The sequence below is a fragment of the Ahaetulla prasina genome, chromosome 7 (genome assembly GCF_028640845.1).
Source record: "Ahaetulla prasina isolate Xishuangbanna chromosome 7, ASM2864084v1, whole genome shotgun sequence".
NCBI classification, from domain to species: domain Eukaryota; kingdom Metazoa; phylum Chordata; class Lepidosauria; order Squamata; family Colubridae; genus Ahaetulla; species Ahaetulla prasina.
This window is the reverse complement of record NC_080545.1, coordinates 46,554,600-46,626,688: the sequence shown is the minus strand read 5'-3', so window position 1 is coordinate 46,626,688 and position 72,089 is coordinate 46,554,600. Positions and strand designations below refer to the sequence as shown.

At 40.4% G+C, this 72,089-nt stretch overlaps 1 protein-coding gene across 1 annotated transcript; it reads left to right on the top strand.

The window, feature by feature from the left end:
• Nucleotides 1-22,729: 22,729 nt before the first annotated feature.
• Nucleotides 22,730-55,849, top strand: AVPR1A (arginine vasopressin receptor 1A). The gene is made up of 2 exons (XM_058191647.1): nt 22,730-23,720; nt 52,516-55,849. The coding sequence occupies exons 1-2, from the start codon at nt 22,730-22,732 to the stop codon at nt 52,770-52,772; spliced, it is 1,248 nt and encodes a 415-aa protein (XP_058047630.1). The 3' UTR covers nt 52,773-55,849.
• The last annotated feature ends 16,240 nt before the right edge of the window (nt 55,850-72,089 follow it).

Genomic DNA, 72,089 nt, shown 5'->3' with positions numbered 1-72,089 from the left:
CCATCCCACCACTAAAAGAATCTAACGGCAAAGAATATAATGATGAAACAGCTAAAGCAAACACCTTTAACACATTCTTTGGCTCAGTCTTCGTTAACAGTAATGGCTCATACCCGACATTCCTCAATCGCACCAACAATGAGTACTACGACCTAACACAAATAGATTTCACAGAAGATAATGTTGAAAAAACTCTTCGCAAACTGAAACCATCCCTATCTATTGGACCTGATGGTCTATGTGCATACTTCTTAAAAAAGCTTTCCACTAATATAGCAGAACCCCTAAGCATAATATTTGAAAAAGCTTTCATGACCAGTTCCCTTCCCAACTTTGGTCACTAGCCATGATCATCCCTGTCTTCAAAAAAGGAGACCCCAGCCTAGTTGAAAATTACAAACCAATCTCTCTATGCTGCGTCACCTGCAAAGTAATGGAATCTATCATCAACCAATCCATTACCCTCCACCTAGAAACAACCAACCTACTCTCTAATAAACAATTTGGTTTCAGAAAAAAATTATCATGTAATTTACAACTTCTTCACTGCAAAAACATATGGACTACAAATCTTGATCAAGGCAAAGCAATAGAAAGGGCCGTGGTAGCTCAGGCTGTAAGAAGCCTGTTATTAAAACACAGCAGCCTGCAATTACTGCAGGTTCAAGCCCGGCCCAAGGCTGAGTCAGCCTTCCATCCTTTATAAGGTAGGTAAAATGAGGACCCAGATTGTTGGGGGGGCAATAAGTTGACTTTGTAAATATACAAATAGAATGAGACTATTGCCTTATACACTGTAAGCTGCCCTGAGTCTTCGGAGAAGGGCGGGATATAAATGTAAATAAATTTTAAAAAAGGATGCAATTTACATAGACTTCTGTAAACTCGGTGGTACATGATAAACTTCTCCTAAAACTAAAATCCTACAGCATCTCAGGACCCTTCCACAATTGGATAACAGCTTTCCTGTCAAACTGACAAGTAGTCAAAATTGGCAGTGCTCTATCAAATCCTGTTCCTGTCAAAAGCAGCGTTTCCCCAAGGCAACGTTCTTGGACCAACACTCTTCATATTATATATTAATGATCTCTGTGACCATATTATAAGTAATTGTGTTCTCTTTGCTGATGATGTCAAACTATTTAACACCACCAACAATACAGCTACCCTTCAAAAAGACCTTGACTTTTTGTCAGAATGGTCTAAAACTTGGCAACTCCAAATCTCAACCAGCAAATGCTCAGTCTTACACATTGGAAAAAAGAATCTAAACACTAAGTACAAGCTCTATGGACATTACCTTACAGATGACCCCCACCCTGTTAAAGACCTTGGCATTTTTATATCAAATGATCTGAATGTCAAAGCCCACTGCAACTACATCTCAAAAAAGACTTTTAAGAGTTGCGTAGCTTCTTCTCCAGAAACACTACATTACTAACCAGAGCATATAAAACATTTGCTAGACCAATTCTTTAATACAGCTCGACTGTCTGGGACCCATACCACATTTCAGACATCAATACAATTGAACGTGTCCAGAAATATTTTAAAAGAGTTCTCCACTCCTCTGAATACAACAAAATACCTTATGCCACCAGATTTGAAATCCTGGGTTTAGAAAATTTAGAACTCCGCCGCCTTCGACATGACCTGAGCTTAACTCATAGAATCTGTTACAACGTCCTTCCTGTTGAAGACTACTTCAGCTTCAATTGCAACAATACACGAGCACACAATAGATTTAAGCTTAATGTTAACTGCTCCAATCTTGACTGCAGAAAATATGACTTCAGTAACGGAGTTGTTAATACTTGGAATACACTACCTGACTCTGTGGTCTCTTCCCAAAATACCCAAAACTTTAACCAAAAACTGTCTACCATTGACCTCACCCCATTCCTAAGAGGTCTGTAAGGGGCGTGCATAAGAGCACAAGCATGCCTACTGTTCCTGTCCTAATGTTCCCTTTCATTATATCCAATTAATATAGTTATTACATACTTATGCTTATATATATGCTTATATATTGTATAGTTATTTCATTCTTATATATACTGTGTGACAAAATAAATAAAAAAATAAAAAAATAAATAAAAAAATAAATAATAAATAAATAAATAAATAAATAAATGCTGCGCATAGAATAGCTCAAAGGACACATTCTGGTGAGACAGAAGTTCCTAAGAATGGGCTCTAGCGTGAGTCTGCATACAGATTTATTCAATTTGGAAGACTAAATCTCTGGTCCCAATGACTGACCCAAATTGCATCCTGCAACATTATCCTGGGACACATATATTTGCCTCCATTCATAATTTAAAACTTCTTTAATGGAGAATAGGGAACAAATATTACAAAGATGAATCAGACAATATTGCTATATACTATACTACCCTTACCCAAAAATGAATTGGGCCAGAGCACATGATTAACAGATCACATAACCTTGATTTTTTTCCTGGAACTTCAGTTTAGATGAGAAAATCTATAGCAGACAGAACCTATTTATCTATGTTATTTCTCATTTAAATGATGGACCTATAGAATCTTTTATGTTCCTTCCAAGCTCCCAATTCAATAAACACACAATATTCCTCTTTATTTCATTAAATACAAAGATGGAAAATGGAACTAAGAAGAAATACAGCAGAAAACAAATGACACAGTTGGCTTTTTAAGCCACAGTTCTGTTACAGAAAGATACAATCTCTAGGTTGTTTCTTAACAACCTTATCCACATGTCTAATGAAGTATTATTTATATCATATGACACAGTTTTTAAGATACACATCTCTGAATACTAAGCAATCCTAGTTTGATAAATTAAAGCGAAAAATTAAGATGGCCAAAAAACTTGCCTTTTATTTTCAGAACTGTTTATTTAATCTTTAAGGGATGTCTGGAAAATGGAGGCATTTTATAAATGTCTAGTTTGACTTTTATTAAAGAATATGATATTTATTTGAATGCCCTGTTCTTCCTTGACAATCTTACAAAACAGTACCTTCATTGCCTAACATCTGAAGGGTTTCAAAAATTCAACTGGTGCTTAAATGTGATGTTTTTATTAGACTTATGTCAAGCTTCTGAAAAATCAGTGATCGTTTGTCCAAAATACTACATGTATTTGTCTACATGTTTGTCCAAATACTACATGTATTAATGATCCATCTGTGTATTCTCCAATTTGAGCTTTTCATCAGTTTATTTGTCCCACTGAGAATTTCTTGAATAAATCTGTATGCAGTGTCTTGAGTTGACTTTAAACTCTTAAAAACATAACTGGATATTGGGTATATACTTATGATTATACCATATCTGTTCCTGTTTTTGACAGAAAATGGAATCTTGCCAAACTGAATTGTATTCCGTTACAGTTAGAAATAAATATTACTGGGCAGTTAGAAGTTGCTGCCAGAATCCAAATTATTGTCTGAATTTGTAGCCTGTTAAACTGTTGTGGAGAAATACTAATCAGTTTCTTTATTATTTACATATTCACTTTTTATATATTGCTTTCCTCTGCCTACTGTGACTCTCAGTGGAATACAATCTCCTTGGTTTCTTCCAGGTGTTTTTAGATTTGCACTGAAAACCAATGATGTCACATTCCTTGCATTATATTAAGTGTAAAATATTTTTGTATAACAGTGAAGGAATTTATAGTACTCCTGCCATTTCTCCATTTCTCCCTGAGTTGATAAGGATAGTAATTTATCTTAGCTTATGAAAATCATAAGCCATGAGCCATTTGCGAGTATGTGCCATTGAATAAAATGGAACTGATTTCTGACTAAGAATGCATATGGAAGGTGTTATGTTCGGGCAATGAAGAGGCAGGAGACGGTACAAGTGACAACAGCTCTTTAGTTTATTGTGATCCCAGCAGCAAACAACAGGCAAAACCCCTCTTTAAATACTGTTTTAGCTGGAGCTACAACCAATCAGCAACGTGCTTGTTCCCGCCCAAACTTCCCTCCTAAAGTTTAAATACATTACACTCCTTCCCTCCCAGAACGCATTGTACCAATATTTACATAGAATTTGCATGTTATTTTTCCACGTAGTCACGCAGGTAGACAGGGCATCTCCTAACTCTTTCTGACCTGCACAATTCATTCCCTGGGAGTGAGTCGAGCTGGTCGGAGGGACTGTTTGTTCCTCCCAGCTCCTCCTCTGGGCCGTCCGGCCCTGGATTAATTGCAGAGTCGTCCCTGCTGTCTTCAGGAGCCGGTTGGTGTCGCTGGACTTCTTCGGACTCAGATAAGTCCTCCGCTCGCTTCGTGTTTGAGTTAGCTGTTGGTTCAAATATTGGGTAGTCAGGGTCTGGCTGTTTGGTTTCTGGATTGTCTGGTGCTCTTTTTCTTAATTGATCTATGTGGCGTCTCCACACTCGGCCATCCCCCATGTCTACTACATATGATTTCGGCCCGGTTATCCCTATAATTGTTCCTTTTAACCACGCTGGGCCTTCACTATAGTTATGTGCCCATACGGGGTCACCTGTTGTCATTTCTCTGGTTTTTTCCCTTATACCTTTGAACCCGTCAGGGGTGTATGTTGGGTTTAACCGATCCAAGGGGCACCTGAGCTTCCTACCCATCAATAGTTCTGATGGGCTGCGGCCGGTTGCCACACAGGGGGTTCTATGTTGGACTGCCAGGAAGGTATCAATTTTGGTTTGCCAATCTCCTGGACTTATCCTAGATAGCGCTTCCTTGGTGCTCCGAATGAAACGTTCTGCAAGTCCGTTCGTCGCCGGGTGGAAGGGCGCCGAGAGGACATGTCGGATTCCCTCTTCCGCTAAGTACCCCTCAAACTGGGTTGCCATGAATTGTGGGCCATTGTTGGATACTAGAGTATCGGGCAGCCCGTGTGTTACAAATAGATGCCTCAGGACTGTGCTAACTGCCTCAGCTGTTGTGGTTTTCATAGATATGATTTCTAACCATTTCGAGTAGGCATCTACCACAATTAAAAAGGTCTGCCCATGGAACGGCCCGGCGAAATCTATGTGAATCCTGGACCATGGGCCCTGGGGTTTCTCCCATTCCCTTATGGGAGCTGTAGGGGGTAGTGGCCTTGATTCTTGGCAGGCTTGGCATTTCCCTACCCGGTCGCTAATAGCATTATCCATCAGTGGCCACCATACATAGCTCCTCGCTAAACTCTTCATCCTCATTATCCCCGGGTGGCCCACATGCAACAGTTCCAACACATGCCCTCGTAATTTTTCCGGAATAACCACTCTATCCCCCCATAACAGACACCCCCCTTGTACCGACAATTCCGAACATTTTTTTGCAAAGTCTTTGAAACGCTCTCCCGGCGCAGCGGGCCATCCCCTCTGTACCCAACCGATCACAGTCCTTATGATAATATCCTTGTAAGATGCCCTAGCCACTTCCTTAGATGTGACTGGGCCAGAGTCCAAAGAGTCAGTTAGTAGGACGGGTATTCCAGGGGTTGGTCTTCGATGGTCTCTGGTAAAGGGCATCTAGAGCATCCGCATGCCCTAATTCCTTGCCCGGGCGGTGGAGCAATTTGTGCGAATATGCTGCTAGAAAATGGTCCAACGGGTCAGCCTGGGTGAAAGTGCAACCGGTGTTGGACGGTCGCCCGCTAAAAGTCCCAGTAAGGGTCTATGGTCCGTGACTATTTCGAATTCCTGCCCAAATAGGTACTTGTGGAATTTCTTAACCCCCGAAACTATGGCCAGGGCCTCTCTGTCTAGTTGGCTGTAGTTCCTTTCTGCTGCGGACATTGTGTGGGAGAAATATGCTATGGGGGCCTCCGATCCGTTTGGTAACCTATGGCTGAGGACAGCCCCTACCCCGTAGGGCGATGCATCACAAACTAATACTAGTGGCAATGTCCCATTATACTGGATGAGTAGGCTATCGCTGGACAAGAGATTCTTAACACCCTCGAATGCCCTAGCCTCAGCCTTGCCCCACGTCCAAACAGCTTTTTTCGCTAGCAGTTTATGAAGCGGTTCGGCTACTGTTGCCTTATTTCGCAAGAAAACCGCATAGAAGTTTACAAGCCCTAAAAATGCCTGTAGCTCAGTCTTATTTTTTGGAGCCGGAGCCTTTCTAATGGCTCACACTTTGCTCTCCGTGGGGTGGATGCCTTCTCTGTCTATCCGGTACCCGTTCCATTAGGTTTTGGAATAACCCTGGGGCTACACTGACTCCAAACTGGAGTCGAGTGCACTTAAAGGCGCCTCGATGTGTTACAATCGTCTGCGCCTCGGCTGTACCGTTGTCTACTGGTAATTGTTGGTAGGCTTCAATGCATGTCTTGGTGAATATCTTCTTTTCTAGTCGTGTCGATGCGTGGCCCACTCTTACAGTGGTCTGATTTAACTTCGCGCCCTTTTTGAATGGACCAATCCCTGGCCGCTTCGTTGCTTCGGCGCTCTGATTACTCGGTTTGAATTTCTGGCGGGACAGTTGAGAGGCTCGACAGGCCTGGGCTATATGTCCTTTCTTTTCACACCGCCGACAAATTGCGTCTTTGAACCTGCAATTTTGTCGTTGGTGTTGGCCCCCGCAACTCACACATTCGTCCCGGTCGCCTCTCTCCGACCTCCCGGTGTGGAAAACCTCTTCCTCTTCCTCACCATCTGTTTTGGCCTGGACTTCCTCGCTGTGGACTGGCGTTGTTTTCGCCCCGGCAGTCGGCGTGTTCGGCTTTTGTAAGGTTTCCGCCGCTTTGGTGGACATCTCGTGTGCCATCTTCCCTGGCCTCATCCAAGGCTATCGCCAGGGTTAGGTTGCTTTTGGATAGCAACCGCCTTTGTAGTCGGATGTCCCTGACCCCACAAATGAGTTGTTCGAGTAGGGAGTCCTCCAAATCTCTGTACTCACAGTGGTTTGCGGCTTTCCTTAATTCGGCCATGTACACGCTTATCGATTCGCCCTCTTGCTGCGTCCTTTGCCTCAACTCAAACCGTTGAACAAACTTTGATGGCCCCGGTGCGTAGTGTGCTCGCAGTGTCGTTTGCAGCGTTTGCCATGGTACCAATTGTACCGGCGTCGGTTCCGACAGCGACTCGGCGGTATCGAAGACTTCTGGTCCACAGTGACTCAGGAAGTAAGCGCGTTTCTGATTATCCGAGACTCCTTGCAGTTCATTCGCTTCGAGGAAACACTCGAAACGAGCCATGTACGACCCCCATTTCTCCTTGGCTGGGTCAAATGGCGCTGGCGGTGTATAGCTAGACATCGCTATGTATCCGCTCTCGATACTGGCTGGGTTTGAGAATTCTTTACTCCTTCAGCTCTTTTCCTATCTCACTGCCTCAACATCCCACCTTCGTCGCCAATGCTATGTTCGGGCAATGAAGAGGCAGGAGACGGTACAAGTGACAACGGCTCTTTAGTTTATTGCGATCCCAGCAGCAAACAACAGGCAAAACCCCTCTTTAAATACTGTTTTAGCTGGAGCTACAACCAATCAGCAACATGCTTGTTCCCGCCCAAACTTCCCTCCTAAAGTTTAAATACATTACAGAAGGGGTTGCAGATTATTCACTATTTTACTTCCTGATCTCATGCCTTTTACTGAAATAATTGCTAATACCAAATTAATCTATTGGCTACATCATGGGTGTCAAACTTGCGGCCCACGGGCCAGATATGTCACATGCTGGCCACGCCCATCCCATTTTCGTGAAGGGGAAAAAAGTCATGATACCATAATGATGCGAGTTTGACACTCCTGGTCTACATAATTCAAAGCAAATTAAAATAGTTTCCCTTAATATATGCTTCACAAGCAAAACTGAAAATGATAAAGCAGCATTTAAATTGATGTACTCAAATGTCATATTAAATATGATAGGACACCATTAAGCCTAAAATAAAAATTTAATTTGTATCATTTTGTTCTACAGCAGGAACATTAAAAAAGAAAACATTTCTGAAGAACCTGAAAGAGGTTATATTTAAGGAAATCGCAGGTGTACTAGATTTATTTTTCATTTGTTTGTTTTGTATTTTGGGCTATGAATTCTTTAAGAGTCAAAAGAGTCAAGAGTCAAAACTCTCCAAAAGAAAGAAAAGTCCTTGTCTGAGGGTTGGGCTGTTTCCAGATTTCATCTACTTAAAATATGAGTAAAGGCTTATACTAATAATGATCATTATTAAATCAAAATGTTATAGGAATTGATGGAATATTTAAAGAAATATGGCAAACAGGAGAGTTTAGAAAAGTTAACAATTTATAGAAACTAACACAATATCCTTAATTTTACATATTCGGAAAATAATGCTTAAAATAATCCAATACAAATTATAGTTTATTTTAGATAATACCAAGTGTTATGTATTGTATATAGTGTATAGTTGTCAGTTGACGTTCTCATTCTGGTTCTGTTGGAGTGGGAAAATATTCTCTCCTAATTGGTTGTCTGGCTGATCAGTTTCATATAAAAGGAGCTGTGTCAGCCAGGGAGTGTGGTTGCCTCACAGGCAGTATTGAATAAAGAACTGTTAGAAATCACTCCGGCCTCACTTCCATTCTTCGTCCAGAACTTAACACCAAGGAACAAGAAACACTGTTGGTGCATGCTGGACTGATAAAAGCCGAAGAATATCAGAAGGAAGTCAGTATGTGATTTATAAATTACATACTTTGTCAACCCAGTCAAGATATAAAAATTTCTTGGTAAAACCAAAATTATAGAACATTTCATTTTCTTCATGTGAAATCTATGCACAAATTACAGTCTAGAACAGAGGTGGGGATGAGCAGCCCCTTGATGACTTGTGGACTTCAACTCCCAGAATTCCTGAGCCAGCATCCCAGAATTCTGGGAGTTGAACTCCACAAATCATAAAAGGGCCATAGTTCCCCCCCACGTCTAGAAACTAGAATCTAGGTAGCAAAACAGACTGCCTCCAAATCAGCAATGAAGTGAGCTAATGTGTATAGTCTCCTCTTATTTGTTCATTCTTTATTAATGTATTACTTATTTACTTAATTAATTAATTTGTTTATATTTAAAATGCTTAGTCCTGATAGTTGGCTGTTTAGCATACACTAATAAATACTATCTCAATTAATACTCATAAAATAGTATCAAATAAAGTGCAAAAGGAAAACACCAAATAAACTAAGAGGCATAAGCAGATTATTCAAAATATATGAGGACTATATACTGAGGGAAATTGTATTGTAGAAAGAAATATCCATAATGTTCTCTATGCTGATGCTGCCACTTTGATTGCTAAAAATGAAAATGATCTGTAAGCTGTAAAGGAGCATAGTAGAAAAATGATATCTATAAATATCCATTTATGAATGTTATCGTTTTTTCAATATATCTTTGTTTTAAATTTAAAAAAAATAAAAAGACAGAATACCATGAATAGTGAAGAAAAAAAATGCATTCTTATAATAAATGAATCCAGATTTTCACTCAAGGCACAGGTTCAAATTATCGTGTTATGGAGACATCATACAAACATTCAGCTTGAGAAGTTGCTGGAAAAGATGGAAGGAAAGAGAAGACAAGGATAACTAGCTCAAGGTGAATGGACTTGATTACAGCAGCAATTATTATACCTGTAAGGACCAGGTTGCGACAGATCAGGTCTTTCTATGTGGCTGCTAAGCCTTGATTTGATGGCATGGGATAAAAAATATGTCACAAGGCTGCTGTGACCACATTTGCTAGCCGCTCTTGTAACCTTTCCCAGTATAAGATATCACTAGGCGTTCTGGGAGAGATTGTGATTGAAAAAAATTAAGATTGTTATTTAAACTTCATGAGCCACACAATATTAGTGCTCACAGTGGTAGAAATGTTTACAATTGCTATGCCTTAGTTGCTAGCCTGCCACTTTGCTATTGTTACAACATTTGATCTTGTAAGGTGGAAGTGAATTGTATTGTGATATTTTTGCATTTTTTTATGCAGGGGTTCCCTGAAAATTAAAAATTATTTCAAGAGTTGCTCCAGGATAAAAAGGCTGAGCAAAGCTGATCCAAAGTGATTAGTTGGCCCTAATCTCCACAGTGGATTTCTTCTGGATCCACTGTTCTAGCAGACTTTAGTGGAAGCAAAGAGAGGGGGGGAAAGCATTTTTTCTTTTTTATATGTGGAGGAACAGGGGGAGGAGGAATTTTATGTTTTATTATTATTATTATTTCTTTTATTCATTAAACATGAAACTCAGTCAACTGAACATCATCATCATCATTATTATTATTGTATCATTTAAAATTAGATATACCTGCATGTAACTGATTGGTTGACACTGGATGAGATAGTGATACTTAATTCATGCTGGTATTGTTGAGATATACTTTTAAGTATTGCAAAAAAACAAACAAAAACCTTCCTTCCCTCCTTACCATATAGAACTCATTTTTTGTATTAGTGCCAGGGCTTATGATGCTGACTGGGGCTGACATCATTTCTTTTCAGAGTCCATGAAAACAACTCTAATGAAAAATCTTTTGACAGAGGTCAGGGTCATTCCTCAATTATCTCAATCATTTCTCCTATACCTTAGCATGAGATTTAAAGTGTTGAAAACATAAAATAAAATTTCAAATCTTACTGTAAATAAAAGTCATAGAGAGTCCTTAAGGATATTAAACTCAGGTCAAGTTAATTTCATACCAATATATCACTAAAGTAGAGGTGAAAGTCAAGATGAAACATAACCAATATATGCAGCCATGGTAAAGCCTAATGTTGTATATGCTTTGGGAATTGTTAAGAAGTACTTTGGCCATTGTCTAAGTTCAAGGTCACTTATTTGCTATTTTTAAAAACAGCTTGACTTTTTTCAGTCCGACAAAAAGATGCTGCTACTTTTAATTAATTTTAATTAGTTGATTCCTTAAAAGTCAAGTGAAAATTTTAATTGAAAGCACACTAATGGAGATGCTGGTGAAAGTCTAAACCTTTTTCTGAACCTTTTCTGAAGCATGTATACATGTGTGAATTAATGCTTGAAAAAATACAACCAATATTAATCATCTTAAGATTATTTACAGCTCTGATAATAGATAATGATAAAAGAGAGAAAGTAGAATAGGAAGAATCTACACTTCCATTCAAAATACTCTTCCATCAGTGAAGCTTTCATGTTCCTTGAAAAAATAAAAAACTGCAGCTTTCCAAGAGAAATTACATTACTGTTGTTATTATTATCGGAGGAAAAGAAAAATTTCAAGTAACCCAAGGTTTATGGAAGAACAAAAATAAATTTAAAAAACCAAACAATTTTTAAAATCATATATTTCCGTTTTAAATTTGTCTATGAAAGAGGATTAGTTGCAAAACTTTGTTCAACCTAAGTATAGATGAACTTTTTTTAAAAAATGGGCTATTGATGTCTGAATGAGAGGACTTTGAATTCATATAAGTGGCTATAATGTAACGTACAGGTATACACATACTGTATATTGCTGCATTGTAAATCAAATGGAGAGGGAAACTAGGAATATAGTATGGGATAACAAAATAAAACATCACACAATGCACAAAAAAGCTGTTAAGTGCTGCAAACATGGCAATAGAAAAGATACCTATTCTATTTACTAACTACAGAAAACATGTTAGCTATGTCATTAAACTGTCATTAGTCCTTCACCTAAGTGCAACCATATGATTTACCTGACTGTTTGCTTTTTTCTTCCAGCAAACATTTTTGGCAGTATTGCAAAGATGCATTAGCATAAAGCACCACTGCCATTTTTGGTGATTTTAACAGCCACATTGTTTTCAAAGCTTGACTAAGCAGAAAGTTTTCAAAGAAATAATGGAAAGAGGTATTTAGACCAGCAGTTTATTTTTAAAAAATAAATATGGTTTGGATATAATATTAAAAAAAACATTTGATTCTGTTTCACATAGCTAAACTGAGAAATGTCTTGAAGTTTTTGGAATTTGCAGAAACTTTAAGCAATTTCTGAATACTTCAATGAAAATGGCTAATGAGGAAAAGTTAGAAGTCAAAACCAACATGGAATTTTCTTTTCTTTTTTTTTTTTATATAAAAAGTTTTATTTTTACAATCATATCAAATAATTCATCCAATGTACAGTTATATACAATTAGTCGGGCTTGCCCAGTCACCACCCCCCTTTTTAACACTCTTCCCTCTTCTACCTTCTTCTACTTTCCAGACCTTCCTCTCCTTCTCTTATCTACATCCTCTCCTCCCTCCACCCTACTCCTTCCTTCTCCCTCTTCTACCCCTCTTCCTTCCTCTTCTCCTCTTTCCTACCTCCTACTCTCTCTTTTCTCCCTCCCCACCGTTCTAAAATGGTAACTGGGCAGACCCGACCCTGCACTAATTATATTTATACATCTTCAATAATCCCTGTACATTAACCAACACTCCATCTCTACCAAACCCCCCCCAATTCCCCTCCCCCATACCCCCCACCCTCACCCCGACTTCCCAGAACAAAATGCAGGGTATCAAAACTAACAATCATAATCTAAAATAATTCCTGAATTGTAATCTCTAGTCACACCACACTTAGTCACACTCTCAATTCCCCTCTCCTTCAAAAATATATCTAATACAAAATATTTCCTAAATTTACTCATATGCTATTCGGTATTTTTTTAACTGATACTTATTTTGAATATAATCAATCCACATTTTCCATTCTAAAATATATTTTTCTAGTGTATAGTCTTTCAAGTAAGCGGAGATTTTTGCCATCTCTGCCAGATTTGATACTTTGAGTGTCCATTCTTCAATTGTAGGTAATTCTTCTTTCTTCCAATACTGAGCAATCAAAAGTCTTGCGGCTGTTATTAAGTTGGGCTATTTATCAATAACTGTTCTTTCTTTTTAATTTCCTCTTCCAATTCCTTTTTCTTTTTCTGCAATTTATTTTTGTATTTAATATTCATTTGTATAAGATTTCCTCTCATATAGGCCTTGCTAGCGTCCCAAATCATCTCTATAGATGTTTCTTTTTTCATATTCATAATAAAAAATTCCTTCATTTGCTTTTTACATTCATTTACGTTTTGTTCATATTTAAACAAATTCTCATTCAACCTCCATGATCTCCTAGCCTCCTTTTCCCGATCAATTTCAATCCAAACCGGACTATGATCAGATAGAGTTCTTGAACAAATCTTAGTCTTCTTCACTCTAGAATACAAATCATTAGAAATCAAAATAAAATCAATCCTCGAAAATGATTGATGCCTGTCAGAAAAGAAGGTAAAATCCCTCTCTTCTGTATTATGTTCTCTCCAAATATCTCTTAATTCCAAGTCCTCCATCATTTCAAAAAAAACCTTTGGTAATTTCGCCCTACTTGACATCTTCCTTAAACTTTTTTTATCTTTTTGAGTATCCAACACACCATTCCAATCACCCATTAATATGTATGATTTATAATCCCAAAACACTATTCTTTTATGTAAAAACTTGAAAAAATTTTCTTGTTGTTGATTCGGAGCATAAACTCCTATTAATAATACCTTCTTTCCCTCCAACAAAAGTTCAATAGCAATGTATCTTCCTTGCTTATCCACCTCAATTAATTTTGCTGATATGTCCTTTTTTATGTATATAACTAAACCGTTTTTTTTTTCCAAAGAGGAGGCAACAAAATGTACCCCCAGTTTTGAGTTTATCAAATATTTCTGGTCTAAAGATCTAATATGTGTTTCTTGTAAACAGGTAATGTCATTTTTAAATTGTTTCAAATAATGAAATACTTTCCTTCTCTTCTGCGGTGAATTCAGGCCATTAACATTCCAAGATAATAGTTTAATTGCCATTATCGGCCAAAGGAAACTTTTGGAACACCAGCCGCAGATCACATTTTACTTTAGGCCTTGCTCCTCCCACTGTTTCCGTTGTAGTAGTTGCCAGTTGTTGTTGTGCCTTCATCTCTTGTTCCTTGCGTTTAGCAGCAGCTCTTGTCAGCCTTTGTTCTTTTGAATCTAAACCCGTCGTAGGTATTTCCAACACTTGTAATAAATCTTCTTCCATCACAATCTGTTCTTGTACCTGCTTCACTTCTCTTTCCTTCACTTCAGCCTCCCTTCTTCTAGCTTCCAATGGGGGAAGACTTCCAACTTTTAATACCTCAACATAAAATTCTCTTGCTTTTCCAACTGTATTGAGACGATGTACTTTCCCTACATAATATACTATTATACCAGTTGGAATATCCCATCTATATTCAATCTGACGTTTTTTAAGTTCAGTCACCAGGAAGGCAAATTCCTTCCTAGCCCTTAACATTTTTGGTGGGATTTCCTTTAATATCAAAATATCTTGACCAGCAATCTGAATCTTCTCCCCCTTATATGAAGCTTGCAAAATCTGATTTCTCACTGTTCTGTTTGTAAAATAAATAACAACATCCCTTGGCAACTTTTTTTGCCTTGCTATCCAAGAATTCACACGATATATTTTATCAATTTGATAAGCCACATCTGCTGGACGAGCTGCTAATATCTCAGCAAATACTTCAGAAAAAATTTCCCTTAAATTCTCTTCCTTATTTTCTTTCAAACCTCGGATTCTAAGAGCAAATTCCATATTTCTATATTGTATCAAAACTATTTCATCCTCTGTCTTTTCCATTTTACTTTGAAATTCATCCATTTTATTTTCTAATTTTAAATTATGTTGCTTAATTTCTTCAACCTCCTCTTCTAATAAAATCACATTCGTTGCCAAACTTTGTACTGCCATTACAAATCCTTCTTTAACTTCTTTATTTCCCACTTGAATTTCTGATATCTGCTCTTTCATTTCAGACATCTCATCAGTTATTACTTTAAATTTTTCTTCTATAAAGCCTTTTAAGTTCTCTTGTAACGCCTCTAAATTCAATGTTCTAGTCTCTGCTGTATGAGCTGGAGAGGCACCAGCTGATAAAGTTCCAGAGCTCTTTGTTACAGTAGACTTTAATTGTTTGGCTGCCATCTTCTATAAAATTATTTATTTATTTATTTCCAACTTAATATTCACTTTAAATCTTCTTAACTTCTGAGAAACACAGTCTTTTAAAGCAATATTTAAAAATCTCCCTAGATTCTATCAGCAGGCAGCAAAGAGTTAAAGCAGCAAGTAACATGCAAATTACCAACTGCAGACGGCAAACGCTGAAAGTATCACTTTCGCTTTCCACTCGTTAACTTGTTAACAATTCGCCTCCATTTTCTTGCTGTTTTCAAGCTTGTTACAAAGTAACGGGGAATCGGCTTAGCTACTTGCATAAAGTTCTCCCACTTTCGTTCTGTCCGGTATAATCCTTTATTGTCCAAAATAAATCTCGGCGTTTGGTCGTGGTGATTGGTTCCACCAAAGCAGAAGAATCCTCGGATCTGGAGCACTTCGGGTTACTGGAGGGAACTTAACCCTTCAAACCCCTTTTTTCTCAGGGGCTTTAGGGAAATTCAACCTCTGCCCTCAGCTCACCACCTTCTCCTTCTCCCGAAGAAGGGGTTTTCCGAACCGCTGGACAGCAGATTTAAGCTGTCCTAGCGATTCCACATAATCCAGAGGTTGGTGATCGTAAAGATCACCGCCATCACCTACGGTGCCAAACCGGAAGCCAATCAACATGGAATTTTCCAAGGTGATTCATTACCACTTTTACTCTTTATACAACTAATGGCTCCACTGACAACGATTTTTAACAAGACAAACTGTGAATATGAAATGGCCAAAAAAGAAGTAAAAATTTCACATTTACTTTATATGGTTTACTAGCTGAATATCCATGGTCCACTACAAAACTGTGATTGGGCTTGATAAATCGACACTTACAGCTTGAAAATTAATGAGTAATTATGATTGGCCTCTCCTCTCCCCTTCTCTCCCTCAGCCTTGCCCCACAGAAGCCTCCCCTATCCTATCCCCTGCTTGCTGCTGTGAAAGTAAAACTGAAACTGAAACTCTTCTCTGCTTGTGTTTTGCATTTGGAACAGATTTCTTTTCAGTGGGGAGAAGAAGTAGAACTCCTTAGCATCAGAGCATGTTAATAATAATATAGGAAATACTAATGCTCTGATGGTCATTTCGAAAGTGAGTACCTAGAAGCCAAGAGGAACATATGTGGCAAATTTCAAGTTTGTAGGCTTTACAGTTCTGGAGATTTTGTGATGATACATGACTGGTATTTTGCTTTTATATGTATAGATTTAAAATTATTTGGAAAAACAAAGGCTGAACTAGATTACTTATTAAAAAGCACGAAATAATTCAGTAAAGATATTGGAATGTGATTTGGCATTGACAAATGGGCGACCATAGCCATAAAGGCAGGCAAAATTGTTGAAGATGATTGAATACAGGTTAACAATGAAGATTTGATAAATTGAACTGAACTGAATACTTTATTTGGCCAAGTGTGATTAGACCTACAAGGAATTTGTCACAGAAGCTCTTGGTATACATGCAAAGCAACAGAATAATGATAAGCATAATAATAATACCAATAAAAAGGAGGAGTAAGAAAGATAATACAGGTAGTCCTCGACTTACAAATGTAATGGAGCCTGCCCATTCCATTTATAACCTGAGGATTCGTGGGAGTGAATCTTGTACCTTGAATGGGATCCCTCCCTCCTTTTGCTCACGCATTTGCTAATCGTTAAGGGCACATACAATATTTCAGAGTGGGGAAGGCCATGGGAAGTCTACTGATAAAACAGGCCACCTGCCTAAGACCACCCAAGGCCTCTCCGACTGAAATACCTCATACTCCCCACAATTGCTTCCCCCCCCAACAACCTGCCCCACATGGTCACTTACCTTGTGAAGATCTAGCAAGCAGTCTCCTCGCAAGCCTCTTAGTTGCATGCGCCCCCCTGAAGTTCCATTCAGGCCCCCATAGGCCTTGCCTGGCAGGTTGCCACCCGAAATGGAGCTTCTGAGGGGTGAATCCGGCCCTCCGCAGGCCTCCCCAGGCCTGTTTCAGGCAGAAATGGAACTTCTGAGGGCTGGATCCACCCCTCAGAAGCTCCATTTAGGCAGCAACATGCAGTATGAATGTTGCAGAGCCTCTGCAGTTGTTCGTAAGGGCAAGCAACTGCCATGGTGCTGCAGGATTCATAGTTTTGGGACTTGTTCACAAATGCTAGGGGGCTCTTATCACATAACTTTGAACATCCGCTAACGGAACACTTGTATCCATGGATTACCTGTAAAAAGGATAAATAATTATGCTGCAGCCATATTACTTGGGTAAAAACACATGGACATTAGACAGAACTGTGAGAATTAGGTATTCAGAAGAATGATGGCCTAAGGGGAAAAACTGTCCCTGTGTCCAGTTGTTTTGACCTGTAATGTCCTGGAGCGCCATCCTGATTTATTTATTTATTTATTTATTTATTAGATTTATAAACCGCCCTTCTCCCGAAGGACTCAGGGCGGTGTACAGCCAGAATAAAAAAGCAATATACAGTTAAAAATACAGGTAAAAAACTTATTATACAATGTGGCCGAATTTAAAATAATTAAGAATCTAAAAAACCCCAATTAAAACCAAAGAGAAATTTAGAAGTTAAAACTAAACAATTTAAGAAAGCCCCGCACGAACAAACAGATATGTTTTCAGTTCGCGGCGAAAAGTCCGAAGGTCAGGTATTTGGCGTAAACCAGGGGGGAGTTCGTTCCAAAGAGTGGGGGCCCCCACAGAGAAGGATCTTCCTCTGGGGGCCGCCAGCCGGCATTGTCTGGCGGACGGCACCCTGAGAAGGCCCTCTCTGTGCGAGCGTACGGGTCGGTGGGAGGCATGAGGTAACAGAAGGCGGTCCCGTAAGTACCCAGGTCCCAAGCCATGGAGCGCTTTAAAGGTGGTTACCAAAACCTTGAAATGCACCCGAAAGGCAACAGGAAGCCAGTGCAGTCTGCGCAGGAGAGGTGTCACATGGGAGCTACGTGTGACTCCCTCTATCACCCGCGCAGCTGCATTCTGGACCAACTGAAGCCTCCGAGTGCATCTCAAGGGGAGCCCCATGTAGAGAGCATTGCAATAATCCAGGCGGGAGGTAACAAGAGCGTGAGTGACTGTGCATAGGGCATCCCGATCAAGGAAGGGGCGCAACTGGCGAACCAGGCGAACCTGGTGAAAGGCTCTCCTGGAGACGGCTGCCAAATGATCTTTGAACGACAGCCGTGCATCCAGGAGAACACCCAAGTTGCGCACTCCCTCCTTTGGGGCCAATAACTCGCCCCCAACAGTCAGCTGCGGCTGCAGCTGACTGTATCGGGGTGCCGGCATCCACAGCCACTCTGTCTTGGAGGATTGAGCTTGAGCCTGTTCCTCCCCATCCAGACCCGTCTGACTTCCAAACACGGGACAACACTTGACAGCCGTTGGGGTGGCCGGGGTGAAAAGTACAGCTGAGTATCATCAGCGTACAGTTGATATCTCACCCCAAAGCCACTGATGATCTCACCCAACGGCTTCATATAGATGTTGAACAGGAGGGTGAGAGAATCGACCCCGCGGCACCCCACAAGTGAGGTGTCTCGCGGTCGACCTCTGCCCCTGTCAACACCGTCTGCGACCGGTCGGAGAGATAGGAGGAGAACCACCGATAAACGGTGCCTCCACTCCCAATCCCTCCAACCGGTGCAGCAGGATACCATGGTCGATGGTATCGAAAGCCGCTGAGAGGTCTAATAGGACCAGGGCAGAGGAATAACCCCTGTCTCTGGCCCTCCAGAGATCATCCATCAACGCGACCAAAGCTGTCTCCGTGCTGTATCCGGGTCGGAAACCGGACTGGAACGGGTCTAGATAGACGGCTTCATCCAGGTACTGGGGTAGCTGCCGTGCCACAGCACTCTCTACAACCTTCGCAGTGAAGCGAAGGGTGGGGACCGGACGTAATTACCTAAAATAGCTGGGTCCAGGAGGCTTCTTGAGGAGGGTCTCACCACTGCCTCCTTCAAGGCAGCAGGAAAACTCCTCCAACAAAGAAGCGTTGGTAATCCTGGAGCCAGCCTCGTGTCACTTCCCGGGAGGCCAGCACCAACCAGGAAGGGCACGGGTCCAGTAAACATGTCGTAGTATGCAGCCTCCCCAGCAACCTGTCCACGTCCTCGAGAGTCACAGGATCAAACTCATCCCAGATAACCTCCACAAGACGCGACTCCGCCCTCCCACCTGGATCATCCCAATTTCGGTCCAAGCCGTCCCGGAGCTGAACGATTTTGTCGTATAGATAACCACTAAACTCCTCGGCACGGCCCTGCAACGGGTCATCCCGCACCTCCTGATGCAGGAGGGAGTGGGTCACCCGAAACAGGGCGGCCGGGCGGTTATCTGCCGACGCAATGAGGGTGGAAGCATAGGAGCGCCTCGCCTCCCTCATTGCCACTAGGTAGGTCCTAGAATAGGATCTAACTAGTGTTCGGTCAGCTTCTGAGCGGCTGGACCTCCAGACACTCTCTAGGCGTCTTCTCCGGCGTTTCATCTCCCTCAGCCCCTCGGAGAACCAAGGGGCCGGGCGAGTCCTACGCCGGGTCAGAGGCCGCAAGGGCACGACACGGTCCAAAGCTCCAGCCGCGGCCCGTTCCCAGGCCGCAACTAGCTCTCCAGCCGTGCCGTGGGCCAGGTCCTCAGGAAACGGCCCAAGCTCCATCAGGAACCTCTCCGGGTCCATCAGGCACCTGGGACGGAACCAACGCGTTGGCTCCGTCTCTCCGTCTCCGTCTCCCTGCAGTGGTGGCTAGCGGTCCGAAAATCTAGGCGAAGATGGGAGGAGTTGAAATAGTTTATGTCCAGGATATAAGGGGTCTGCAGATATCTTGTCAGCCCTTGACCCATGCAATATACAGGTCTTCTATGGGAGGCAAGCTGATTGCAATTATTTTTTCTGCAGTCCTAACTATCCGTTGGAGTCTATAACTGCTCTGTTTGGTTGCTACACCAAACCAGACCATTATACAAGTATAATGAATTGAGTCACAGACTCAATAATTCCTCTGTAAAACTGTATCAACAGCTCCTGGAGCAGTCTAAACTTCCTGAGTTGATGCAGGAAGAACATTCACTGTTGTATCTTTTTCATGATAGTTTTTATGTTAAGTGTCTATTTCAAGACTTGGGAGATGAGAGAACCCCAAAATGTGAAACATTTCATAAACTGACTACAAGCCGCATCATGACAGAGTTGCCAGAACTATTCATTGGAAACTTTGTCAGAGGTTTGGATTTGAATTCTGTAAAAACTACTAGGACCATAATGTTAGGGGAGTTGGGAATATGAGTGGGTTAAGATCTTATGGAATGTTAACATCCAAACAGACAGACATTTTGTTCATAATAGGCCTCATGTGACAGTTATTGAAAAGAAGGAAGTCTCTTGTTCACCAATGTTGCTATTCCAGGTGATGCTAGGACTGAGGAAAAACAATTGGAAAAATTACACAATACTTGCAGATTGAAGATGAGCAATTATGGTAAAAGAAATACATTGTTATATCAATTGTGAGTGGAACTGTTGGATCTATACCTCAATATCTAGAAATATTGAATATATCAATCTGAACACCTAATTTTACAAAAAAAAAACACCTTACCATTTGGAATTGCCTATATTCTTTCATGCTACCTTAACAATTCTTAATAATTTATTAAATTACTATGCTATCTGGCTCCCTGCAATTCTCTTTCTTTCATTGTATCAAGTTAATTCATTTTATCCAGTGGACTGGATAAATAGTATATTGCCTTTCTATAGCTGTCTCTTAATTCTGTCTTTATTTTTCCTTCATTATTATTCTTTCTGAAGGTTTTTCTTGTATTACAGTTTACACTGGTTTCATTTTAATGAGTCTGTCAATTTTGTTGGCAGAAGTATGACTTACAAATGTAGAATCAGAATATTTAAGCATTCCACAGCTATATAATCTTGTATCTAACAAACGCTGTCATTTTTAACTGAGCAGGAAATCCCAAAGTAAATGCTTTGATGCAGCTGTGAAATGCACTTACCTGTACCTTTGCTACTGGTTCAGGAATGTGAGTGCACGTGCCTTTTCTGTCCATGCACCGCCGCCGGTGCTACTGGTTCGTGCAAGCTGGATAGATCCAGCCAGATTTCACCGCTGCTTTGAGGGATATGTTGATATATATTTATATTAATTGGCTATGGGCATGAAATGCTTATTATCTTACATTATTTTTATAGGTAAACATGCAAATGTGATTAAGATCTCTTTCTGTCATTGTAGTTTTTAAGGCAATTTTAAGAAATTTCTTTTTAATTAAATATTGTCCCCTAATAAATATTTATTCAAATTGAATAAAAATGTATCGCTCTTAAATTGTGCTCTTTGAACAATTAACGCACACAAGATAAAACACAACAAATTGTTAAAATCCTAGAATCTTCCTTATGCGAAACAGTGGACATTTTCAATGGGAAAATGTGAAGCAGAAATTCAGTAAGATTGCTTTCCACCTTATGAAAGAAGCAGTCAATCTATTTAGTCAAGAAATTAGTATAAGAAGGAGTTACTCAGTGACAGTGATGCTGCTACCAGTAGTTAGTTTGGATTATTGTTCAGCTGAGATTTTAGATTAGCACAACCCTTGATCACATCCGACTCTTCTCCCTTGTTCTTCAGCTTGCTTGCATATTTTGGTATGTCAGAAAGATCCCTCCATCCAACCTGCCTGATTTTAAAAAGATGTAGCTTTGCTTTTAAATGTATTTCAGTCCTAAAAATCATGATTACCGGAGGGCAGACTTTGTTTTTGCTGCCATCCACTTTCTACATTATATGAAAAGATTATACTGCACTCTACATCATTTATAGAAGACAGAATGAAATTAGGATCTCATAAATTGTTTTAGAAGAAAGGACAATGTTGTAAGAAACCCCCACTGTGACCAGCATGATCAGGTGTCACCTCTAGGGATTTTTTAAAATTACTTTTTGGGGTAACCAAGATGCTAAATTTGCTTGCAATGATCCCTAGTTGCAAGTATCTTAAGTGTTGTATTAATTTGGACATTGTTATGAGATAAGCACATTGTCTTTTGTCATCTTTTAGGGAGAAAGTTCCAGGCTCAGGCTGTGGAATCTCTGAATAGAAAGGAAGTGGCACCTCAGGTGTTTTCATGTCGATAGTATTGACCGGGCTGCATCATCAATAGTGAGCTGCACGGATCAAGGAACTATCAGTGGAACAACTCCCGGTGTTCCTCTGTTCACTTTGTATACCAAACCCACGATCAGTGGGTTTAGATGTAGGTGTCCAGGCTAAGCGACCCAGGAAACGCAGATCGCTTTTGGTGAAGACTCCCGACAGCACAGTGGGGAGAGCTTTGTCCGAGAGAACGGGAGAGGTGGAAAGACACGGCCAAGGAGGAAGCCACTAGAGAGAGAAGGAGGAGGGGTTAGATCGCATTCCAAGGGAGCTTGGAGGAAAAACGGAATCAAAGAGGCGATAAGTGGAAGATCAACCAGGGGCAGCTTAGGCGCAGGAGTGAAGCCGGGAGAGAGCGGGGTTCAGGGGACACGAAGGAAGCGAGGTGTGGAGATAATTGAGCGGGTTCATTCCAGGCGCAGAAGACTCAGTCTATTAGTTCCTATTCCTCCGCCTACCTTTTCCTGGTTCAAGAGTAGCACTATAGCCCAGCAAGGAAAAGAGGCGCATCGATTTTCGCCGGGCGCGAAGAGGATCCCGCGCCTGGAAAGTAAAAGCGGGAAAGCGCACCGAGAGAACTGAAAAACAAAGCGGCGCCATGCAGTCCAGCAACCGTCCCGGCGGCTCAGCTTGGACGACTCCTGCGTGGAACTGGAGCCGCGACTCGCTCGGGAAGGTAGACGGCTCCAGGGGTGGCGTGGACGCGGCGTGGTCAGGGAGCAAAGCCAACGGAAGCAGAGACCCCTACGGGCGGGACGAAGACCTGGCCAAGCTGGAGATCGCCGTGCTGGCTCTGACCTTCGCCTTAGCTCTGCTGGGCAACTTTTTCGTGCTGTTAGCGCTGCACCACACGCCGCGCAAAAAGGCATCCCGCATGCATCTTTTCATCCGGCACCTGAGCCTGGCCGACCTGGCCGTAGCTTTCTTCCAGATCTTACCCCAACTGTGCTGGGAAGTGACGCACCGCTTCCACGGGCCCGACGGGCTCTGCCGCGTGGTGAAACACCTGCAGGTGTTCGGCATGTTCGCCTCGGCTTACATGTTGGTGGTGATGACGGCCGACCGGTACATCGCCGTGTGCCACCCGCTCAAGACGCTACAGCAGCCGAGCAAGCGCTCGCGCTGCATGATCGCGGCCGCCTGGGCGCTCAGCTTCTTGCTCAGCGTGCCCCAGTACTTCATCTTCTCCCTCAGCGAGGTGGAGAGCGGCTCGCAGGTCTACGACTGCTGGGCGCACTTCATCAAGCCGTGGGGGGCTCGCGCCTACATCACTTGGATGGCCGGCAGTATCTTCGTGGCGCCCGTCCTCATCCTGGCCACCTGCTACGGCTTCATCTGTTACCACATCTGGAGCAACGTCCGGGACAAGACGCGGCGGCAGAAGCGAGAGAGGGCTCCGCCACACGAGGGCGCCCTGCGCAAGGGGCTGCTCTTCACGCCTCAGGTCAGCAGCGTCAAAAGCATCTCCCGCGCCAAGATCCGCACCGTCAAGATGACCTTCGTGATCGTTTCGGCTTATATTGTGTGTTGGGCCCCTTTCTTCTCGGTACAGATGCGTTCCGTCTGGGACGACCACGCCTCCTGGCAGGGTAGGTACTGCGGTCAGATCAGCTACTGATCCTGCCTAGTATCTGGCTCCCTGGCATATGACTCCAGACAAAAGTCATTCGCTTGGGCCCTTGCAAGGTGCTTAAAACATAGCTGCGCTGCACTTTTAAGCTGTTCTTCACCCGTGTTGATGCCAGCTGGATTTTAATCCAAATTAAGAAACTTCTGCCCAATTTGGGACACTTTGGAAACAGCCAGGTACCATTCTTCCTCTGTCTCTCTCCCCTCCTAAACAATTATCCTGCTCTGCTGCACTTCCAACTTTCACTGCCAGGAAAGCAACTGCAGCTGCTTTCTTTTCTGTGAACATATACAGTTGCATATGTATACCTGTTCATATAAAATCATATGCAAATTAAATCCATATATACAGAATTAAAGCTTGTAAATGTACATAAAAGTAAGCAGAACAAAAAGCTTTAAAATGAAATATTTATTTCTTGCACTTTCCCAGTTTGGTACTATATCTGTTGCAGCTGTACATAACTTCCTCAGCAATATTTGTGTGACATTAAGAATGTCTTGATTAGAAACATAGCAGGAAAATATGTATATATGTTATATAAATTTATATATGTCTCTTACTGTTCAATTGCTTTTTTGAACCAGCTAACCTATGTACTGTTTCATGATTTTTTCCCGTTCCTTGAAGGATTTCATCCCAGTCCTCAGCCCAAAAAGTCACCTTGCGGTATTTATTCAGCTGATTCATTTGGGAGCTGGGTAGAAAAGAAAAGAAAAAATGTTGTAGCATTTCAGTGGTGGGCTCCTCTTTTTTTTTAAAAAAAATCTGCACAACTGAAAAGTGAGCATTTCAGAAAAAAGAGAAACAGTAAATTTTAAAAGCCAGATTTTGAGCCATTAATCTTCAGCACGTCAGGCAAATATAGCCCTGGCATGCTAGTGGAATACCATGCAAAAGCAGCCTGGATCAGAGATCTGCAGGGGAGCAAACATTTATTCAGTTGAGGGGCTGTTACTGTTTCTTTGCTCAACAGTTAATCAAGCTGCCTAGGAAAAGTAAAGTGAATCAGGCAAACCGGACAGCAATGGTTAAGCCAGAAAACAAACAAAATATGTTTGCCAGGGCTCAGGGTGAGTAAAGGATGGCATCATCTGTTGGTTGGTGATCTTTTCTCAACAGGATTCCAAGCCTACATTCCACTTACACCATTTTTTTTTGAAAGCAGAATGCTATTGTCCTGAATCTACAATATTTGGTGCCTCTCATTTATTACTCTCATTTATTTCAGTGATTGGAAACAGCATTCAGTCTTACCATGTTTGCACTTCAAGAGGACTTACTAAGCATATAGCTTTTTACATGATATATTTTGAGACTGTCTTTGAAAAAGTGTTCTGAAAGTCACATAAATCTAAAGAGACTCATTTAATATCTCATCTTAATGGTCATTCAATTGTAATCCTGGCCTGTTGCTGTTGGTCTGCAACACTTATTTGTAGTCCAAGGTTCCCTGTTGATGTTGTCCTGGGTTCCCGCAGGAACGGGTCTCAGCCCTCGCTGAGACAATTTAGTGGGTCCTCGCAAGGACGAAAGAAGCCAAATAAAAGACACCACACCAGGAGTTCTTCCAGATGAGAGAGCACGAAGAAAAGGGTTGTAAAAGGAGTGAATTCCCTTTAGATCGCAACAGTCTCTTTTATTATGCAGTTTTAGCAGGGAGGGGTAACTACAGCAAGGAGGGAATTAGCATATAGAAACTTAACATCACCAATCAGCAAGCGTTTAGAGTATACGTATTAGCAAAATACCACGTGTTTTTCAGGAAATCATGCATTTTACCTGAATAGAAACCCAACTCAGGAATGTAAAACTAACTCAGGGAAAGTTAGGGGCCCAAATCAGGGAGAGCAAAACTATGCATCTAACTCAGGGAAGGTTCAGCGGAATAGAAACCTAATTCAGGGAAATCAGAACTATGGGTACTATTAATCATGTCTGTCATGTAGCACTGAAAAAAGTCAAGTCAAGTTCTCCCGGCTGTGAGGCCTAAGAAAACCTGAACCAATGATATATCCATATGTCCTCTGTTTTATTTTTAAGATGGGTAAATGATATATCCATATGTCCTCTGTTTTATTTTTAAGATGGGTAATATTCTTCTAAAGCTATGACATCCCAGTGGATCCCCTCCGGGAGAGCCATGAGGAGCCAGCCCTTTTCAAAGGAATGGTTCCCGATTCAGAGTCTTCATCAGCCTCAGAGGCTAATTCTAAAAGAGGTTGTTTATATTCATTTTCAACAGTGTGCCTTAGTAAGAGGACATCATCTCCAATACTGTTTAGTCGTTGTTTCAAGAATGCTAGAACTCTCCCCATGACACATGGGCCAATTGTACATGCAAGGAGCAACAAAATCAGAGGACCAACTAGGGCAGAGAGGAGGGTGGTCAACCAGGGAGAGAGATTAAACATTCCCTGATACCACATGTGGGATTGAGAACGCTCTTTTTCTCTATCTTTCAATCGGGTATTTAATTCTGCCATAGAGTCAAGCACAACACCAGAACTTTCAGTGTAAAAACAACATTCTTCTTTCAAAGCTACACACAGACCGCCCTGTTTTAAGAATAGCAAGTCCAAACCCCTTCTATTTTGTAATACAACCTCGGAGAGAGAGGTCAGGGAATTTTGGAGGGCAACCATAGATTGCTCAATGCGTTTGAGATCAGCATCTATTTCAATACTGAGCCTGCGGATGTTTTTGTCAGCCACAACCATTCCTGCGATTCCAGTTGCAGCACCAGTGGCTCCTAGGCCCAGGAGAAGGGCCAAAGTCATAGTAGTAACCACCTCCCGTTTGGTTCGTGGAAGGTATTGGGGTGTTTCTATGCGAGAAAAGAACTCATTATTGGAAAAAACAGACATTTTAGGGAGAAGATAAACCTGAATGCAAAAAGCGTGTTTTGTGTGTAAAATGTCTCCACTGACACACGCAGTAGCACCCGTAGAGCAGGCCCAAATAGAGCCATTGGAAGGAATAAAGTACGGGCTGCTACAAGGGCATCATGCGCAGAGGAGACCAGGGACACCAATGGATTGTTGCTTTTAATCAAGGGCTGTAAAAAGGGCGAATTGACTTGTTTGTTTGGGCCCACAGGTGGGGATGTTTCTAAGGACATGGTAAGACGAATTATGAATATATTTCCTGGATGTCTGTAATCGGAATTATCTCTCGACCTTCCCCCCCATCTTTTCCCTTTAAGCCATTCAGTAATCGGAAGACTCCTTCCATGAGATGTAAAAGTAACAGTCATAGGATTGAGGCGAACGCCGCAGCAGGCCCAATTGGAGCAGGAATTCCAAGGCAAATTGTTATCAGGGCCTAGTACAGCTTTGATATAGTCAGTAGTATAGGGAGCAGTCCACCAAATCTTTCCGGTTGACACACATTGCCAGGACTTACAGTACCAATCAGAGATGGTCCCACATTCATCTAGGTGGGAGAGATCAGTAAGATGTCCTGGGCAGATATACAGGCCTGGACCAATTGCCCAGACGTCCCGAGGGGAAGGATTACATTTTGTTTTATGTTTAAATCCATGGCGCCGACCAGCATTTCAGCAAAGTCAAAGTAGAGTGCAGGAAACCAAGGCCACAGAGTTGGATTAGAGATGGAATGAAGGACGCCTCCTTGGAAGTCCAAAATAGTCCAAGTATAATTTATGGACGATGCAGGTTCTGCTGTGCTCCGGATAAGGAGCGCTGCGAACGGAGAGCTGCAGAGGTAGAAACGTGGGAAGAGGGCATGGAGCGAAGTACGCCAGAGGAGAAATGGGTAGCAGAGAGAAGGGAAATTTTCATGTACATTTAGGAAGAGAGGAAGAGGCATTAGGGACAGAAGAGGCAAGAGAGATCAGGGATAGGATCAGGAGGATCTTCATCTTTCTTTTTTGGTTGATTGAGATGACAGGGGCGAACACAGCGAGCCGGAACCCACAGGACTCGATCAGGCAATTGAACTGCAGCGTAGCCTTTTCCCCAGGTAATCAATTGAGCTGGACCTTTCCAAGCTGGATCCGAAGATGCCTATAATATACCAGAGGACGAGAAGAGGGAGGGAGGAGCGGAAAACTGTCTCGAGGCAGCAGTGGAGGCAGGAGATCCAGTTAGATTAAGAAAATTCAATGAATACAAGCAAACATTTAATACATTTTGCAACGCCGGGAGTGTCGGGGGGCTGATGCCTTTTGACCCCAAGTGTCTGTCCAAGGCCTGTTTAAGAGTCAAATTCGCTCTCTCTATAATGGCCTGGCCCTGGCTATTGAAAGGAATGCCGAATTTATGGATTATTGACCAGCGATGGCAAAATTGTGCAAAGGCAGAGCTCGTATAGGCTGGTCCATTGTCAGTTTTTAGAGTTTTTGGACATCCCAACGTTACGAAAGTCCGAATACAATGATTAATAACTTGTTTTGCGGTTTCACCCCTTTGCAAGGTTGCCATGATGAAACCTGAATATGTATAAAGGATGGATATTGAGTTACATCCATTTGCCATAGTTGACAGGGCACTGTTCCTCTGGGGTTGACCCCCATCGGAAGAGAGTTACCTTGGCGGCTGCAAGTAGGGCATTGATGTATGATCAGATGCCTCAGCAGCCGTGAAGCCAAATTGTTTCATGAGCGCCTTTTTGTTTTGATGAAAATAGGAGTGACTGTCCCAAGGAGAGACAGGAGAAAGTGTCAAAAGAGAGGAGGCAGAGGCCGCAGCGTCTGCTACATAACAAAATAGGGATGTGTACGTTTGTAAATGAGAGACTGTAAAGTTGTGAAAAGAGAAGTGAGATTAGAATCAAGAGAAGGGGACAAGTAAGATTGAAAAATAGTTTTTACTATTTGAGTAGACTGTCTAAGATGAGGTTGAAAGGTACTATGTGGAAGACAGAGAAAAAGACAATCAATCAATAAAAACCCAACTCCCACCCTTTTTATTCATGTGTGGAAGTTGTTCACTAACAAATCCATGCTATCAAAAACTTCCAAAAACAAACCACATTCTTAGCAAAATCACCATCTGTCTTACTTTTCTAACTTACTAAAACCTTCTCAGCACTCCTCTTAATTCTCTCTTCACATTCTGTAACTTTCTAACTTATCACATCCTATAACTTTCTAACTCATCTCTGAAATAGCTCCTAAAACAGGGCACATATTGTGCTGCTAAAAAAGAAAAAGAAACAATACAAACAGCAAATAAGGGGCACATTGAGTCAGATTCAAAAAAGAAAAATATGGCGGAAGCTTTAGGGTGAGTCTGTTTATGTGGAAAACCTGAATGCATTTTCCAAAAAACAGATTTACGCTTAAAAAAAAATGCATCCATACATAAGAAGATAGCCATGTGTCTGAAATGCTGTAGGGTTTCCTGCCTGGGCAGGGGGTTGGACTAGAAGACCTCCAAGGGTCCCTTCCAACTCTTATGATGTATGTGAACAGCTGCAAAAATACAAAGCTAAATGAAACATTTTTAGTCAACTCAGTGCTTTGAAAACATTTATAAAGGTATAGGTTTAATCAGGCAGGTTAAACCTCAAAAAGTTCCAGAAAAGATAAAAAATGAAAATTAAAAGCAAAACCAAAATTGTATGCATGATTAAAAATTAAAATCAAAATTGTTTTCATGGTGGAAAAGAAAATATATCTGCATAGTTTTTACATAGCCTTTTACAAAAGCAATGCTTCCAGAGAGCCTAATTGTCCCTCCCTTCTCAGACAAGAAAGAAGAGAGAGAAGAAAAAAAAATGGAGTGGGGGTGAATGGTTCTCCCCCGTAGCCCGCCCTTTTCCCTGGCACTACAAGGAACAAGGGGGGGGTAGTTAAGATAAGCCAGAGGGCAGAAAAAAAAAGTTAAAAGTAACTCACTGGAAAGACACTCTCATGCATATGAAGAGAAAAAAAAAAAAATCCAAAAGTAACTCACTTGCTTGCAAAAGGAAAAATACATTTTTTTATTTTTCCGAAAGTACCTGGCTGCTTGCATACGGAATTTATGCAGACAGATACACACACACACACACACACACACACACACATGCAGAGACAATTTCTCACACATGCACACATTTCTTGCAAATCCAAAAGACAACACAGAAATTTCACACCTTCTCAATGAGTTTTGCACATACACACATTCCATGCAAATCAAGCATCACAATTATCTCTACAATTCTTATGCAGGTCTGAAAATGATCACATACATACATACACAAGCACACACATCATCAAACAACATTTACAGACCTGGGGAACTTGTCTGAGAAAACTCAGCAGTTTAAATCATGACTGTGATTGTGGATCCTTTTAAGTCATTTTTGATAAGGCAGAGGTCCTGATTCTCTAAGTGACATCTGCAAGTAAAATGAGGCATTCAAAGATCATGTGCCAGATGAACAAAATTTTTGCAGGGGCTCTTGGACTTTCATGGAAAAAAGTTCCCAATGTTTCCCATGTAGTCGCTGTGAGCAAATTCTTTTCCAGATTGTTTCCAGATATAGAGAAGTAATTAAACCAAATCAATTGCTGGTTAATGTGAGTGATTGCACCCATGGGGGAAAGAGAGGGGTGCTCTGGGGGAAGGGAGGCAGGCAGGGGAAAGGAGGCAGTTTTCAAAGCAGGGATGGAAGAAACAGGCATTTGGTACAATACGCTTTCTAGCTCAATATGCTTTGAAGGTTCAGAGTGGGGGAAAGGAGGGTGCTCTGGGGAAGGGAGGCAGGCAGGGAAAGGAGGCTGTTTTCAAAGCAGGGATGGAAGAAACAGGCATTTGGTACAATACGCTTTCTAGCTCAATATGCTTTGAAGGTTCAGAGTGGGGGGAAAGGGAGGAGGAGGGAAAGGAATGAGCAGGCATAGGAACTGAAGGAACGGAGAGTAAATGCCGTAGGAAGTCTTTTAAATTTTTAAGCACCCGTACATTGATGTTCTCATGTATCGGCTGTCCCCCTCCTGCTGGATTGAGGTTTAAAGGGTAAGCCGATATCGGGGGTTCAGTTCTTAGAGAAAGAGAAGAAAGGGCGACCAAGGCAGAAAGAGTGCCTGCAGCTATGTCTGTATCCTCCGGTGGGGGGGGGGAGACGCTGCAGAAGGAGAAAGAGCTGTGTCTGCAGGGGGAGCAGAGGCAGCTACAGAGACAGAAGGAGACTAGAAAAGAGGTAAGAGATTTCTAGGAAAGAGGATAGACAGTGGTGCCATTAACTTTTTGCAAACAATTAGCCTTCTTCACCAGAGAGTAAAGCTCATTCCTATGCAATGATGAGACTTTCGAGTTCGAGGAGCCCATTACTTACGTGTGCACGTGTCGCGTCCCGGACGGGTAAGCAATGAGGGTGAAGGTGACGCACCGCTAGACAACGATCGCGCCTCTGGACAACACAACAGGTCCGGACGAGCCCCCAGATGTTGCTGTTGGTCTGCAACACTTATTTGTAGTCCAAGGTTCCCTGTTGATGTTGTCCTGGGTTCCCGCAGGAACGGGTCTCAGCCCTCGCTGAGACAATTTAGTGGGTCCTCGCAAGGACGAAAGAAGCCAAATAAAAGACACCACACCAGGAGTTCTTCCAGATGAGAGAGCACGAAGAAAAGGGTTGTAAAAGGAGTGAATTCCCTTTAGATCGCAACAGTCTCTTTTATTATGCAGTTTTAGCAGGAGGGTAACTACAGCAAGGAGAGAATTAGCATATAGAAACTTAACATCACCAATCAGCAAGCGTTTAGAGTATACGTATTAGCAAAATACCACGTGTTTTTCAGGAAATCATGCATTTTACCTGAATAGAAACCCAACTCAGGAATGTAAAACTAACTCAGGGAAAGTTAGGGGCCCAAATCAGGGAGAGCAAAACTATGCATCTAACTCAGGGAAGGTTCAGCGGAATAGAAACCTAATTCAGGGAAATCAGAACTATGGGTACTATTAATCATGTCTGTCATGTAGCACTGAAAAAAGTCAAGTCAAGTTCTCCCGGCTGTGAGGCCTAAGAAAACCTGAACCAATGATATATCCATACTGGCCAACATCTTTTTTTTATTATTTTGTCACAACAGTATACACAAACATAATATATAAGCAAAAGTATGCAACAACTATATTAATTTGATATAATGAAAGGGAACAATAGGGCAGGAATGGTAGGCACTTTTGTGCTCTTATGCACGCCCCTTATAGTCCTCTTAGGAATGGGGTGAGGTCAATAGTAGACAGTTTTTGGTTGAAGTTTTTGGGATTTTGAGAAGAGACCACAGAGTCAGGTAGTGTGTTCCAAGCGTTAACAACTCTGTTACAGAAGTCATATTTTCTGCAATCAAGATTGAAGCAGTTAACATTAAGTTTGAATCTATTGTTTGCTCTTGTATTATTGCGATTGAAGCTGAAGTAGTCTTTAACAGGAAGGACATTGCAATAGATGATTCTGTGTGTTAAACACAGGTCTTGTCGGAGTCGGCGGAGTTCTAAGTTTTCTAATCCCAGGATTTCAAGTCTGGTGGTATAAGGTATTTTGTTGTTTTCAGAGGAGTGGAGAACTCTTCTTGTAAAATATTTCTGGATGCGTTCAATTGTATTAATGTCAGAGATATGGTATGGGTTCCAGACAGGTGAGCTGTATTCAAGAATAGGTCTAGCAAATGTTTTGTATGCTCTGGTTAGTAGTGTAGAGTTTTTAGAAAAGAAGCTGCGTAAAATTAGGTTTACAACTCTTAGAGCTTTTTTTGCTATGGGCTTTGGCACTTAGATCATTTGATATGAAAACTCCAAGGTCTTTAACAGGGTGGGGGTCACCTTTAAGGTAATGTCCATCAAGCTTGTACTTAGTGTTAAGGTTCTTTTTCCCCAATATGTAAGACTGAGTATTTGCTGGTAGAGATTTGGAGTTGCCAAGTTTTAGACCAATCGGATACAAAGTCAAGGACTTTTTGAAGGGTAGAAGTATTGTTGTTGGTGTTAAATAGTTTGACATCGTCAGCAAAGAGGACACAATAACTTGAGATAAGGTCACAGAGATCATTTATGTATAGTATGAGGAGCGTTGGTCCAAGAATGCTGCCTTGGGGAACGCCACTTTTGACAGGAACAGGATTTGATAGAGCATTGCCAATTTTGACCACTTTTTGTCTGTTTGACAGGAAAGCAGTTATCCAATTATGAAGAGGTCCTGAAATGCCATAGGATTTTAGTTTTAGGAGAAGTTTATTATGTACTACTGAGTCAAGTACTACATAGATTGCAAACATATGCAAAAAACATATGCAAAAAAGATTGCATACATCGGCAGCAAAGCATGGATTCCGGGGCTCCAGGAGAACGCTGACATCCTAGCTGTTTAGGGGATCCCCAGTGGATCATAGCTCTCCCATAGAGACAGCGAAGAATGGAGGCACAGGCTGGCATGAACAGGGAAGTCACAAATTCCCTGGAGCGCCGGCATCAGCCTCTGACCCAGCAGGGATGGAAGATAGCCATTAGGAGCTGTCAAAACCCGGAGGAAAAAGAAAAAAGTACGAAAGAAAAGGAGAGCAAGGCGATCATCTGGGTGAGAAACTGAAGTCTTGAAACAAGCTTCCTTTTATATTTTCATCTCTCAAAATTTAAAAAGCTTTTTGAAAAGTTATGGCAAGTTAGATTAGAAGAGGAAGAAGTAAAAGAGACAATCATAACTTGGGTGAAAAATTTTGGTTAAGCAATAGAATTAGAGAAATGGCAACAACTATGGGAAAGGAATTATAAATTGACAATGGCAACAGCATATAAAGAAAACTTATATAATATGTTTTACAGATGGCATATTCCACCAGAAAGGCTAGAAAAAATGTTTAAAGATAAATCAGCTTGATGTTGGAAATGCTCGCATTTGCCGGGATCATATTATCATATGTGGTGGACATGTATAGAAGCAAAAAATTATTGGTTTAGAATACAGACATGGTTAAAGGAAATGCTACAAAAATCTATAGAATTAAAGCCAGAGATTTTCTTAGAGCTTTTTTGCTATGGGCTTTGGCACTTAGATCATTTGATATGAAAACTCAAGGTCTTTAACAGGAAGGACATTGCAATAGAGGATTCTGTGTGTTAAACACAGGTCTTGTCGGAGTCGGCGGAGTTCTAAGTTTTCTAATCCCAGGATTTCAAGTCTGGTATTTTGTTGTTTTCAGAGGAGTGGAGAACTCTTCTTGTAAAATATTTCTGGATGCGTTCAATTGTATTAATGTCAGAGATGTGGTATGGGTTCCAGACAGGTGAGCTGTATTCAAGAATAGGTCTAGCAAATGTTTTTTATGCTCTGGTTAGTAGTGTAGAGTTTTTGGAAAAAAAGCTGCATAAAATTAGGTTTACAACTCTTAGAGCCTTTTTGCTATGGGCTTTGGCACTTAGATCATTTGATATGAAAACTCAAGGTCTTTTGAAGGTAGAAGTATTGTTGTTGGTGTTAAATAGTTTGACATCAGCAAAGAGGACACAATAACTTGAGATAAGGTCACAGAGATCATTTATGTATAGTATGAGGAGCGTTGGTCCAAGAATGCTGCCTTGGGGAACGCCACTTTTGACAGGAACAGGATTTGATAGAGCATTGCCAATTTTGACCACTTTTTGTCTGTTTGACAGGAAAGCAGTTATCCAATTATGAAGAGGTCCTGAAATGCCATAGGATTTTAGTTTTAGGAGAAGTTTATTATGTACTACTGAGTCAAGTACTACATAGATTGCAAACATATGCAAAAAACATATGCAAAAAAGATTGCATACATCGGCAGCAAAGCATGGAATCCGGGGCTCCAGGAGAACGCTGACATCCTAGCTGTTTAGGGGATCCCCAGTGGATCATAGCTCTCCCATAGAGACAGCGAAGAATGGAGGCACAGGCTGGCATGAACAGGGAAGTCACAAATTCCCTGGAGCGCCGGCATCAGCCTCTGACCCAGCAGGGATGGAAGATAGCCATTAGGAGCTGTCAAAACCCGGAGGAAAAAGAAAAAAGTACGAAAGAAAAGGAGAGCAAGGCGATCATCTGGGTGAGAAACTGAAGCCTTGAAACAAGCTTCCTTTTATATTTTCATCTCTCAAAATTTAAAAAGCTTTTTGAAAAGTTATGGCAAAGAGGAGAGGGGAGGAAGAGAAATAAGACTACCTCCCCACTTCTGGAACAGCAGCGAAAGGGCGGAAGCCATGAATAAAGACTAATTACAGCAAATTCAAAATTAATTTAATGGACTGAAAGCAGATTGGACAAAGATATTTTGCATGGCTAATGAATTGTTATTTAAAAATTAAAATTTTGGAGTTGGAAGCTTAAAGTGGAAAGAAGATAGGTTTATTGTTATACTCAAAAGCATTTTAAATATGGTATGGCAAAAATAGAATACATGAATATTTTCAGAGACACTGTGTAAGAAATGGCTTGTTAACAATATGGGAGAGAGTGAAAGAAAAACATGGAAATACCAATGTGGCTTTCAACAATAGAAGCATTGACACATCCGAATATGATTAACATGAACAATATTGTATGTTATAAAGACATTTTAACTGAGAAGGGAGAGTTAAAACAGAAGAAAAACTTAGAAAAACAAGGGATTGAGACTGATTGGTACACAAGATTGCAAATACAATCAAGATATGATAAAGATTTGAAACAATATGGTTTTAATTTGGGGGAATCAGAGTTGGATCAGATATTGACTGGAAAGGATGAAAAATGATTAAAAGATTGTATAATTACTTATTGCAAGTTAGATTAGAAGAGGAAGAAGTAAAAGAGACAATCATAACTTGGGTGAAAAATTTTGGTTAAGCAATAGAATTAGAGAAATGGCAACAACTATGGGAAAGGAATTATAAATTGACAATGGCAACAGCATATAAAGAAAACTTATATAAAATGTTTTACAGATGGCATATTCCACCAGAAAGGCTAGAAAAAATGTTTAAAGATAAATCAGCTTGATGTTGGAAATGCTCGCATTTGCCGGGATCATATTATCATATGTGGTGGACATGTATAGAAGCAAAAAATTATTGGTTTAGAATACAGACATGGTTAAAGGAAATGCTACAAAAATCTATAGAATTAAAGCCAGAGATTTTCTTATTGGGTATTTTGCCAGAAAGATATAGCAAAGAAGAAAGGTATTTAATTATTCACGTAGTATCGGCAGCAAGAATTGTATTTGCGCAAAATTGGAAGTTAGAGAGAATCCCATCTGAAGATGAAGTAATAAAAAAGATTTTAGACTGTGCGGAAATGAATAGATTAACTTTAAGAATAAAAGATAAAGAGGAATCGGTGTATTTCAAGATGTGGGAAAGATTCTATGTATGGTTAGAAAAGAAACAGAAATAAAAGACAATAGATAGATAAACAATGTTAATAAATGGAAATTAAATGAGAGAAATGATAATGAAGAAATAAAAACCCAGATATCACCAGAGTAAATGGAAAAGGGGGAAGAAGTAGAGAAGATTATAAATATAAATGTACAATTATGAAATGATAGCTTGGGTAAAATAGAAAAGAAACTGAAAAGAAAGTATATATTATCAGAAGATTGGAGTTGCTCAGATACCAAACAAGGAAAATATCGTACAACAAAGAAGAAAGAAAGAAGAGATGAATAGAGGGTAAGATAGAGAAGGTGAAGGGGAGAGAGAGGGATGGAGGGAAGGAGAAGAAGATGAGAAAGGAGGAAGAAGAAGGTAGGAAAGGAAGAAGGACGGAGGGAAAAGAGGAGAAGAAGGCTTGTAAAACAGAGGGAAAGAAAGAGTAGAAGAGCAACTCCAAATGCAATTAAAATGTTTTATTTGTGTGTTTTCTTTAGAAAGAATATGTATGATTATCTATGAATAAATGTGCTAGGGTTTCAGCCTAAAATTTAAATGCTGTACATCAGTACATACGTCTGTAACCTTGTTCAGAGTTTTGGAAGATATTGGAAATTACCTTACACATGTCAACAAGTTTAAATATCAGTGTCATAGGATTTTATATTAGAGTGTTCCAAAGAAGAGAATATGTATGATTATCTATGAATAAGAAAATGTACATTTACAATATGTGTATAAGAAATAAAAATAAAAACTTTTATTAAAAAATGTAATCCTGACTAAATAAGGATGCACCATAACTTCCAAGTCTTTCATTTACTACAGTTCACTTAGAAATAAATAGATTGGCTCAAGGAACCCAATATTACCAAACTGAAACCCAGTATCAGGATTCTCTTGATTTTGCATAAACTATTTTCCCCTATTAAATTCAGGATAGGATTTAGCTAACTTTTATACATATATATATACACACACACACACACACATACATACATATATACACACATACATACATACATACATACATACATACGTACATACATACAATTTAATTTTATGCACATTTCCATATGTATTTCAGGTGGTCTTTATGAATAAATGTACAATTATGAAATGATAGCTTGGGTAAAATAGAAAAGAAACAGAAATAAAAGACAATAGATAGATAAACAATGTTAATAAATGGAAATTAAATGAGAGAAATGATAATGAAGAAATAAAACCCAGATATCACCAGAGTAAATGGAAAAGGGGAAGAAGTAGAAGATTATAAATATAAATGTACAATTATGAAATGATAGCTTGGGTAAAATAGAAAAGAAACAGAAATAAAAGACAATAGATAGATAAACAATGTTAATAAATGGAAATTAAATGAGAGAAATGATAATGAAGAAATAAAACCCAGATATCACCAGAGTAAATGGAAAAGGGGAAGAAGTAGAAGATTATAAATATAAATGTACAATTATGAAATGATAGCTTGGGTAAAATAGAAAAGAAACTGAAAAGAAAGTATATATTATCAGAAGATTGGAGTTGCTCAGATACCAAACAAGGAAAATATCGTACAACAAAGAAGAAAGGTATTTAATTATTCACGTAGTATCGGCAGCAAGAATTGTATTTGCGCAAAATTGGAAGTTAGAGAGAATCCCATCTGAAGATGAAGTAATAAAAAAGATTTTAGACTGTGCGGAAATGAATAGATTAACTTTAAGAATAAAAGATAAAGAGGAATCGGTGTATTTCAAGATGTGGGAAAGATTCTATGTATGGTTAGAAAAGAAACAGAAATAAAAGACAATAGATAGATAAACAATGTTAATAAATGGAAATTAAATGAGAGAAATGATAATGAAGAAATAAAAACCCAGATATCACCAGAGTAAATGGAAAAGGGGGAAGAAGTAGAGAAGATTATAAATATAAATGTACAATTATGAAATGATAGCTTGGGTAAAATAGAAAAGAAACTGAAAAGAAAGTATATATTATCAGAAGATTGGAGTTGCTCAGATACCAAACAAGGAAAATATCGTACAACAAAGAAGAAAGAAAGAAGAGATGAATAGAGGGTAAGATAGAGAAGGTGAAGGTTTTAATTTGGGGATTCCTAATCCACCTTCCTTTTGATTTTGATACCACATTTTCTTCACTAATCTAGGTCTTTTCCACCATTGCAAAATTTGTCCAATTTTTCTGATATCCTTCAATATCTTTCTCTGTCAAATGTTTTATTTGTGTGTTTTCTTTAGAAAGAATATGTATGATTATCTATGAATAAGAAAATGTACATTTACAATATGTGTATAAGAAAATAAAAAATAAAAAACTTTTTATTAAAAAAATGTAATCCTGACTAAATAAGGATGCACCATAAACTTAAATGCACCATAACTTCCAAGTCTTTCATTTACTACAGTTCACTTAGAAATAAATAGATTGGCTCAAGGAACCCAATATTACCAAACTGAAACCCAGTATCAGGATTCTCTTGATTTTGCATAAACTATTTTCCCCCTATTAAATTCAGGATAGGATTTAGCTAACTTTTATACATACATACGTACATACATACATACATACACACACACACACACACACACACACACACACATACATACCCACATACATACATACATACATACAATTTAATTTTATGCACATTTCCATATGTATTTCAGGTGGTCTTTATGAATAAATGTGCTAGGGTTTCAGCCTAAAATTTAAATGCTGTACATCAGTACATACGTCTGTAACCTTGTTCAGAGTTTTTGGAAGATATTGGAAATTACCTTACACATGTCAACAAGTTTAAATATCAGTGTCATAGGATTTTATATTAGAGTGTTCCAAAAGAAGAGAATATGTGCAGCTCAAGTTTGAACTATGTTTTTTTTGCTCTCTGAGCTTGGTTGTTTGCTTGCAGACATTTTGTTATCTAACTAGGTAACATTTGCTAGTGAGCATAGGGTTTATTTGCTTGAGGGTGTTTCACTACCCAGATAGTAACATCTTCAGTGCTAGTGAGTGTGGGCTTTCCAGCAAAAAACAATACCCTAATCAAGGAATTACCAAGGAGAAAAATACACCCCACCAACACTGGCAGAGCAAACAGGGAGCAAACCCCCCACTTGCACTGAATTTAAACTCATTTCCATTGAGTTTAAATCACCAAAGTTTAAACATTAAAAAATACTGTTTTATATATTTCTTTTTTTTATTATTATTATTATTTTAAACGTTACAAACAAAAAAGAAAATACATTTTCCACCCTTGTGCTATACATAAAAAAAAAAAGGAAGATTTGGGTCTTCGGATATATCCTCATGATTGCCAAAATCCACGTTCTCGAGGTACAGGTACCGAAGCGTCCAATGTTCCAAGCGCATAGTCCACAAATGGTTTCCAAGTCTTCCAAAAAATATCTTCTTTATACACACCACTTCTAATTTTAATATCACATGTCATTTTATCATTTAAAGCTAATTTCCACATTTCAGAATTCCACTCTTCAATTCTAAAAATCACATCTAGTTTCCAATATCTAGCTATTATAATTCTACCTATTATAATCATAATTCTAATCAATTCTTTTTCATATTTTGTTAATTCTATTTCCTTAATTACCAACAATAATATAGTTTCCACTCTCAATGTTATTACTTTCCCCATCATTTCAAATATCATTTTCTCCAATTGTTGCCAAAACTTTTTAACCTTATCACATTTATACCACATATGTTCATAAGTCCCCAATTCCATCTCACATCTCCAACATTTTTTACTAATTTTTTTATCCATTTGTGACAATCTTACTGGAGTCAAATACCATTTCCAAACAACTTTATAATTATGCTCTTTAATCCTTATAGATAAAGTTCTCATAATTCTACTATTCCAATTCACATTCCAATCTGACTCTGGTATTTCAATATTAAGATCTTTTTCCCAATTTGTCCTCATCACTCTTTGTAGTTTTTCATCAGAGTTTATAATCTTATAAACCCTGCTAACGAGTCCCTTTAGCCCAATTTCATCTTTCATAATCCGAGATACTAAATATTCAAATTCAGTTTCACATCTATTTATCGAATAGTTTTCCCTTAATTTTTTTGTCCATTTTCTATCTGTATTTTTCAAACCAGCTTAACCCTAATTTTTCAATAATTTCTTTGTTCCTCCTTTCATTTTCTAAAACTTTTAACCAATCTCTAATAGTTTCTATATTTTCATCTTTAATCGCTTCATTACGTCTTATATTATTTTTAATCGGCCAATTTCCAATTGTCTTCCCCAAAAAGATTATATCCGGAATTAAAATTTTAACAAATTTATTCCACATTTTACTTAATCCCTTTAACCAATAACTTCTAATTACACATTTTAAGTTTGCTTTATCTAAAAACCACCTTGATCCAAATTTCTCTATATCCCTTAACTCTAAGTCTCTCCAATGATTATCTTCACCTTTAAGTATTTTTACCACTACCATATGCACAGTAATAATTAAATAATTTGGGGGTTCCTAATCCACCTTCCTTTTGATTTTGATACCACATTTTCTTCACTAATCTAGGTCTTTTCCCACCATTGCAAAATTTGTCCAATTTTTTCTGATATCCTTCAATATCTTTCTCTGTCAAATGTTTTATATATTTCTTTCCTATATACTTTTGAGGAAAACACAGTAACTTGTGTAGATTTTAAAGCAGGAATATATTTTTCATTGTCATATACCAATGCATAGAACTGCCACTGTATTACAAAAAACCTTTCTGCCTGGAAATATACATCCAATAGAAGCCTACACTTTACCAGATAGGATGATAGTATGATACCCCTGTGCAAATTAATTGAGATTAAACTCTGTTGAATTCACTGGTGTCTATTTTTGGCTACATAGCCCAAAAGTTTTGGCTACTTATAAAATGCTGAAAATTTAACAACTAATCACAATCAGCCAGCTGAATGCAACTTTTGCATTTAATAAAAAATATGTGCTGTCCTTTAAATTGATGAGATGAAATAATTTCTCGATTAAAATTAAGGAAAAAATATCTAGTATCTGTGTGATCATTTTCCTTTTCATTATTTTGTTCTAATCTTCCACAATAAATAGCAAAACTAGAAAGTTTGTTATCATCTCATTGGCTTACCAGAATAAGGGGAATTCAAGCATAAATGCCATCCTCACAATTTCTGCTCTGAAAAAAGATCTCAAATTCTCTAACTTGCATTTCCACTTAAATTTACAGTGAAAGATACCACAAGGAATATTTGCTTTCTAAATTGCCACATACCAATACTGACTTTGTTGCTGTAAGCAATATTAAATAGTACACCAATTTTACATCTGAATTCTGTTCTACAATAAATTCAGATGATTCTTTAATTTCAAGGTCATGGATAGCCATTTGTTATTTGTGGTGATATACAATATTGTGTCTGTTTTAGCTAGTTCACCCCAAATTTGCCCATGGTTAGCTGACTTGCACATTATTAACCGAACGATGGAGAATCTTTTTTATTTAAAAAAAAATGGCACTGAGTGTTGTATTCTTGGAGGAAGTTCCTATCCTCCAAGCAAGCTTGACAGCAGAAGCTTTAATATTAGCAATAGGACAGTTCCCTGGAGGCCATCTGAGTTGCATGGAAGATGGAAATTATGGCTGCTTCCTTCTCGGCAGTATATTGTTTTTGGTAGTCACCTTGGTCATCTTCATAGTAGGCCTGATATTTTCTGTAAATTTGTTTTAAGATGATTTGTGTGTATTATAAATGTAAAATGTACTAAATGGGTCTGGCCCACGGGACGGCTGAAGAACAGGCCGCGGCTGGGGCTCTAGACCATGTCGTGCCTTTGCGGCCTCTGACCCGGCGTAGGTCTCAACCAGCTCCTTGGTTTTCCAAGGAGCTGAGGGAGATGAAACGCCAGAGAAGACGCCTAGAGAGTGCCTGGAGATCCAGCCGTTCGGAAGCTGACCGGACACTAGTTAGGTCATATAGTCGGACCTACCTAGTGGCATTGAGGGAAGCGAAGCGTTCTTACGTTTCCTCCCTCATTACATCGGCAGATAACTGCCCTGTTTCAGGTGACCCGCTCTCTCCTTCAACAGGAGGTGCGGGCGGACCCCTTACAAGGGCGTGCCGAGGATTTTAGTGTTTATCTATACAATAAAATCGCTCAGTTTCGGGACGGGTTGGATCAAAATTGGGTAGATCCAGGTGAGATGTTGAAGACCCGTCTTGTTGAGACTGTTTGGGATGGGTTTGACCCTGTGACTCCTGAGGACATGTACAGGTTGTTGGGGAGGTTGAATGCCACCACATGTTTACTGGACCCGTGCCACTCCTGGCTGGTGCTGGCCACGCAGGAGGTGACACGAGGCTGGCTCCGGGGGATTATTAATGCTTCTTTGTTGTAAGGGGTTTTTCCTGCTGCCTTGAAAGAGGCGGTGGTGAGACCCCTCCTCAAGAAGCCTTCCCTGGACCCAGCTGTTTTAGGAAATTATCGAACGGTCTCCAACCTTCGCTTTGTGGCGAAGGTTGTAGAGAGTGTGGTGGCACGTCAACTACCCCAATATCTAGATGAAAGTGTCTATCTAGACCCGTTCCAGTCTGGCTTTCGGCCCAGATACAGTACGGAGACGGCTTTGGTCGCGTTGGTTGATGACCTCTGGAGGGCCCGGGACAGAGGTTATTCCTCTGCCCTGGTCCTATTAGACCTCTCAGCGGCTTTTGATACCATCGACCATGGTATCCTGCTGCACCGGCTGGGGAGTTTGGGAGTGGGAGGCACCGTTTATCGGTGGCTCTCCTCCTATCTCTCTGACCGGTCGCAGACAGTGTTGGCAGGGGGGCAGAGATCGACCACAAGGCGCCTCACGTGTGGGGTGCCGCAGGGGTTGATTCTCTCGCCCCTCCTGTTCAACATCTATATGAAGCCGCTGGGTGAGATCATCAGTGGTTTTGGGGTGAGTTACCAACTGTACGCTGACGATACACAGCTGTACTTTTCCACCCCAGGCCACCCCAACAAAGCTGTCGAAGTACTGTCCCGGTGTCTGGAAGCCGTACGGGTCTGGATGAGGAGAAACAGGCTCAAGCTCAACCCCTCCAAGACGGAGTGGCTGTGGATGCCGGCACCCCGGTACAGTCAGCTGCAACCACGGCTGACTGTTGGGGGCGAGTCATTGGCCCCGATGGAGGGTGTGCAACTTAGGCGTTCTCCTGGATGGTGGTTGTCTTTGAAGATCACTTGTGACCGTCTCCAGGAGAGCTTTTATCAGGTTCGCCTGATTAGCCAGTTGCGCCTTCCTTGACCGGGATGCCCTATGCGTCACTCATGCTCTTGTTACCTCTCGCTTGGATTACTGCAATGCTCTCTACATGGGGCTCCCTTGAAGAGCACCCGGAGGCTCAGTTGGTTCAGAATGCAGCTGCATGGGTGATAGACTGTGGTCTTTCGGGTGCACTTCAAGGTTTTGGTTACTACCTTCAAAGCGTTCCGTGGCTTAGGGCCAGTTTACTTACGGGACCGCCTACTGCTACCGATTGCCTCCCACTGACCCGTGCGCTCTCACAGAGAGGGACTCTTCAGGGTGCCGTCCGCCAAGCAATGTCGGCTGGTGGTCCCCAGGGGAAGGGCCTTCTCTGTGGGGCTCCCACCCTCTGGAATGAACTTCCCCCAGGACTCCGTCAACTGCCTGACCTTCGGACCTTTTGCCGCGAGTTGAAGACATATCTATTTATTCGCGCAGGACTGGCATAGAATTTTTAGTAGTTTTTAATATTTGGATTTAAATTTTATCGGGTTTTATGGTTTTAAATGGATTTTAATTTGGCCTTATATTTAATAAGTTTTTTAATTATTGTTTTTATTGTGCACTTTTTATTGTTTTATTTGGCTGTGAACCGCCCTGAGTCCTTCGGGAGAAGGGCGGTATAAAAATTTAATTAATCATCATCATCATCATCATCATCATCATCATCATCATCATCATCATCATCATCTATGAACAAGCCACAAAGGATAGGATAGGATAGGATAGGATAGGATAGGATAGGATAGGATAGGATAGGATAGGATAGGATAGGATAGGATAGGATAGGTCTTCAAGTCCAACACCCTGCTCAGGCTATATCATTTCAGACAAACGGTTGTCCAATCTTTTCTTTAAAACTTCCAGTGCTGGAGCATTCACAATTACTGGAGGCAAGTTGTTCCACTTATTAATTGTTCTGTCAGGAAATTTCTCCTAAGTTGCTTCTCTCCTAAATTAGTTTCCATCAATTGCTTCTTGTCCTGCCCTCAGGTGCTTTGGAGAATAGCTTGACTCCCTCTGCTTTGGCAACCCCTGAGATATAGGAACAGTGCTATCATGTCACCCTGAGTTCTTCTTTTATTAAACTAGATATACCCAATTCCAGCAACTGTTCTTTATATGTGTTAGCCTCCAGTTCCCTAATCATCTTTCACTCTTTCTAGAGTCAACATCTTTTTTACATCATGGCGACCAAAACTGGATGCAGTATTCCAAGTGTGGCTAAATATAATAAATGACAGAGTTCTAAAACTTTTGTCGAGTTATAATTGTAAATCAAAGTAACCTGCTCCTAAACCATAACTAAAATAAAAGTATAGTGAAAGGAACAAAAGGTAGGTTAGACAAAAGTAGAATGTGAATCTATTGTGATGGACGACACATTCAATATGGTCCAGTAGCTTAGTCATTTATTTATTTATTTGTTCTGTTTATTGAATTTATATGGCCACCCATCTAAGAAAGCAACTCTGGGCAGGCAACAGAATAAGAACTGTCTTCCTGGGAGGAGAGAAAGAGAACTAGCAGGGTTGACCAAATGCTGCAACAAAGAAGCCATGCCTGATCCTTCCAAATGATTTGTCTTGATTCAGCAGGACCCAGAATGTTCCCTTCCTGCCAGAACTGATGGGGCAAATAGCTTAGGAGAGACAGTTCCTCTAATATCCCACTTAATACCACAAATTGCAGCCAGAAGCCTAACACGGACATATTGTGGTTATTAGAGCAACTATACTGAAGGAGTATTTTGAATGGAGTATAAATACCAGTTTACCTTTGAAAATGTAATGCAGAATTATAATCTTACAAAACGTGATGCAGATTTTTCTTAGAGCTTGCTTTTAAAGAAATATTAGCATACTAAATTGTAGGTCTTTGCTAAATAATGCTCTACTTTTCTCAAACCATTATATGCCCAATAAACTTTCATATAAACTTAGATGCAACAACTGGCAATACTGTTTATTTCTTCAGTCTCTTTTAACCTGTTAATTTTCTTGTCCTAATGAATACCATTAGAATTTGGACTCTTTTTTTTTTTAACAACGATTTAATAAGCCTTAATCCCAAAGGTGCTTTTTCAAGAGGCAACTAGACATGCTGTTTTTTCTTTGAAAACATTTCAACCAGATGTGAAGAAGCATCCTGGATTAGAAGCAAAACATCTTGCTGTTTTCAGTATTCTAAGTGTAAAACACAACACCCAGGGTTCTGAAGTTCTGCCTCAAGCTCCTAAAAAATGGGGCATTTGATTTCACTTTGTTTCCAATATCCTGCAATTGTGTTTGTCCTTTTTTAATTCTTAAAACAGAGACTTGGAGAATGCATTACAAATGAAGTAGGCATATGTTCTGCTCTTAATTGCATCTTATATAGAAAGAAGAATTAAGAGAGTATGTGTACATGTTTAGACATTTAAAAGAAACATTTTGGACATTAATTAAAACTTCTGTTTGCCCAGTTGGTAAGTTTACTGCTGTTTTTAAATTGTTTGCTACTGGGATATTAGAATTCATGGGTTACAATGTAGCATTCTTGTCCTTTTTCTCCTGTCCTTTCTTTTGCAATATTTTCGGAGACTGCCCAATTTGGGACACTTTGGAAACAGCCAGGTACCATTCTTCCTCTGTCTGGTGGGCGGGCTGGAGCCATGGGCGTCCTGGGCGCCCCTACAGCCCAGTGGCGGAATGGCGGCCCGCAGCCCCGGGTGGCGGGATCGGTGGCGGCCCAGCTCAAACTCCTGCCCATGAGCGACCAGATCCGGGAGCTGCAGACCATCATCGCGACAAGTAGCGCCCCTGGCGTGTGCAGGCGCCGAGGAGGCCACGCACGCCGGTCCCGAATCACAGCGTGACCAATCGGGAAGCGGGCAGGCCCGACCTCGGGAAACCCTAGGTCGGGCACGTACTAAGCCCCACTGGGCGTTGCGGAAGTAGACTCTGGGCCCCTCGGCATCTGATTCTGGACACACGGATATGGTTGGGGAACCAGTCGGACGGGCTCCAGGCGCATGCGCTGGTGGACTCAGGGCCACAACAAACTTTATGGACCAGGCCTTTGTGACCCAGTTTGCGGTCCCGTGGTTCCGTGGACCCTCCGATGCGGGTAGAGACAATTGATGGGCGAGAACTGGTGTCCGGCCCCATTAAATTCGCCACCCAGCCTTTGCGCCTGGCTATTGGGGACCATGAGGAGGCGACCCAGTTTTATGTCACGGCGGACCTTCATTTTCGCTTGGTCCTTGGGTTGGCCTGGCTTCGGACCCACGATCCTCAGGTGGCCTGGTCGCGAACGCCATCTCTTTCCCGAGTCTGCAGTGCGTCGATCACATCCGCCACACCTGTGCCGGCCAGAACGTCCCACCGCTGCCATCACCTTGCCTCCTGAGCTGGCGGACTTCGCCGGCGTGTTCAGCGAGAAGGAGGCGGACCGACTACCCGCATCGGCCCCTCGATTGCCCGTGGACCTTCTGCCCAACGCACCACTGCCTGTGGGACGCCTGTATTCCATGTCGGAGCCCGAGTTGGCCGCCTCAGGGACTTCCTGGACAAAAACCTGGCCCGAGGGTTCATCCGCCTTCAAAGTCCCCTCTCGGCCCCGGTCCTCTTTGTGAAGAAGAAGACAGGGGACTTGCGCCTATGCTGTGATTACCGCCGGCTAAACGCCATTACGGTGCGGAATCGCTACCCCCTGCCGCTCATCCCGGAGCTACTGGAAAGGTTGCGGGAGGCCACGATCTTCACCAAGCTCGATCTCCGGGGGGCCTACAACCTGGTGCGGATACGAGAAGGAGACGAATGGAAGGCGGCATTCGGCACCCGATACGGACACTACGAATACACTGTCATGCCATTTGGGTTGACCAATGCTCCCGCCGTTTTTCAGCACTTCATGAACGACGTGTTCCGAGACATGTTGGATCGGTTCGTGGTTATCTACCTCGACGACATCCTGATTTACTCCCGGTCCAGGGAAAGCCACCTTCGACACGTCAGTCTGGTTCTGCAACGCTTGCGGGAGCAACAACTCAATGCGAAGCTGGAGAAATGCGTCTTCTTCCGGACTTCCATAGAATTCCTCGGGCATATCATCTCGCCCGAGGGCATAGCCATGGACCCATGTAAAGTAGAAGCTTTGTGTAGCTGGGAAGCCCCTCGTCGGGTGAAGGATGTTCAGCGCCTACTGGGCTTCGCCAACTACTACCGGACCTTCATCCCGGTTCGCCACACTGACAGCTCCACTTACCCAGCTCCTCAGGAAGAAGGTTGCATTCCGGTGGGGTCCCCCGCAGCAAGAAGCATTCACAGCCCTCAAGAAAGCCTTCGTCACGGAACCCGTCCTGAGGCATCCCGACCCGCTCCGGCCTTTTGTGGTGGAAACGGACGCGTCCAATGTGGCTCTGGGAGCGGTGCTGCTACAGGCTCCGACGAATGGTGGCACACTTTTTCCCTGCGCTTACTACTCCCGGAAACTCAACCCTTCCGAGCGCAACTACACTATCTGGGAAAAAGAGTTGCTGGCTATCAAGGCTGCATTCGAGGCTTGGCGACACCATCTGGAGGGGGCCCGACATCAGGTGGAGGTCGAGCGGACCATCGGAATCTCGAGCACCTCACCACAGCTCGGAAGTTGAACCAGCGGCAGATCCGGTGGTCGTTGTTTTGCCCGGTTCAACTTCCGCGTGACCTACATTCCCAGCGGTCACAACCGAGGGCGGATGCCCTGTCCCGCAAGCCAGAGTACCTCTGCGCCAAGGACCCCTTCCTCCACGGACAGTGCTGCCGGCAGAAGCCTTGGCCGCAGCACGGAGCCAGTGGACTTGCGGGCCCAGGTGCGAGGCGCAGCGCCAGGACGCCTGGTCGCAGCAAAGGAGAGCGGAGGTGGGCCCCACGTCTCCTTGGACCTTGGAGGAGGACTTACTCAAGTTTCGGGGCGATTATATGTGCCCACAGGACCACTCCGAGCCCTCGTCATGACCCAGTGCCACGACAACCCTGCAGCAGGACATTTTGGGTTCTTCAAGACCCTCCACCTGGTGACACGGACCTTTTGGTGGCCCAGTGCGGCATGATATACATGCCTACGTGACATCCTGCGTACCGTGCCGGCAAGCCAAGACCGCCACGGGGCCCCTCCCGGCTCCTCCAGCCCTTGCCGACACCCGACAGACCCTGGGGCGATCTCTATGGATTTCCTGACAGACCTGCCGCCGTCCTCTGGGTTCACCACGGTGCTGGTGGTGGTGGACATGCTCACCAAGATGGCACACTTCATCCCATGCCGCGGACTGCCCACAGCCGCAAAACGCCCGCCTCTTTCTGCAGCACATCTTCCGCCTCCATGGTCTACCGGACAGGGTGGTTTCGGACCATGGAGTTCAGTTCACAGCCCGCTTCTGGAAGAGCCTGATGGCGCGTTGGAGGTGCAGGTATGTCTGTCGTCATCGCACCATCCGGAGACCGACGGGGGTACAGAGAAGGTCATCGGTATACTGGAACAGTATCTCCGTTGCTTCATCAACCAGCAACAGGACAACTGGGCCGACTACCTGTCTCTGGCGGAGTTTGCTTTTAACAACTCTCAGCACACCTCTACTCAGATGACCCCGTTCTTTGCCAATGTGGGGTACCATCCGCGCTCTTCCTCTGGCACCACCGGACTCTCCTGTTCCCGAACGCAGACCTTCCTGACGGAATTGCATGCGGTCCAACAGTTGGTACGCCAGCAGCTGAATCGGGCAAAGGAGGACTACAAACGGTCCGCTGACCGCTCCCGACGGGCAACGCCCCGCTGGCAGTTGGAGACCGGTGTGGCTCTCCACCAAACACCTCCCGTCCGACCGCCGGTAAAGAAGTTGGACCACCGATTCATCGGCCCGTTCCTGTCGAGGCAGTCATCAACCCGGTAGCCTACCGACTGACCCTGCCACGATCCATGCGGATCCACCCGTTTTCACCGGTCCCTTCTGGTTCCTGAGGCCACACCGAGTCCCCTTCGGTGCCCAACAGCACCCGTCACTGTCGCCGAGGACGGGTCGGAGGAATCTGAAGTCCACAGCGTCTGAGACTCTCGCTGGCTAAAGGGTCGCTTCCAATATTTGATCGCGTGGAAGGGATACGGGACTGATTTCTCCTGGGTAGATGCCTCCGGCGTTCATGCCCTGACCTGGTGCAGGCCTTCCATGAGCAGAACCCAGCCCGACCGCATCCCGATCGTCAGCCCGGGGAAGGGCCCTGCGGTGAGGATAGTGTTGTGACCCAGGTTCCTGGACCCAGACTCCTGGACTCGGATGATTCAGAAAATGAGGGAGAAGACCTGGCAAGCCCTGCTTCTCTTGAGCCCTCTCCTCCCTGGCACCCACTCAAAGGGAGGGCCGGCAAGGCCTGATTCTCCGGCCTTCTTCTGATTTGGCAACGCCCCAAGAACAGTTTTGGAGGGACGCAAGATTACGAAGGCTTGATCGGCGTGCGCAGCAGCGGAAGAGTTGGGACAAAGCCAAGTCATAATTGTCATGCAGTGACATCTGCAGAGACTATAAATAGGAGGCGGGACTTCCTGGTTTTTTGTCTTGGACAAAGCGATGAATTTGGCGCGAGCTAATTCATGGAGGGAAGAATATATTCGTGAGTAATTCTGGCCTTATCTATAATTTCCTCGTTATCTCCAGAAACTTGGCAGGCCCGTGGGTAGACGTGGCCAGGACATGTATCTATGTAAATAAAAGGAAAAGAAAAAAAGGAAGGCCTCTGATGGACTCTTTGCTGGGAGTATTGGGGGAAGGGAAACAGAACACGCTGGGTGAGATCATCAGTGGTTTTGGGGTGAGTTACCAACTGTACGCTGACGATACACAGCTGTACTTTTCCACCCCAGGCCACCCCAACAAAGCTGTCGAAGTACTGTCCCGGTGTCTGAAGCCGTACGGGTCTGGATGAGGAGAAACAGGCTCAAGCTCAACCCCTCCAAGACGGAGTGGCTGTGGATGCCGGCACCCCGGTACAGTCAGCTGCAACCACGGCTGACTGTTGGGGGCGAGTCATTGGCCCCGATGGAGAGGGTGTGCAACTTAGGCGTTCTCCTGGATGGGTGGTTGTCTTTTGAAGATCACTTGTCGACCGTCTCCAGGAGAGCTTTTTATCAGGTTCGCCTGATTCGCCAGTTGCGCCCCTTCCTTGACCGGGATGCCCTATGCACAGTCACTCATGCCCTTGTTACCTCTCGCTTGGATTACTGCAATGCTCTCTACATGGGGCTCCCCTTGAAGAGCACCCGGAGGCTCCAGTTGGTCCGCTCATGGCTCCCATGTAACACCACTCCTGCGCAGGCTGCACTGGCTACCTGTGGTCTTTCGGGTGCACTTCAAGGTGTTGGTTACTATCTTTAAAGTGCTCCATGGCTTAGGGCCGGGTTACTTACGGGACCGCCTACTGCTATCGATTGCCTCCCACTGACCCGTGCGCTCTCACAGAGAGGGACTCCTCAGGGTGCCGTCCGCCAAGCAATGTCGGCTGGCGGCCCCCAGGGGAAGGGCCTTCTCTGTGGGGGCTCCCACCCTCTGGAATGAACTTCCCCCAGGACTCTGTCAACTGCCCGACCTTTGGACCTTTTGCCGCGAGTTGAAGACATATCTATTTATTCGCGCAGGACTGGCATAGAATTTTTAGTAGTTTTTAATATTTGGATTTAAATTTTATTGGGTTTTATGGTTTTAAATGGATTTTAATTTGGCCTTATATTTAATAAGTTTTTTAATTATTGTTTTTATTGTGCACTTTTTATTGTTTTATTTGGCTGTGAACCGCCCTGAGTCCTTCGGGAGAAGGGCGGTATAAAAATTTAATTAATCATCATCATCATCATCATCATCATCATCATCATCATCATCATCTATGAACAAGCCACAAAGGATAGGATAGGATAGGATAGGATAGGATAGGATAGGATAGGATAGGATAGGATAGGATAGGATAGGATAGGTCTTCAAGTCCAACACCCTGCTCAGGCTATATCATTTCAGACAAACGGTTGTCCAATCTTTTCTTTAAAACTTCCAGTGCTGGAGCATTCACAATTACTGGAGGCAAGTTGTTCCACTTATTAATTGTTCTGTCAGGAAATTTCTCCTAAGTTGCTTCTCTCCTAAATTAGTTTCCATCAATTGCTTCTTGTCCTGCCCTCAGGTGCTTTGGAGAATAGCTTGACTCCCTCTGCTTTGTGGCAACCCCTGAGATATAGGAACAGTGCTATCATGTCACCCTGAGTTCTTCTTTTTATTAAACTAGATATACCCAATTCCAGCAACTGTTCTTTATATGTGTTAGCCTCCAGTTCCCTAATCATCTTTCACTCTTTCTAGAGTCAACATCTTTTTTACATCATGGCGACCAAAACTGGATGCAGTATTCCAAGTGTGGCTAAATATAATAAATGACAGAGTTCTAAAACTTTTGTCGAGTTATAATTGTAAATCAAAGTAACCTGCTCCTAAACCATAACTAAAATAAAAGTATAGTGAAAGGAACAAAAGGTAGGTTAGACAAAAGTAGAATGTGTGAATCTATTGTGATGGACGACACATTCAATATGGTCCAGTAGCTTAGTCATTTTATTTATTTGTTCTGTTTATTGAATTTATATGGCCACCCATCTAAGAAAGCAACTCTGGGCAGGCAACAGAATAAGAACTGTCTTCCTGGGAGGAGAAAAGAGAGAACTAGCAGGGTTGACCAAATGCTGCAACAAAGAAGCCATGCCTGATCCTTCCAAATGATTTGTCTTGATTCAGCAGGACCCAGAATGTTCCCTTCCTGCCAGAACTGATGGGGCAAATAGCTTAGGAGAGACAGTTCCTCTAATATCCCACTTAATACCACAAATTGCAGCCAGAAGCCTAACACGGACATATTGTGGTTATTAGAGCAACTATACTGAAGGAGTATTTTGAATGGAGTATAAATACCAGTTTACCTTTGAAAATGTAATGCAGAATTATAATCTTACAAAACGTGATGCAGATTTTTCTTAGAGCTTGCTTTTAAAGAAATATTAGCATACTAAATTGTAGGTCTTTGCTAAATAATGCTCTACTTTTCTCAACAGATTCAGAGGATGTTGCAGTTACAGTGACTGCCCTTTTGGCCTGCTTGAACAGTTGCTGCAATCCATGGATCTACATGTTTTTCAGTGGGCATCTCCTACAAGACTTCTTGCAGAGTTTCTTGTGTTGTCGAAAAATTAAACAAAGATTGAATAAAGAAGATACTGAGAGCATTAGCAGGAGACAGACTTCTTTCACTAATAATATAAGTCCAACAAACAGTTTGGATACATGGAGAGAATCACCAAATTTATCATGATTTATTAACTATTTCAATTTCTTTCTAGACCATTAATAAAATACTAATATCTCTGAGTGCCAAAAAAGCACTTTAGCTACCAGGTATCATGTGATCAATAAAGTAATCGATTGGCAAAAAAGTTATCATTTTATGTCAATGAAAACAACAAATTAATATCTAAAAATATATGTGAACATGTAGTCAATGATATTGATGGAAAATCAGATAACATGCAATATTTTTCCAGACAGACAATTATAAACCTTGGCATTAATCCTTAATGAGGTACAGCATTCTATGAAGTAATGGCTACTACTCTGTAAAAATATTTGCTCAGTCCCTTCAAAAGTCTTGCTGAGGAACATCCTAATCTTTCAAGAAATGACTAAATACAGTATTTAACGCTGTGATCAACCATTTATAGGTAGTTCTTGACTTACGACTGCAATTGACCCCAAAATTTCTGTTCCTAAGTGAGACAATTTTGCCCCATTTTACGATCTTTCTTGCCACAGTTGTTAAATGAAGCACTGCAGTTGTTAAGTTAAAATGGCTTCCCCATTGTCTTTGCTTTCAGAAAGTTGCAAAAGGTGATCACATGATCCTGAGACATTGTCATAACCATCATAAATATGAGTCAGTTGTCAAGCATCTGAATTTTGATCACATGACCATGGGAATACTGCAACGATTGTGTGAAAAACAGTCATAAGTCACTTTTTTCAGTGCTATTGTAACAGTCATTAAATGAACTGTTGCAAGTCAAGGACTACCTGTATCAAAATCGTATTGGAAATAATAAATTGGCCTGATCTAAAGCTATGTAGATGACAAATAACTGTGGAACACCCAACCAATATTAATTTTTAAGCTGAATTAAATATTATGGAAAGCTATAATAGCTTAAGCTATTCTGAGAAACAGAAAAAAACATATAAAGTACTGGATTCTTTAAGGGAACCCATTGAATGTTTATATCATTTGTAATATAGTATGTAAGAAATTGCTTCCTTGTGATTATTTTTATATTTAAGTAGGCACATGGACATATTTGGGTAGAAGTTGGGAATGCTCCAACACTGGAAATTTTTAAGAAAATGTTGGATAACCATCTGTCTGAGATGGTGTAGGGTTTCCTGCCTGGGCAGGGGGTTGGACTAGAAGGCCTCCAAGGTCCCTTCCAACTCTGTTGTTATTATTTATAACAGGGCTTTATCAACTTAAAAGTGTCAGAAAAAAAATCATTGTTATTCTGACAGCAAAAGAATAAAAGTTTCTTTCATCAATCTGAATTTAGAATTTAGAAGTGGCTCAGTTGAAACTTGGATCATTAGCATTGTATGATTGGAAAAGAAATACACTATATTATACCATAGGTAATTTTTAAAATCACAGGTTGTCACTTCATTTTTTTATTGGTTCTCATTACATCTCTGTAGCACATATAGGTAGAAAAGCAGCGCAATTCGCTTTTGCAGCAACAATATTCTGGTGAGTTTTATTTAGATAGTAGAACACAAACAATATTGCCAGGCTAAGTAACTAAAGTGACAGAAGGGGAACAGGCAAAGAGGTTTTCCAGATAGTTTTAATGCAAAATTAAATATGTAACTGACATTTATGATATTTTTCCTACATTACTAGTTACTTTGCAATGTGGTATAATTATCCTGACTTTGTTATTTTGCTAATTAAAGGTGTTTAAAGGCATACCAAAAGGGTATATTAACTTTTCTCAAACCATTATATGCCCAATAAACTTTCATATAAACTTAGATGCAACAACTGGCAATACTGTTTATTTCTTCAGTCTCTTTTAACCTGTTAATTTTTCTTGTCCTTAATGAATACCATTAGAATTTGGACTCTTTTTTTTTTTAACAACGATTTAATAAGCCTTAATCCCAAAGGTGCTTTTTCAAGAGGCAACTAGACATGCTGTTTTTTCTTTGAAAACATTTCAACCAGATGTGAAGAAGCATCCTGGATTAGAAGCAAAACATCTTGCTGTTTTCAGTATTCTAAGTGTAAAACACAACACCCAGGGTTCTGAAGTTCTGCCTCAAGCTCCTAAAAAATGGGGCATTTGATTTCACTTTGTTTCCAATATCCTGCAATTGTGTTTGTCCTTTTTTAATTCTTAAAACAGAGACTTGGAGAATGCATTACAAATGAAGTAGGCATATGTTCTGCTCTTAATTGCATCTTATATAGAAAGAAGAATTAAGAGAGTATGTGTACATGTTTAGACATTTAAAAGAAACATTTTGGACATTAATTAAAACTTCTGTTTGCCCAGTTGGTAAGTTTACTGCTGTTTTTAAATTGTTTGCTACTGGGATATTAGAATTCATGGGTTACAATGTAGCATTCTTGTCCCTTTTTCTCCTGTCCTTTCTTTTTGCAATATTTTTCGGAGACTGCCCAATTTAAAAATATACGTTGAATACTTTTGTATGTTAAAATGTTAACTTTGCTGTTGAGGTTGTGAGTTATTAAATGTCAATCCTGTATGTTCATTTGATCCTTTGTTGAGCTTTACAGGCAGACTGCCACATCTGAAAGCATGCACTGTGTATGCAGTAGAAACTTCAAATTACATATTGTACTTTTTCTGCTTATTGCAGGTAGTCCTCAAATTACGACCTCTATTGAGCCCAAAATTTCTGTTGCTAAGTGAGATATTCGCCCCATTTTACTTGTCACTTGTTATTAAGTGAATCACTGTAGTTGTTAAGTTAGCAATACAGTTGTTAAGTGAATCTGGCTTTCCTATTGACTCAGAAGGGTATAAAAGGAGAGATCACGTGACTCCAGGACATTGCAACTGTCATAAATGTGAGTCAGTCTGAATTTTGATAATGTGACTACAGGGATATTATAATAGTTGTATGTGTGAAAAAAAGTTGTAAATCACCTTTTTTAGTGCTGTAACTTTGAACGGTCACTGAATGAACTATTGTAAATCAAGGACTACATCTGCTTTGTTCCAGTTTGTGTTAAATGAATTTATCTCTTGCTATTTGACTCTGCTCAAAGCTCTGTGATTGTTCGATGTAGATACTGATTGCAAAACTACTTTACTGTTACTTCTGTTGTTTACTATGATCATTTTAAACAAAAATAAAATAAAGATGTTATTGATCAATTTTTCTACAAGTTAAGTAGAAAATAGCATGTAGCATAGATTTTATCCTTATTTACTTATGTGTCTTTAGAGTGAATGCTTGATTGACAAAAAAATCCTTTGAAATTACATTGTACATATGGCGCCTGTTATCAACTTTGTCAGGGATCTCCACACTTAGGCCGCCGTCCACTTCCAGGCCATGGCCTATTTGGAAGTGAACCGTGCAAGTGGTAGGTCACTGTGCGTGCATGCAAGAACACTTGACTTGCACGAATGGTGTGCTGGCATGCGTGTATATGCATGTGTAGCTCAACTTGCACAACTCGAGCTGTGCTTGCATGTGCACGCACACCGTCCCATCCTTGTGCAAAGTCAAGCTGCGACTTGCATGGCCGGTTCTCCTCTCCCCCCCAAGGAGAAGGGGGAACCAAGACACAAAGGTTGAGGACTGCTGATCTAGGTCACTTGAAACATTTAAAAGTTTTTCTGAGCTTAGAATATTTAACACTTTAAATTTGCTCATAATATACACTGTCATTTCTGTTATATTAGTCTACTTAGCAATAAGCGTATTTCATGAAAACTGGATTTAAAACTCTAGTAATAATTCTTAATTAGTTTTTAATAACTTGTAACCTATTATTTATAACCTACTGTGAAAGAAAAAAGACAAATCCAGATGGAATACCATTTTGCCTTTTAAAGCAAAAAAAAAAAAAAATCCACAACAAAAGTGTAGTCCTTACCCAGAACAGCTTTCATTACAATTTCACAGTAATTCTTGATTTATTTTTAACAACCTTTCTATTTTGTTATCAAAGCCAGAATAGAACTGCAGAGTAAAGCTGCCCCAGGGATCAGCAAACATAACTTCACATTAAAAATGACCTTCCCGGATTTTTTTTACTGCAAATTTTATTTTCATGACAAGGAACCATTTATACAATACAAACTGATCTTTACATTTGAACAATCATAGCTGATGTTACCTACTTCTAAAATTCTTTGCTTTTTTGTGTGAATAAATTTAAGTTTTCCTCTGATATATCTGAAGTCTACTGCAGAGATAATGATGAAGAGGATTTACAAGGTAAGTGTTGTGACTCCAGCCCCTGAACCTGGCCCCATGCCCGAAAGTGACTCCGAGAGTGAGGGGGAAGGGCCGGTAAGGCTTACCTCGGGAGCACCGATTCCTTTGGCCCGGCTCCAGGAGCCAGAACCAGACCAGTTGGAGGACGTAATGAGGCCGTCATCCCGATTCCTCCCTTCCCCTGGCTACGCCTTCAGACCCAGTTGACAACAATAATCAAGCTTGGATCAACCCGCGCTTCAGAAGATTAGAGAGGCGGCATCATCAAAGGGAAGGGTGGGGCAGGAGCCCCACTCCACAGGATATATAAGGAGCTTTGGGACTGCTCTCATTTCACGGGAAGCAAAAATTAGCTGAACCGTTTCAAAGAGAGCTGAAAGTCTTACTCTGTGAGTCATTTGTTGGAACTTTGGCAGACAGCTGCGATTTCTCTGCCAGGACTGATAAGAGCCGTGAATCCACTGGCTGAAGGCCAGCTCATTGCTCTGAAGTGGGGAAAGAGACAACAGTAAGACATTCAATCGTGCAGATCCTTATATTCATTTTGAAATGGTATAGACATGCAGGTAGTCCTCTTACCTACTTACCTACTTACAACAATTCATTTAGTGACTGTTCAAAGTTACAACAGCACTGAAAAAAGTTGACTTGTGACTATTCTTCACACAACCATTGCAACAACTCCATGGACATATGATCAAAATTCAGATGCATGCCAGCTGACTCATTTATTACCACTGCAGTGTCCCGGGATGATATGATCACCTTTAGTGATCTTACAAGAAAGTCAGTGAGAAAGCCAGATGCACTTAATAACCATGTTACTAACTTAACAACTGCAGTGATTTACTTTACTGTGGCAAGAAAGGTTGTAAAATGGGCAAAAATTCACTTAACAAATGTTTCACTTAGCAATAGACAAGTTGGGCTCAATTATAGTCGTAAGTCGAGGACTATCTGTACTACTATTTATCTGCTGCTAACACTAGAACCAAAGTTTCTGGAATGGCACCTTTGTCTTGTTGGAGATAAACTCAGCCTAAATTCACCAACTAGCCTTTCACACCTTTTAGACACTAACTCAACACTCACGCAAGGCGTCCATAGCATTTCTACAACCTGAGTGGCAGTGCACAGTTTTATGTGCATATTAATCAGGGGTGAAATGGTCCCAGTTCGGACTGGCTCGGCCAGTCCAGTCGCGATGGTGGCTGCTGATTCGGAGGACCGGTAGCAAAAATCCCTGGCCCTGCCCCCTGCCTCTGCTGAGCCGCACCATCAGGTTTTTTTTTTTTTTTTAACTTTTAAAGGCAGTTTTTCTTCAGCCAAAAACATGCCTTTAAAAGTTAAAAAAACCCTCTGATGATCCTGGGGCTGAGCAGAGATCATCAAAACCCTTTAAAAGTTTTTTTAAAAAACCCTTTTCAGCTGAAGGGGAAAAAAAAGAGGTTTTAAAAGCCTCCTCTGGTGATCCCAGAGGAGTTTCCTGATCCTCACAAGCTTTTAAACTCACGTTTTAATAGACCCCACTTACAAGAGCCCCCACCCATGCCCAGCCAATTCCCCCTCCTCACTTACCTATAATTACTGCTCCTTTCGGGCTAGCAACGGCATGCTTTTCTTCAGCTACTGATTACAGTTTGCCTTGACTTCCTGCTTTGCTGAATGAGGAACTCTGGAAGCTGAAATCCACAAACTAAGTTACTAAGGTTGGAGACTCCTGATCTAAATAAATAAATAAAAATAATAAAATAAAATATTTGTGCAGCTTTCTGAGATTTGGTGTGTTTCTGTAGTGTTTCATCTAACTGCACAAACACACAAAATCTCACAAAGCTATATGTGGCATTGTGTGTGTGTGTGTGTGTGAGTCAGTTGTGTTGTGTGTGTGTAAAGTGTGAAAGTGTGAGATTCCTGCTTGTTGCAGGGGCCATTTTGGGTGAAGTGCAGCTACTTTTACATTGTGTGTGAGTCAGTTGTGTTGTATTGTGTGTGTGTGTGTAAAGTGTGAAAGTTGGTTTTTGGTACCTCTTATTGTTTTGTATACCTTATTTATTATTTTTATTATTTATTGTTATTGGCCATGCCCACCCAGTCATCTGACCATCAAGCCACGCCCACCAAGTAAGCCACCCCACATAACCAGTAGGGAAAATTTTTAGATTTCACCCCTGATATTAATAATACCTCACTGCAAATCTACTCCTAAAAATTTCATTTAAATGGAATAACATGGAGAAAAGGACTGAATCCTGGTACCCAGAGTCTCAATTGTTTACCCTATGTTGAAGGGAAGTACTTCCATCTTTGCAGGTGGGCCACAGATGTACCATTGATATCAAACACCACCAAGAGTTATATTAATAGTAGGAGAACTACATTTCCTTATCTAGGTACCAGTATACAGTATGTTATCCACAAAACTGTTTCTCTCAGTTTAAGTGAAAATGATATAGAAAATTTACTTCCAGGACTTTTGTAACTATCTTCCCATCCCTTGCAAAACTTTCCTTCAAAAAGAAGCATTCTGAAATGGTATGTTAAAGAGAAGGTGTACTATCACCTCTTGCAAGATAGGTGGCACCTCATTTTCTCTTAGAGAAGTATTGATTACTTTTGGATTACTTTCAGACTCTAGATGCCTACTCAGGAGTGGCTACAGTTAGTATTCAGTAGTTTTTTTCTAAATATGTATTGGAGAGCTGCCAATTTATCCATGACTGCTTCAAAGTGGTTGTCACTTATGGATTCAGAGAATGTCTCTGATCCTACTGGCATCATTTACTCTGCAATGAGATAAGCATTCTTGTATAAAGATTCAAGACAAGTCTTTTGTGTTGAAACAATTCAGATTCTAGTAAAGTTCCAGTTTTTCCAAATGGAGCTTTCTTCTAAAAATAAAAAGATCTATATTGTCTGATGCATTTTCAGGAAGGATAAACTGTGATGAGATGTAAACAATGGCAGAGAGCCATAATCATAATGTCAGGGGGGAATTTTCTTCAAGTCATATCAACAGGAAGCTACTTTAGGCATTATGACATGATGATTATAATAATTATATGTTGCTGTTACAGAGCATCCCTTGGTACCATATTCTTATTTGGAGTAAAATAATGCTTTAATAGCATCATTTGATAGATAGTCTGTAAACCGGATGCAATATATGAATATATAAATTCTTCCTTATACTTTGAAATTTGTAGGGAAAGAAATCTATAACAAATAATATTATCAAGGCCTTATGTTCAGAAGGACACTTATTTCTGTATTTTTCACCATTTTTCAGTATGAAAATTAATGTTTCTTTCTAATATTCAATTCCAAATAGCTTTACTATCTGTTCACCAAATTGTTCTGATTTTTACTAAATGTATTTTATTGCTTTGCTTTGCTTCTTACATTCTATTGACATATTTCATTAATGTTTTCCTTCTACAGCAATAAATTTGGAAAAAAAATAGTGTGCAGAGAACTGCACAAAAGTTATCTTTTAAACAATATAATTCTTTTTTTCTTCAGATTAACTGCATGGTACAATATGCAGGGAGGACGGAATATGCTAAGACGCAATCTCAAGAGGACGCAAATCACTTTTTTAGGAGCAAAGTTTACCCAGACTCTTCTCCCAGAACCTTTCCAAAATGGGGGGCAAAGAGAAGCAAGTGATAAACTTATACCATATTGCAAAGTTGCAACACAAACTTTGCTACTTGCTACCTTATGCTTTAACTTATGAGAGTCCAGATCTGTTTACCTTAGCCAATATTTTATCACATTTGTTCATTTTGTTAGAGAAAGTTCAACATTATGCAACAATGGCAGCCTTGGGCAAAAGCAACTAATGGTAAGTCTTCATACTATCCCTTGTGCATTAGAAAATGAAGTCAGGGGAAGGTAAACTGGGGGCCAAGGAACATTAAAATTTGCAGTTTTCTCTCACTATCATGTGCAGAATATATTCATTGTCATTCATTCATTTGTTGCTACTCTTCAGAAGCATGTCATGATGGTTATTTTTTTTAAGATATATTTTTATTGTTTACATATGAATATATTGAATACAGTGTAATTTTCCTGGCATTCCACTACCCTAAAACAAAAGTAAAAAAAATCAGAATAATCAGTGGTGGGTTGCTACCGGTTCGCCCCGGTTTGGGTGAACCTGTAGCGGCAGCGGCGGGAGGCTCCACCCACCCACCTGGACATCTCTGCGCATGCACAGAAGTTTTGTGTGTGTGCACGCGCGTGCCCACGAGCAAACCAGTAGCACTTGAAATTGAAACCCACTACTGACAATAACATATATACTATTTTAAACAGTGCTAGTGTTGTACAATAGTTTCTGACCACCTTATTATAGTATGTTAACTTATCTATTATTCTAATAGTTACATTCCTATATCAATATTAAAAATATCTCTTTCCATGTCCACCTAACCTGATTCTTTCGCATTCCAACTTCTATCTCATGTTTCTAACCATTGATAGAATCTATTCCATGTTGAATAGTATTCTGTATCTCCTTTATCTTTTATTTTTAGCGTTAGTCTGTCCATTTCTGCACATTCTAGTACAGTGATGGCTAACCTTTTTTGGACCGAGTGCCCAAACACCCAAAATGCAACACGTGTGCAGCCCCCATACATGTGCAGCAGAGACTGGAAGACCAGCTGGCTGGCGGGAGGTGTGTGTGCATGTGCAGCGGACCTGAACTGGGGTGTCGGCTTGCGTGCCATCAGAGAGGGTTCTGCGTGCCACCTCTGGCACGTGTCCATAGGTTCGCCATCATGATTCTAGTATCTTCCTTATCATCTCATCCTCTGAAGGGGTGTTTTCATTTTTCCACTGCTGCGATTATACAATTCTTGCTGCAGTCAAGATATGTAATATTAGATATATTGCCCCTTTGTCATAGCCATTGGATATAATGCCTACTAAAAACAATTTTGGCTTAAAATCTATATGTTGTCTGGTCATTTTTTTCACTACCTGGATATCCATTTTCTTTATTAATTCATCCCTCTGTTTATTTGTAAGATTTTTAACTATCATTTTAGTTTTTTTCTTATTTATTTTTTATCCAGCAACCTCTCCATATTCCTCTAATTTCTCTATGAGTCTTGGGCCTGATTCTAATGGTTTCTCTAAAATAAAGACTAAATCATCAGCAAATACTTGTAATTTATACTTTTCTCTTTTGATTTCTATTCCTTTGATTTGCTCATCTTGCCTGATATTTGTGGTTAGTACTTCCAATGTTAAGATAAATAACCATGGAGATAATGGATAGCCTTGCCTTGTCTCTTTTCGTATTGAAAATTTTTCAGTTTCCTTGCCAGTCACAATAACTTTGGCTTTCTGATTTGTATATATTGCCTTGAACATCTTTATGAATTTTTCTCCAAAATCCATATGTCTTACTTGGTATAACATGAATTTCCAGTTCACATTGTCAAATGCCTTTTGGGCATCTAGAAACACAGCTTTTCACTATGTGTTTCATAGTATTCCAGTGTGTCTAATATTACTCTCATATTATTTATTTCTTATCTGCCTTTTGGGTAAGAAGCCATTTTGGTCAGGGTGTATGAACTCCTTCAAAAATCTCTTCAGTTTTTCTGCTACTATTGAGGCGAGTGTTTTATAGTCAGCATTTAGTAGGGATATGGGTCTGTAGTTTGTGCTGAATCTGAATCCTCTTTTGGTATCAAAGCAATGTTAGCTTCCACCCATGATGGTGGTATCTTCGCTTCAGATAAAACTGCATTGTATACCTCTAATAATGATTGGACCAGAGTATCTTGTAGCTCTTTATATATTTCTGCCGGTAGCCCATCTGGGCCAGGTGTTCTGTTGTTTTGTTGTTTTTCGATTGCCTCTGCTAGTTCTTCATTGTTATCCTCTCATTCAGCATTGATTTCATTGCTTCTGGAACCTTAGGCAAGTTGCACCAGGTCTTCTTTTTCAAGGATATTCAATTTATGTTTTGTTAGCTCCATTTGCTGTTTTAAATTTAATTTTTGTGGTTCCTTTTGTAACTCTGCTTCGAGTCTTTTATATTCTAAAGTTCTTTGTTGTTGCTTCTTCCTTTTATTTTTCTTCATTATGTAGCTACTCCTCTCATGTATGCCTTCGCTGCATCCCATAGGTTTTGTAGTGACGTGTCTTCTTTCCTATTTTCTTTAAAGAAGAATCCCATTTGTTTTTCTGACACCTCATATATTCATATCAATTGATCTAAGTGCCAAAGCCCACTGTAACAATATTGCCAAAAAGGCATTAAGAGTTATAAACCTAATTTTGTGTAGCTTCTTCTCCGGTAATATCCGATAATACTAACCAGAGCGTACAAAACATTTGCTAGACCAATTCTTAAATACAGCTCATCTGTCTGGAACCCGCACTGCATATTGGAAATTAATACAATCGAACGTGTCCAGAAATATTTCACAAGAAGAGTCCTCCACTCCTCTGCTTGCAACAAAATACCATATGCCACCAGACTTGAAATTCTGGACCTAGAAAACTTAGAACTATGATGAGCATAGCTCATAAAATTATCTACAACATCCTATCTGTCAATGACTACTTCAGCTTTAACCACAACAATACATGAGCACACAATAGATACAAAATTAAAGTGAACCGCTCCAAATTCGATTGCAGAAAATATGACTTCAGCAACAGAGTGGTCAATGACTGGAATACACTACCTGACTCTGTGGTTTCATCCCAAACCCCGCAAAATTTTAACCTAAGAATGTCTACTGTTGACCTCACCCCATTCCTAAAAGGTCTGTAAGGGGATGTGTGTGCATAAGAGCATCAGCATGCCTATCATCCCTATCCTAATGTTTCCTCTACTTGTATCTATTTTTGTATCTATTATGCTTATAATTATATAAATTACTTAATACATTCTTGACAAATAAATAAATAAATAAATTCTATATATTTTAATATTGATCAATGCAGACTCTATTTTATACTTTTCTTTCATCCTTTCCAGCTGATTCTCATTGGATTATGATCTGCCCATAGATTTGTATCTATTTCTATCTCATATACATTAGTAATTAATTCCGTTGACATCCATACCATACCTATTCTAGACCAGGATTGATGTCTATTAGAATAGAATGCGTATTGGTTTTCTCCTGGGTTCCTCTCTCTTGTACCATTCTAAAGAAAGTTCTAGATAGAATCCTTCTTATTCCTTTCCTTATTCTGTTACTTTTATAGTCCAGTTTTTTGTCTATTATTGCATTAAAGTCTCCTAGGAGACAAAGATTATCACACTCCATATAGTATTATGTAATTTTTAATAAAATTGTTCTTGTTCACTATTTGGTGCATAGATTGCAACTAGGAGTACCTGCTTTTGATTTAATGTTACTTCCACAATCAGGATCCTTCCCTCTTCATCATTATATATTTGGTTGACCTGAATTGTTTTTTTAACATATAATACCACTCTTTTCTTCTTTTGTTGTGGTAATGACACAAATAGTTTCCCCAATTTAGAATACTTCTGTAGTTATGTTTTTCTTTTATGTGGACCTCTTGTAGTGATATTATATCTAGATTCAATCTTCATAATTTATTGAAGGTTTTCTTCCTTTTCATAGGTGAGTTCAATCCATTGATGTTTAATGATAGTATCTTAAATTTTTCTTGCATTGTTCTATCTATATCTGAGTTTTATACTCATGGTTGCTCTTATTTCTCTTGATTCCTTGGGTTTTATTCTGTTGCTCTCTGTTTGGTCCCTTTTCTCTTTTTCACTTCCCTTTTGCTGCAGTTTCTTTTCTTCTGTAGCAAGCATTCCTTGATCTCTATCTTCAGTTGCTTCCCTCTCCTCCAGTTCCTCTTTGGTACCGAAATGCTGATTGTAGAACTCCATCGTTTTATCCAATGAGTCCAATCTATTCTCTTTTCATGCCATGTGACCATTATTCCTTCCGGGGTCAACCATCTGAAATTTACGTTATACTTAAACAACAATGTAATTAAGAATTGGTACTGTTTCTGCAACTCTCTAACTCTTCTTGGGACCTATTTCAGAATTACCAGTTGTTTTCCTTTACACTGTATTGGCTCATCTCTTCTCTTGTTGAGCGCTTCATCCCTCATCAATTTCTTCACAAATGTTATATGCACCAGCTTTGGTAATTTGTTCTCCTTGCGTAGTTCGTATGTATTCTATATGTTTCATAAATTTCTATCAGCATCTCTTCTTTCTCTGTCCCTAATGGCTTTGCTAGTAATTCTGCCATAACATCTAGCAAGTCTTCCCCTTCCTCCTCTTCCATAGACTGGAATTTCAGATAATAAGCTGCTTTTTCTGTCTCTAACAATATTACTGTGATTTCTAACGTTTTATTTGCCTGGGTTAGTCTATCATTTATTTAATCTACTCTTTTTTCCTTCTTTCTCCATACTCTCTTCTATTTCCTGTATTTCCTGTTCATTTTTTGTAATCAATTGCTGGAAATTTTCAAACTTTTCATCCATCTTTTGTATCTTTTCTTTTAATTCTCCCGTATCATTTTTCACTTCTATTTCCCTCTTCATTTTGTCGTGTTTTTTTGTCATGTTCTCCTGCATCAAGTGGAGCATAGCCTGCAATTCCTTAAATGGATTTGATCTCTCTAATTGTAACATATCTTCTATTGACCTCTGACTGGATGGACTTGAGGTGGCCGAAGATGGTGTGGAGGCAGGTTTCCTCCCTAACCCTATCTTTGTTAGGTTTGTAGTGCTTGTCATAATCAACAATTTTACCTCAATTTTTTTAAAATCCAACACCTCCAATCACATTTTAATATGTATATAACCCTCCAGCACCCCAAATCTCACTTAACCTATAGGTATAGAGGAAAAAAAAGTCTTTCAGATCCAATCCCACTTGAGTCCTCCCTTTAGGTCATTCTTTTTGTAATCCACAAGGTCTTATATGCAATTAGAAGATAAAATATTATTATTATTATTATTATTATTATTATTATTATTAATAATAATAATAATAATAGGACTAGGATAAGAACAAGAAATTTGTAATCCAAGAAGGACACCTATACTTGTTCTTAACATTCTGCTTTATCTGTCCAATAGTATTCAACTCAATTATGAGTTCATCAAGAGTATTTATAATCCACAGGGCCTGTTAAATTGCCAACGTCCAGCACCTCAATATTTCAAAGAGATGGAGACAGGGAGCACTTAGCCTTTAGTCCACATTATTTGTAATCCATCACAGGTCAGCCGAGGTTATAAGATATCCCGGAAAAGAGAAAGGGAAAAAGAGAGAGGGCTGTGTGTTTATCACTTCGACAATTCTTCAGTTTTATATCCTCTTTGCCCAGTAGATGTCCTCCTTGCTCCTTTCTTTACTTCTCATAGTACTTTAAATGTCAATGCAGGGTGGGGGGAAGACATTTTACTTTCCCCATTTTAACCCAACATCCAGGAAGGTGACTCAATATAATTGCAAATTGTCTCTTTTCAAAGTTACCTCTGTCCAAATCTTCTTTTATAAAACCCAGTCTCTGAATTACACACACACATGCACACACACACACCAGGGGTGAAATGCTCCTGGTTTGGACCAGATCATGCAATCCGGTAGCAATGGGGGCAGGTAGTTCGGAGAACCAGTAGCAAAAATCCCTGCCCACCCCCCACCCCCACCCATGCCCACCCAATCACCTGGTCCCCACTTGCCTACTTGCTGCTTCTTCATCAGCTAGCAACTGAATCTGCCTGCCTGCAATCTATCTCATCAATCTGCATACCTTGTCCCTTTGAATTGGGTAAGTAACTTGGGTGGGGGGAGCTTTAAAAAATAGTTAATTGGAGTTTTTTAAAGGAGTTTTTTTTTTTTAGACATAGCAATTAACTTTAAATCGCTACATCTAAATTTAAAATTTTAGGGCCTCTGTGGCTCAGACTGGTAAGACAGTCTGTTATTAACACAGCTGCTTGCAATTACTACAGGTTCTAGTCCCACCAGGCCCAAGGTTGACTCAGCCTTCCATCCTTATAAGGTAGGTAAAATGAGGACCCAGATTGTTGGGGGCAATAAGTTGGCTTTGTATATAAATATACAAATAGGATGAAGACTATTGCTAACATAGTGTGAGCTGCCCTGAGTCTTCGGAGAAGGGCGGGATATAAATGCAAATTTTAAAAAAAAGGAAGTTTTAAATTTAACTGTTTTTATCTAAAAATATAAATAAAACAAAATAAAATAATAAAATATTTGTGCAGCTTTCTGAGATTTGGTGTGTTTCTGTAGTGTTTCACTCTAACTGCACAAACACATAAAATCTCACAAAGCTGTATGTGCATTGTGTGTGTGTGTGTGTGTATGTGTGTGTGTGTGTGTGAGTGAGTCAGTTGTGTTGTGTTTTTTGTGTGTGTGTGTAAAGTGTGAAAGTTGGTTTTTGAGCTTTTTGTGGCTATGTGAGGTTCCTGCTTGTTGCAGGGGCCATTTTGGGTGAGGTGCAGCTGCTTTTACATTGTGTGTGAGTCAGTTGTGGTGTGTGTGTGTGTGTGTGTAAAGTGTGAAAGCTGTTTTTTGGTACCTCTTATTGTTTTGTATACTTTGTTTATTATTTTTATTATTTATTATTGGCCATGCCAACCCAGTCATCTGTCTACCAAGCCACATTCACCAATTAAGCCTTGCCCACAGAAACGGTAGGGAAAATTTTTAGATTTCACCCCGGACACACACACACAAACATACACCCCAACTCTCCCTTCACTCCTTCCTTGTTATTATGGATCTGTAACTGCTCTGTGTTTTTTCCTCGCTGCTTCAAAGGTGGGGGGAGGGAGAAGTTCCCTTCCCTCCTTCTCTCTGGAATCCCCCTTTCTTCTTAAATCAGCATAGGGAAATTCACTCACTTTGATGCAGGTTGGAAAAAAACTTTGTCCAGGCCCAATCTACTGCTTTCTTCTGCTTTCTCAATGCTTGCTCTGACCAGCTGTCACAGCTTTGGTTCAGTCATTAATGGCTGTCTTCTTCCCCACCTTCTTTCAGGAAGGATTATTCCTGACCAGCAAAATGGACCGCCATCCGCTTGTGATCAACGGAGTGCCCTTCCTCTCCTGTCGCCCCTACAGGGCCACTTCGACTACAAGGAGCCCCCTGGGTGGACAGAAATCAGTTGTGCTCCATGGAGATCCCACTCGCACACCTGTTCACGACGACACCAACTGGCTTCTTCCTACACCAGCTGGCTCCTCCCTATGATGGTTATTGATAATCCCCTGATTTTGTGTTTAATGCTACTGGGCAAAGTGCATTTGAGTTATTCCCACATCACAACATAAAATATATAGATACTAAAGGGATGTCTTAATCAGATTTACAATCAACATCTGGTGTTCCTCTTGAGCTGCAATAATTATTATTTATTGCAAGTTTGAGAATCCCTGATTTAATGTGATGTGCGATCATGGAAATAACAATCGTCAGAGTTCTGCTTTTCTGGTCTGTTCCTTCAGACCAGAAGAACAAGGAAGAACAATCCTAGTGCAATGATTTTGAAGTGTCAAGAGTTTAAAGTCATATAAATCCTTCTCAGAGCTGTTTCTTGGCATCCTTCCTCCAACGTCCCATCACAGTGCAAAAATTAAAGTTCCTGAATTCACCAAAATGTAGTTAAGGGACTGGGGCCTCTCCTAAGTCTGTACCCATGTTAACATTATACTGCTACTATGTCGCTCTTACTTTTTTCATGGCTTGAACTGCCAGTGCAAGGTGAGTCAGTGTTCATTTGTAAGAACAATCATTGTGACGTGGAGAAATGGGGGAGTAGGGATCACCTTCAAAAGTAAACCTACTGGAGGGGGGATTGGACATTAATATCTAACATGCCTGAGTGATGCCAGCCAGAGGAAATGTTTTGTTTTTTAAGTCATAAGTAAAGACTTTATGCATCTTGTTCTCATTTACCGTAAGCTTTTCATGGCAATTTTAGATATTATCATAATGCCTTACACAGTGGTGGGATTAAAATAATTTAACAACCAGTTCTCTGCCCTAATGACTGGCTAGGTTGGTGTGACTGGGTGGTCATGTAACTGGGTGGTCATGGCCAATTTGATTGGTCTCACCGTTATGAAATTTCTCCTTAGTCCAACTCACAATAAAATAGCACTATTCCAATATTTAGAACAGAATAGAATAACAGAGTTGGAAATGATCTTGGAGGTCTTCTAGTCCAACCCCCTGCTTATGCAGGCAATCCTATACTACTTCAGACAAATGGTTATTCAATTGGGCTCGTTTCCCTTTTTTCTGCAATATATATCAGAAGTGATAGATTTATTTTAGCTTGATAAGTCCTCTCTTTTTCAGTCCTTCAAATAAACAAGTTTATTCTCAAATTTGAATGGTGGATGGCTGAGAAAAGGAATAAGATCTGATTAGTGATCAAAATGTTTTAACTTTATCCAAATTTCTAAGGATTATTATATTCTACTTTCTTATTAGTACATCCAAAATAAATGATATACTTCTGAATACCATCTCAATTGATGTTCATGTTAACATGACTTTATTATCTAAATTCATACACAACAAAAAATGTTCAGATTTGGTATTCCTTTTGCTTCCATTTATAGTGGATATATCTAATTCTATTTTTTGTAATTAGGTAGACAATATTATTCCTTCTATCTAAATAAATTAGTGAGCAATGATATTGGCAGTTGCCATAATTTTAATTCAGTTCTGACTTTACATACTAAAGATACCTAATTATGTCTTATCAATCTTTTAAAATAATTATTTCTAAGTATTTAAATATACCTAGGCTAATATACAGCTGAGTATTTTCTTGACATATCTTCTGTATATTACATCTTTATTAATGTGACAGACAATTTGCCAGTATTTACTTCTAGTTCTGCAATTTAGTTCAGCTATCTAATTCAATTTCCAATTTAAATGTATGTATGCACGTGTGCGTGTGCGTGTTCTTAAGAAAAAATAAGTAAATCATCTGTGAACAAATTAATTCCATTATCATCTTTAATTATCATAGGATCTGAATATTTGTTCTGATCCTCCCATTATGTGCTAATGTCATTATAAAAGAAAGAAATAAAGAACATGAAAGGGAGCACCCATGCTTAAGGTCTCTACTAATTTGAAAGATGGATATTAAAAGTAGAATAAAAACAATAATTCATATTCATCACCATATTATCATAGCAAACTCATCAAAAATTGTAAGATAAAGAAGGAATCATTCAAACCTTTGCACATCCTTGGAACAGCTCATGGCTGGAGAGTGCTTTTTACAACAACTCTGAAATGGTGCTTACTTCTTTCGTAAATAAAATATTTAATGAAAGGATGATTTCTATCTGTTGTAAATATTGACTGAAAAAAAATGAATGAAAAAAAAAACATGCATGGACTGTTTCCTTTTCACTGAAATATTTGTATGAAAGGTTCAGTCAGATGCAGTAACTTTTCTAAACCCTGTATTGCTAAGATGCTTTTCTTCATTATTTCTTTAAAATAGTGTTTTTAATACCTGTGAGCTTTATGACTGATAAAATCTAGACAAATAGGACATTTAAAATCCCTTATCTCATAAACCAGTGATGGCTAACCTTTTTTGGACCGAGTGCCCAAAGTGCGTGTGCATGCGTGCAAATATGCATGTGCGTACCTGAACCCCCAAAATGTAATGTGCATACCCCCTGCACATGTGCCCTGCCCCCCTTGCATTTGCACGTGGGTGTCCCCGCACACCCCTCGCCCTCCATGCAGAGACCATAAGACCAGCTTGCTGGCGGGAGGCACACATGCATGCGCAGCAGAGCTGAACTGAAGCGAAGGCTCGCATGCCATCAGAGAGGCCACCCATAGGTTCACCATCATGGCCATAATCACTAAATCAAAAAGATGGACAAGGAAACTGTTTTAGAATTAGAATACATGAATAATAAACGAATGTCCCAATAATGACACTGTGGGGGAAGTTCAGTTAGTCAAAAATGGTTTTGTATAAAAAGAAAGGGACACAGTGTACATTTCCAAAAGTCTGGCAGGAAAAAAATAAGGAAATCAAGTTAACAACACTCATGGGACTTGCTTGTACATGAAATGTTTTATTCCACATAAAAATAGGAAGAGTTAGGGCAGTATTTTTGAAAATGGAAACCAGTCATACATCAGTTACTGTACAATGACCTTCAGGCTGAAACACTGATGGGAATGGGTGATTCAATAGCTTTCAGAACTGCATATCATATCATATGATTTCTTATATAATACAAAGGCACATAAGTAATCTATAAATTGGGATACTAAAATTTTGCAGAAATGAAACTATATAGTGGATAGAAAAAGGAAGGGGAAACATGTAAGTGAATGCAAATAAACTGTGTCTACTAACCAGAGAACATTGGACTTTTTGAAAGAATTTTGTTGTTCTTGCCAACTTATAGTGCTCATTCATTACCCGCAATAATGAGAGAATGTTTACAACCTTTCTTCCCTTTTTTGTTAATTATTCTGTTCATCAGTCTCAATATTTTCCACTGCACACATGAAACACTGATGTATCTGTACACTCTCTTCCCTTGGATATTGGTGTGCAAATTATATGATAAGCAAACTGAGAAATGAGAATTGAGAAATGAGCCTGTACTTTGAGATGATCCTATTGCCCCCAGCCAGACTACTGTTCAACCAGTTGGGAGAAAACATTTGGTGCATCCACGTCCCCAAAATATCAGAAGATTTTGAAGACAGTATAACATTAACTAGAGTCCTTTGTATTGCTTATTGCAGTATTCTACTGCAGAGTAGAAAATGTAAAAAAAGTGGAGTGGAGAAAACAGTCTCTAGAGTCTGTGTATGTGTCAAAATGAGTGAGATTACAGACACGTTTTTGTCATGCAAACCTGCTCCCTCTTACATATGTAATCATAACTACACAGATAGGTCAGGGTTTTCATTGTGACACTGAGTGAACCATCTTACATAGCTCGATTGTCTCTCACGGCTGCTGCTGGGCACTGCTGATAGTAGATATGTTTATCAACATTGCACTGTTTTTATCCATAGCATACAAAGATTATT

Bases quoted from the DNA above. Each gene is read 5' to 3' on its own strand.
- AVPR1A (XM_058191647.1), top strand. From the start codon at position 22,730: ATGCAGTCCAGCAACCGTCCCGGCGGCTCAGCTTGGACGACTCCTGCG. The intron at 23,721-52,515 runs GTAGGTACTGCG...TTTTCTCAACAG, and splicing joins CGACCACGCCTCCTGGCAGG to ATTCAGAGGATGTTGCAGTT.